Raw genomic sequence first — 72,089 nt, 5'->3', positions numbered from 1 at the left:
TATATATATATATATATATATATATGTTAATATAGTAGCATTTATGTTAATAATGTAATATTTAAATTAATATTATATTAATAGTAATATATAAGTATTACTATTAAAACACTTTGAGTATATAAATATTGCATATAAATATATATATATATATATATATATATATATATAATAGTAGTATTTATATTAATATGAATTAATATATTGTAATATTATATTATATTTACAATATTATTTTATATGTATTATGTTAATTAATATATAGTAAATTAGTATTTACATTAATTTGTATATATATATATATATATATATATATATATATATATACACACACACACACACACACATATATATATTCTATTTATATATATATTAATATAATATTATTTTATTTACATAATTACATATATATATTATAAATTATAATATTGTATATATATATATATATATATATATATATATATATATATAAATATATAATATTTTTCTAATTTTTCTATTTTCTAATTTATTATAATATTATATTTATATATATTAATATAGAATATTTTATATATATGTTAATTAATATATAGTAAATTAGTATTTACATTAATATGTATATATTAATTTGTTATTTATATATATATATATATATATATATATATATATATATATATATATATATATATATATATATATAAATTATAATATTATATTTATATATATATATATACAGAAATATTTAATATTATTTATATATACATTAATTAATATATAGTATAGTAGTATTTATATTAATATATATTTAATGTCCAAAGACCTATTTATATAGTATGACATTGTTAGAAATGTGTACAATATTATCTTGAAAATATTTACACATCTTTATCCTTTTTTCAACCATCATTAGTGTACTATAAGAGGTATAAACCTGAAGAGAAACATAAAAATATAACAAAGTGCCTGTCATTAATCTCATTATTACAGGCCAGCCTTTAGGAAACAGAATAAAATAGTAATGTCAAATCTGTACATTTAATTATATATATTAGATTATTATTTCTATATAAATATTATAATATCTGACCTCAACTGCAGCAAACGTGTTTACAACATGAACACACAATAAATAAATGTACAACTTAATTTTTTATGCAAGTACACAGTATTAAAGACACACATTAGTGCATTTTTGCATTTAAAAGCATCAGTGAAATGAGAAAGAACCAACATGTTTATAGCTGCTCTGAAGGATCTCTGATCAGCATCAGACTTTATGGATGCCCAGCTCTTCCGGCGTGGAGATGCCCAGCTCCTGCAGCGTGGGTTGGAGCTCCTGGATCAGATACGGGTAGATCTCCTTATGAGGACCCGACTTATCCTGACAAAACACGGGAACAACAGAGCGTGAACGGCATGTTAATGATGACACACGAGAGACGGATTCACACTCACAAACTCACACACGCAAAACAATTAACCTTCCGCCCGCTGACGGCATTAACGGAGCAAACGGATGCGGATTAGCCTCTTCTGTAATTAAACATGAATGACCTTTTCAGTGCGTATGAAGATTAGAGTCCAGTAATAATTCATCAGCCTGAATCCGGCCTTCTAATTTCCTGGATATATCAAAATGGAAAATACTGGGTGTTTATTATAAATGATTTATCAGCGTTTTAAATTCATGTTCCTGGTAATCTTGAATCAGAATAACTTGCATCTTCTCTGATGACGAGGGTGGGGCAACCTGTCACTCACATGAGATCCACCAATAGCAAACCACAACCATCCAATCAGACAAAATCAAGCCCCGCCCATGTGTTTCTCTGACCTTTACGGCCTCTAGGATGCGAATCGCACTGGCCAGATCATTCAATCTCCTGCAAGCGCGCAGAGCGGAGTCCAGGATCTTCGGTTCAGGAACGAGGTCGTATCCAATCAGAGTGTTCATACCTGAAGACAAAGAACAAAACACACCTTCACTCGAACCTAAAGAACAAAGTTGTCATCTATCAGTGTGTGACATCGGTGTTCTTCACCTTTGCGCAGCTCCCAGGCGTCCAGGTCGGGTTTGCTGAAGTACGTCACCCAGCGGGAGTCAAACTCCTCGTCCGTCTCCACTTTTGCATGAGAGTAACATCTGACAGCCAGCGGAGCTACGAAACACGAGGAAAACATTCAGACCGGAAAACCTGCTCTTATGATCAGAGCAAAATCTGATTCAGATGTAAATGAGAAATACAGAAACATGTATGCATTATATGAAGATAATACCAATAGTGAATACTGAAAATTCAGATTCGATCACAGAAATAAATTAAACTTTACTATATATTCACATACAAAATATCTATTTTACATTGCAATAATATTTCACACTTCTTACTGTATTTTGATCTAATAAATGATGAGCAGAAGAGACTCTTTTTTTAAAAAAACATTAAAAATAGTAATGTGTCCAAACTTTTGGCTGGTACTGTAGATATATATATATATATATATACACACACACATTACAGGTCAAAAGGTTGACAACAAACAACAAAAAAGAAGTCTCTTCTGCTCACCAAGGCTGCATTTATTTGATGAAAAATACAGTAAAAAATCTGAAATATTATTGCAATGTAAAATATCTGTTTTCTATGTGAATATATAGTAAAATATAATTTATTCTTGTGATCAAAGCTGAATTTATTTAATTAAAAATACAGTAAAAATCACGAAATATTATCACAATGTAAAACAGCTGTTTTCTATGTGAATATATATAGTAAAATATAATTTATTCTAGTGATCAAAGCTTAATTTATTTGATTAAAAATACAGTAAAAATCAAAAAATATTACTACAATTTAAAACAGCTGTTTTCTATGTCAATATATAGTAAAATATAATTTATTCTTGTGATCAAAGCTGAATTTATTTTATTAAAAATACAGTAAAAATCATGAAATATTATTACAATGTAAAACAGCTGTTTTCTATGTGAATATACAGTAAAATGTAATTTATTCCTGTGATCAAAGCTGAATTTATTTAATTAAAAATGCAGTAAAAATCACTAAATATTATTACAAATGTAAAACAGCTGTTTTCTATGTGAATATTGTAAAATGTAATTTATTCCTGTGATCAAAGCTGAATTTATTTAATTAAAAATGCAGTAAAAATCACAAAATATTATTACAATTTAAAACAGCTGTTTTCTATGTGAATATATAGTAAAATATAATATATTCCTGTGATCAAAGCTGAATTTATGTGATTAAAAATACAGTAAAAATCACAAAATATTATAATTTCAAAGAGCTGTTTTCTATGTGAATATATAGTAAAATATAATTTATTCCTGTGATCAAAGCTGAATTTTCAGCATCATTACTCCAGTCTTCAGTGTCACATGATCCTTCAGAAATCATTCCAATATGATGATTTGCTGCTTAAAATTTTGTAGAAACCATGATATACTACCATTCAAAAGTTTGGGGTCAGCAAGTTTTTAAAAATACTTCAGCAAAGATGCATCAAATAAATCCATTCTATTCATCAAAGAATCCTGACAAAACAAGATCAAGATCTATAATCTTATATGTGACGAAAATCTTAGTTACATCCGTATTAGAATATAATATACACATATAAACAACAATATTGGCAAATATGATGAGGGTCATTACAAGGGCAAACACTTACAATCACACAAACCCCTCTAACAACAACTCATGATCTGCCACTATCACATCAACTCGAGTGAATGAAGGTCAATGACATTCCTGTGATCACATGACGCTCCATCGAGCTCGCGTGTTTCTGTACCTGTGTGAGCGGCTCGTGCTCGGGTCAGACTGGCGAGACCGCGCAGAACCGCTGCTGAAATCATCGTGCTGCTGCTGCTGCTGGACTCACGAACCGAAACTGGGGGTCCAAACAGGACGGGACGCGCGCTGATGACGCGAAGGCGCAGAGAGAGATGACGCACCAGGAAGAGGGAGGGTTGTTGGATTTTCGTTGGATTTAATTTTATTATTTTTATTATTAGTATTTATCGTTTTAATATAAGAATGGAGGTCACGTTGAGGAAACAAAATGCAACAAAAAATAACTAAAATAAACAAATTCGGTAAATTCACATACTGACCTCTAGATGGCAGCTGAAACACAGAAACGGACCGAAGCCTCAGACAGTGACGTCAGCTCTCGGTCGCGCGCGCTAGAGGTGCAGTGAAGTACATATCTGTCTACTTACTTAAAGAGATAGTTAAGATAGTCATAATTGAGTTGTTCCAAACATGTATGAATTTCTTTCTACTGCTGGACACAAAAGAAGATATTTTGAAAAATGTTTGTAACCATACAGTGATACTATAGAAGTCAATGGGGACCAACAATACTGTGTTCAGCAGAGAACAGAAATTCATACAGGTTTGGAACAACTTGAGCTTGAGTAAATGATGACAGAATGATCATTTTTGGGTGAACTGGCCCTTTAAGACTGCAGTCATATCACTGACCACTGCTGAGATCACATGACCATATATATATGATTTGTTAAATTCCTAAGATTTTTTTCTAGAAACTGTTACTTTTAAAATTGTTACATTCTAAATGTTTTAATTCTAGAAACTGTTACTTTTAAAATTGTTACATTCTAAATGTTTCATTTCTAGAAACTGTTACTTTTAAAATTGTTACATTCTAAATGTTTTAATTCTAGAAACTTACTTTAAAATTGTTACATTCTAAATGTTTTATTTCTAGAAACTGTTACTTTTAAAATTGTTACATTCTAAATGTTTTATTTCTAGAAACTGTTACTTTTAAAATTGTTACATTCTAGATATTTTACTTCTAAAAACTGTTACTTTTAAAATGGTTACATTCTTAAGATTTTATTTCTAGAATCTGTTACTTTGAAAATGGCTACATTCTAAATGTTTTAATTCTAGAAACTGTTACTTTTAAAATTGTTACATTCTAAATGTTTTAATTCTAGAAACTGTTACTTTTAAAATTGTTACATTCTAAATGTTTTAATTCTAGAAACTGTTACTTTTAAAATTGTTACATTCTAAATGTTTTAATTCTAGAAACTGTTACTTTTAAAATTGTTACATTCTAAATGTTTTAATTCTAGAAACTGTTACATTTAAAATTGTTACATTCTAAATGTTTTAATTCTAGAAACTGTTACTTTTAAAATTGTTACATTCTAAATGTTTTAATTCTAGAAACTGTTACTTTTAAAATTGTTACATTCTAAATGTTTTAATTCTAGAAACTGTTACATTTAAAATTGTTACATTCTAAATGTTTTAATTCTAGAAACTTACTTTAAAATTGTTACATTCTAAATGTTTTAATTCTAGAAACTTACTTTAAAATTGTTACATTCTAAATGTTTTAATTCTAGAAACTGTTACATTTAAAATTGTTATATTCTAAATGTTTTATTTCTAGAAACTGTTACTTTTAAAATGGTTACATTCTTAAGATTTTATTTCTAGAAACTGTTACTTTGAAAATGGCTACATTCTAAATGTTTTAATTCTAGAAACTGTTACTTTTCCACAATTCCTTATTAGAGCTGCATGAATTTTGGAAATCATTAGAAATCACACGATCATCATTAATGTGTCTTGCAGCAAAGGTGCTCTTGGGGCCGTTCACACAGAACATGTTTTTCCATTCACTTTTCTATATACATTTGCATTGTTTTTCTATGTATTCAAATAAAAGAAATGTTAACTGAAATAAAAATATATATTAAAAAAACATTTAATTCCAGACAAAATCATTTTCATTCAATTCAGTACTACTAAATGCACTAAAATAACTAAAAGTAAAGTAAAGTAAACTAACTAAAACTGCAATAAAATAATAGAAAAATTATATGGATGTTTTGTAAAAAAGAAAACTAATAAAAATGACAAAAACGTGCACTGTAAAAAAAGTTGCTACTTTATATTTTTAAGTACAATCAACTCGGCTGTAGTCATTTCAACTTAAATTATATTAAACTGACTTTAAAAAATGAGTTGAATTTTGTATATTTATTTTAAAAAAAAGTTGAAAATTGTAACTTATTTTGATGAGTTCATGTAAAAACATATATTGTCATGACTTACTGATCATGTCATTTTTTTTTTTTTTACAGTGCAACAATTAAAATGCAATTAACTCAAATTTAAAATAAAAAATAAAAACTCAAAAATTAAAAATATTAATAAAAGGCTATAACAGTTCCTCAGTGATATTAAAATAACACTGCTTGATGCACATGAAATCAAAACAGACTTATCTGCATAATTTGCTCCGCCTCTCAAACGACTTTCCTTTTCAGCTGACGTCATCAATCCCTCATTTATCGTCACCCTCAAACAAAAACACTTTCATAAGCCTTAATCTTTAGGCCTGAGATCAAGATCATCATCAAACGTCCTTCTCAACAGAATCAAGCTCAGCACAAATCGACTTGTGCTAGAAAGTAAGATTCCTCTAGTGCACTCTTCATTGTGCAGAATGATTTTAGGTCATTAGCGCTTTCAAATATTCATACAATTATCTCCGATTTCCTCCTGTTTCGACTGTGTCCTGCCTCTCAGGCATTAATCAGAGCTTGTTTGATGTGTGTAATCCGCTAATATTGTTCAGTACGTAAACTCTGCCAGGCTTTTATTCAGCGGACATTATCGTGTCTCACAGCTTTGACTCCAGCACTGCAATTACACCCTCAACTGCTCCCATTAATTCAACGCGCAGGAATTTCTGAGAGGAAAACGGCTGTCTCTGCATGAGCTGTCAGACGCCAGGCTCACGCTGCCGATGTTGGCCGACGCTCCTGATCCGGGTCCAGCTAATGTCTGGAGAAGACGACAAGAACCAAACTGGTCTGGGAACAGCAAAGTAGGCCATTTGTGATGCAATATTCATGAGACACTTTCTTTGCAAATGATGAGAACATAAAAAAGTGTGAAATTTCTGTGAAATTTCACTCTTCGGCTGAACAGAAGAAGATATTTTGAAGAATTTGGGTGACCGTTGGCTGATTCCAAAATTGCATTGACTACTCTTTTCATACTCTATATAGTATGAATGTGTGTAGTATGAATGTACTACATTCACCATGTTGTCATTATCATGTGACCTACCAGCATCAGTTGCGTCGCTTCACTGTAAAAAATACTGAAGTCAATGGCGTGTGGTTGAACTATCCCGTTTACAAACTTGTAGAAATCACCATATATTCCCCAGATGATTCAGTTGTATTGTATTACACGTTTTCTGAAATGTTATGTTTAAATATGCAAATGAGGCAGTATCTCATTAAATATACACCAATTTCCATACTTTCTAGAACAGAAGTCTGACCATTGGATAAAGTCAGAATCAAAATTCTTGTTTGATTTTGCTGACATTAGAGTTAAAGGATTTACAGAGAGGGTTTTGGATTCACTCCATAAATCAGAAATATATCAAAAGACAGAAAACACTGCTTTTCCCCGTAGTTATTACATTTGGAAACAGTTGTTGCATACTTAAGATTTTACGTCTAGAAACTGTTAATTTTTCAAATTGTTACATTCTAATAATTTACTTCTAGAAACTGTTGCTTTCAAAATTGTTACATTCTTAAGATTTTACTTCTAGAAACTGTTACTTTTTTTTAAAAAAATGTTACATTCTGAAGATTTTACTTCTAGAAACTTATTTTTAAAATGGTTATATTCTTAAGATTTTACTTCTAGAAACTGTTACTTTTTAAAAAAAAATGTTACATTCTTAAGATTTTACTTCTAGAAACTGTTACTTTTAAAATTGTTACATTCTAAATATTTTACTTCTAGAAACTGTTACTTTTAAAATTGTTACATTCTTAAGATTTTACTTCTAGAAACTTATTTTTAAAATGGTTATATTCTTAAGATTTTACTTCGATAAACTGTTACTTTTAAAATTGTTACATTCTAAATGTTTTAATTCTAGAAACTGTTACTTTTAAAAATTGTACTTTTCCACAATTCCTTATTAGAGCTGCATAAACTTTGGAAACAGTTTTTAATCTTTAGAAATCACATGATCATCATTAATGTATCTTGCAGCAAGCGTAGGCGCTCTTACTGATGTTTTACAGTCATTTGGGAATGGGAGCGATATAGTTTAATCAGCAGGAACTTCTCAAGATTTGTTTAAAGAGTTGAAAAAGCTAAGAAAAATACAATGTGTCTTCTGTCTTGTCACTATAAGTGACACAGAAACTGTTTCACCATATTTTTGGATGATGTCTGTAAAAGTCCATTTAAAACTATCTGATCAAACAGCACTTTAATAGACTTGTCAGAAAATACAGTGGGTGGCAACAGTTGCTACGTTCCGATTTGTCAGTTTTCAGAGGCGGGGCTTCATGGATCAATTGTGTGAGAAATCCACTGCATTTCCCCTGTTCTCATTCCATTCCCATTTCTTTTGCTCTTACTATTATATAAAATGAAAGTGGTTTGCATAATTTCCAGAAAATTCTTTTTGTGGACATTCACGGCTTTGCCGTCCATTCATTTCCTCTGAATGCATAATCAATCTTAGTGTTATTTGCTGACAGATCCGGTTTGTGTCGGCTCAGGTCCGTCCGGTGCGGAGAGAACGGGGCCTGCAGCACTCTGGCACAGCCTGGGAACATCAGCCTAGTAAATATTCAATTTAAAGGATTCCCAGATAAGAGTGTCTGAAAAACGGAGGCAGCGGCCATTCTTCTTGATAAGAAAAGACGCCACCATCTGCAGGGAGAGAGATAGTGAACTCCTACAACAACCCAGAGCCCTCGACCACAGACAGAGAGAGAGAGAGAGAGGCTGCTACAGAGAACAGAGTTCTTACAGGTTTTGGAAATCCAAAAGAGAAATGTATTTTCACCTGAGAAAGGCTGTAGACAGCATTAAACTTGACAGGCCAGTTCACAAATACAAAAAGCACTGCTGTGTGGAGGAAAATTGTTGAAAGTCATCATTTGCTCACCTTCATGTTGTACCAAAATGAAAAAAATAATTTCTTAATCAGTATTTTTGTCTTTTCCTGTAAACATATCAAAACATTCTTAACATTTTACTTTTAAAATGGTTACATTCTAAATATTTTACTTCTAGAAACTGTTACTTTTAAATTACTTTTTCAAAATTCCTTATTAGAGCTGCATGAACATTCCGCTAAATCTCCTTTTGTCTTCCATAGAAAAAAATCTGTGGTTGAACTATTCCTTTAACCTTAAAGTATTTTCCAGAGCTTAAATCCAATTTAAGTTTATTTGTATAGTGCTTTTCACAATACATATTTTTTTTCCAAAGAAAATGTTTCAATGTTACAATTAGGAAGTGTTCTGTTATATGACAAAGTGTTTAAAGTAATGTCCATATGGCAGTGATATACAGCTATAATATAATGTCATGTGGTTAGTTATGATAATATGTTTTGTGCATCGATCCATTTAAACAGTAGAGAATGGCACTTGCAACACCAAGGTCATAGGTTAAATTCCCAGGGAATGCATGAACTGATTAATGTAAATGCAACACAAGTGCACAAGTGTAAATGTAAATATTTACAGTGTGTTTGTGCTTTTTAAATAAGCAGCATTTACACTGTGACCTGATAAAGCTGCGACCGTCTGATTGGGGTCAGGGATTGATCCTCTGCATCTCTCTTTATCGCTCTCTCCCCGCTCGTGTCCTGCTTCACTCCCATCTGCATTCCCACACTCAGAAGGGAATTTCAAACGGCTGCCGGAGGCTTCAGGTCGATGTAGTGTGTGACGTCTCTATGTGTGTATGTGTGTTTGCATTACTGTGCAGGTGAGCGCTGCTGACTGTGAGATAAGACGCTCTCTGATAACACCCCTCCGTCTGCAACCCTCCAGAGTTTGTTCAATTTACGTCGAGCAGTAGCTAAACTCACTCGGGGTGCGGCGCCCCGTGATGATCATTTAGTCAGCTGGAAAAAGAAGGATAATGATGTGCCAATCACTGAGAACTTGGGGAAACCATCGGATACTGACAAACAAAAGGTTTTTAAAGGAAAGGTTCATCCAAAAATAAAAATTCTGTCATTTTCACTCACACAAACAAAACCATCAGCTTGGAAATCTCTTCATTGGGTTACAATTCCAAAAGCTATTATTGTTATTTTTTCCTACCCAAGTCCTGGGTTGAGGCTTTTTTTTTGGTAATTTTTTTGGGTTATTACCCTGCTCCCGAGTCGGATGTAACAACCCGGTGTTTGGGTCGTTTTTGTGTTACCCAGATCCTGTATCAGACGTAACAACCCAGTGTTTGGGTCGTTTTTGTGTTACCCAGATCCTGTATCAGATGTAACAACCCAGTGTTTGGGTTGTTTTTGTGTTACCCAGATCCTGTATCAGACGTAACAACCCAGTGTTTGGGTCGTTTTTGTGTTACCCACTCCCGGGTCGGACGTAACAACCCAGTGTTTGGGTTGTTTTTGCGTTACCCAGATCCTGTATCAGACGTAACAACCCAGTGTTTGGGTCGTTTTTGTGTTACCCAGATCCTGTATCAGACGTAACAACCCAGTGTTTGGGTCGTTTTTGTGTTACCCAGATCCTGTATCAGATGTAACAACCCAGTGTTTGGGTCGTTTTTGTGTAACCCAGATCCCGGGTCGGACGTAACAACCCAGTGTTTGGGTCGTTTTTGTGTTACCCAGATCCTGTATCAGACGTAACAACCCAGTGTTTGGGTCGTTTTTGTGTTACCCAGATCCTGTATCAGACGTAACAACCCAGTGTTTGGGTCGTTTTTGTGTTACCCAGATCCTGTATCAGACGTAACAACCCAGTACCCAGATCCTGTATCAGACGTAACAACCCAGTGTTTGGGTCGTTTTTGTGTTACCCAGATCCTGTACCCAGTGTTTGGGTCGTTTTTGTGTTACCCAGATCCTGTATCAGACGTAACAACCCAGTGTTTGGGTTGTTTTTGTGTTACCCAGATCCTGTATCAGACGTAACAACCCAGTGTTTGGGTCGTTTTTGTGTTACCCAGATCCTGTATCAGACGTAACAACCCAGTAAGATCCCAGTGTTTGGGTCGTTTTTGTGTTACCCAGATCCTGTATCCATCCCGGGTCGGACGTAACAACCCAGTGTTTGGGTTGTTTTTGCGTTACCCAGATCCTGTATCAGACGTAACAACCCAGTGTTTGGGTCGTTTTTGTGTTACCCAGATCCTGTATCAGACGTAACAACCCAGTGTTTGGGTCGTTTTTGTGTTACCCAGATCCTGTATCAGACAACCCAGTGTTTGGGTCGTTTTTGTGTTACCCAGATCCTGTATCAGACATAACAACCCAGTGTTTGGGTCGTTTTTGTGTTACCCAGATCCTGTATCAGACGTAACAACCCAGTGTTTGGGTCGTTTTTGTGTTACCCAGATCCTGTATCAGATGTAACAACCCAGTGTTTGGGTCGTTTTTGTGTTACCCAGATCCTGTATCAGACGTAACAACCCAGTGTTTGGGTCGTTTTTGTGTTACCCAGATCCTGTATCAGACGTAACAACCCAGTGTTTGGGTCGTTTTTGTGTTACCCAGATCCTGTATCAGACGTAACAACCCAGTGTTTGGGTCGTTTTTGTGTTACCCAGATCCTGTATCAGACGTAACAACCCAGTGTTTGGGTCGTTTTTGTGTTACCCAGATCCTGTATCAGACGTAACAACCCAGTGTTTGGGTCGTTTTTGTGTTACCCAGATCCTGTATCAGACGTAACAACCCAGTGTTTGGGTCGTTTTTGTGTTACCCAGATCCTGTATCAGACGTGTTTGGGTCGTTTTTGTGTAACAACCCAGTGTTTGGGTCGTTTTTGTGTTACCCAGATCCTGTATCAGATGTAACAACCCAGTGTTTGGGTCGTTTTTGTGTAACCCCACGTCCCCAGGTATCGTGACGTAACAACCCAGTGTTTGGGTTTTTTGTTTTTGCGTTACCCAGATCCTGTATCAGACGTAACAACCCAGTGTTTGGGTCGTTTTTGTGTTACCCAGATCCTGTATCAGACGTAACAACCCATGTTTGGGTCGTTTTTGTGTTACCCAGATCCTGTATCAGACATAACAACAGTGTTTGGGTCGTTTTTGTGTAACCCACTCCCGGGTCGGACGTAACAACCCAGTGTTTGGGTTGTTTTTGCGTTACCCAGATCCTGTATCAGACGTAACAACCCAGTGTTTGGGTCGTTTTTGTGTTACCCAGATCCTGTATCAGACGTAACAACCCAGTGTTTGGGTCGTTTTTGTGTACCCCACTCCCGTATCGGACGTAACAACCCAGTGTTTGGGTTGTTTTTGCGTTACCCAGATCCTGTATCAGACGTAACAACCCAGTGTTTGGGTCGTTTTTGTGTTACCCAGATCCTGTATCAGACGTAACAACCCAGTGTTTGGGTCGTTTTTGTGTTACCCAGATCCTGTATCAGACATAACCCAGTGTTTGGGTCGTTTTTGTGTAACCCCACTCCCGGGTCGGACGTAACAACCCAGTGTTTGGGTTGTTTTTGCGTTACCCAGATCCTGTATCAGACGTAACAACCCAGTGTTTGGGTCGTTTTTGTGTTACCCAGATCCTGTATCAGATGTAACAACCCAGTGTTTGGGTCGTTTTTGTGTAACCCCACTCCCGGGTCGGACGTAACAACCCAGTGTTTGGGTTGTTTTTGCGTTACCCAGATCCTGTATCAGACGTAACAACCCAGTGTTTGGGTTGTTTTTGCGTTACCCAGATCCTGTATCAGACGTAACAACCCAGTGTTTGGGTCGTTTTTGTGTTACCCAGATCCTGTATCAGACATAACCCAGTGTTTGGGTCGTTTTTGTGTAACCCCACTCCCGGGTCGGACGTAACAACCCAGTGTTTGGGTTGTTTTTGCGTTACCCAGATCCTGTATCAGACGTAACAACCCAGTGTTTGGGTCGTTTTTGTGTTACCCAGATCCTGTATCAGATGTAACAACCCAGTGTTTGGGTCGTTTTTGTGTAACCCACTCCCGGGTCGGACGTAACAACCCAGTGTTTGGGTTGTTTTTGCGTTACCCAGATCCTGTATCAGACGTAACAACCCAGTGTTTGGGTCGTTTTTGTGTTACCCAGATCCTGTATCAGACGTAACAACCCAGTGTTTGGGTCGTTTTTGTGTTACCCAGATCCTGTATCAGACGTAACAACCCAATGTTTGGGTCATTTTTGTGTTACCCAGATCCTGTATCAGACGTAACAACCCAGTGTTTGGGTCGTTTTTGTGTTACCCAGATCCTGTATCAGACGTAACAACCCAGTGTTTGGGTCGTTTTTGTGTTACCCAGATCCTGTATCAGACGTAACAACCCAGTGTTTGGGTCGTTTTTGTGTTACCCAGATCCTGTATCAGACGTAACAACCCAGTGTTTGGGTCGTTTTTGTGTTACCCAGATCCTGTATCAGACGTAACAACCCAGTGTTTGGGTCGTTTTTGTGTTACCCAGATCCTTTTGTGTTACCCAGATCCTGTATCAGACGTAACAACCCAGTGTTTGGGTCGTTTTTGTGTTACCCAGATCCTGTATCAGACATAACAACCCGGTGTTTGGGTCATTTTTGTGTTACCCAGATGCTGTATCAGACATAACAACCCGGTGTTTGGGTCATTTTTGTGTTACCCAGATCCTGTATCAGACGTAACAACCCAGTGTTTGGGTCGTTTTTGTGTTACCCAGATCCTGTATCAGACGTAACAACCCAGTGTTTGGGTCGTTTTTGTGTTACCCAGATCCTGTATCAGATGTAACAACCCAGTGTTTGGGTCGTTTTTGTGTTACCCAGATCCTGTATCAGATGTAACAACCCAGTGTTTGGGTCGTTTTTGTGTTACCCAGATCCTGTATCAGACGTAACAACCCAGTGTTTGGGTCGTTTTTGTGTTACCCAGATCCTGTATCAGACATAACAACCCGGTGTTTGGGTCATTTTTGTGTTACCCAGATGCTGTATCAGACGTAACAACCCATGTTTGGGTCATTTTTGTGTTACCCAGATCCTGTATCAGACGTAACAACCCAGTGTTTGGGTCGTTTTTGTGTTACCCAGATCCTGTATCAGATGTAACAACCCAGTGTTTGGGTCGTTTTTGTGTACCCACTCCGGGTCGGACGTAACAACCCAGTGTTTGGGTCGTTTTTGCGTTACCCAGATCCTGTATCAGACGTAACAACCCAGTGTTTGGGTCGTTTTTGTGTTACCCAGATCCTGTATCAGATGTAACAACCCAGTGTTTGGGTCGTTTTTGTGTTACCCAGATCCTGTATCAGATGTAACAACCCAGTGTTTGGGTTGTTTTTGTGTTACCCAGATCCTGTATCAGACGTAACAACCCAGTGTTTGGGTCGTTTTTGTGTTACCCAGATCCTGTATCAGACGTAACAACCCAGTGTTTGGGTCGTTTTTGTGTTACCCAGATCCTGTATCAGATGTAACAACCCAGTGTTTGGGTCATTTTTGTGTAACCCACTCCCGGGTCGGACGTAACAACCCAGTGTTTGGGTTGTTTTTGCGTTACCCAGATCCTGTATCAGACGTAACAACCCAGTGTTTGGGTTGTTTTTGCGTTACCCAGATCCTGTATCAGACGTAACAACCCTATGATTGGGTCGTTTTTGTGTTACCCAGATCCTGTATCAGACATAACCCAGTGTTTGGGTCGTTTTTGTGTAACCCCACTCCCGGGTCGGACGTAACAACCCAGTGTTTGGGTTGTTTTTGCGTTACCCAGATCCTGTATCAGACGTAACAACCCAGTGTTTGGGTCGTTTTTGTGTTACCCAGATCCTGTATCAGATGTAACAACCCAGTGTTTGGGTCGTTTTTGTGTAACCCCACTCCCGGGTCGGACGTAACAACCCAGTGTTTGGGTTGTTTTTGCGTTACCCAGATCCTGTATCAGACGTAACAACCCAGTGTTTGGGTTGTTTTTGCGTTACCCAGATCCTGTATCAGACGTAACAACCCTATGATTGGGTCGTTTTTGTGTTACCCAGATCCTGTATCAGACATAACTCAGTGTTTTGGGTCGTTTTTGTGTAACCCCACTCCCGGGTCGGACGTAATAACCCAGTGTTTGGGTTGTTTTTGCGTTACCCAGATCCTGTATCAGACGTAACAACCCAGTGTTTGGGTCGTTTTTGTGTTACCCAGATCCTGTATCAGATGTAACAACCCAGTGTTTGGGTCGTTTTTGTGTAACCCCACTCCCGGGTCGGACGTAACAACCCAGTGTTTGGGTTGTTTTTGCGTTACCCAGATCCTGTATCAGACGTAACAACCCAGTGTTTGGGTTGTTTTTGCGTTACCCAGATCCTGTATCAGACGTAACAACCCTATGATTGGGTCGTTTTTGTGTTACCCAGATCCTGTATCAGACATAACTCAGTGTTTTGGGTCGTTTTTGTGTAACCCCACTCCCGGGTCGGACGTAATAACCCAGTGTTTGGGTTGTTTTTGCGTTACCCAGATCCTGTATCAGACGTAACAACCCAGTGTTTGGGTCGTTTTTGTGTTACCCAGATCCTGTATCAGATGTAACAACCCAGTGTTTGGGTCGTTTTTGTGTAACCCCACTCCCGGGTCGGACGTAACAACCCAGTGTTTGGGTTGTTTTTGCGTTACCCAGATCCTGTATCAGACGTAACAACCCAGTGTTTGGGTCGTTTTTGTGTTACCCAGATCCTGTATCAGACATAACAACCCGGTGTTTGGGTCATTTTTGTGTTACCCAGATGCTGTATCAGACGTAACAACCCAATGTTTGGGTCATTTTTGTGTTACCCAGATCCTGTATCAGACGTAACAACCCAGTGTTTGGGTCGTTTTTGTGTTACCCAGATCCTGTATCAGATGTAACAACCCAGTGTTTGGGTCGTTTTTGTGTTACCCAGATCCTGTATCAAACGTAACAACCCAGTGTTTGGGTCGTTTTTGTGTTACCCAGATCCTGTATCAGACATAACAACCCGGTGTTTGGGTCATTTTTGTGTTACCCAGATGCTGTATCAGACGTAACAACCCAATGTTTGGGTCATTTTTGTGTTACCCAGATCCTGTATCAGACGTAACAACCCAGTGTTTGGGTCGTTTTTGTGTTACCCAGATCCTGTATCAGATGTAACAACCCAGTGTTTGGGTCGTTTTTGTGTAACCCCACTCCCGGGTCGGACGTAACAACCCAGTGTTTGGGTTGTTTTTGCGTTACCCAGATCCTGTATCAGACATAACCCAGTGTTTGGGTCGTTTTTGTGTTACCCAGATCCTGTATCAGACGTAACAACCCAGTGTTTGGGTCATTTTTGTGTTACCCAGATGCTGTATCAGACGTAACAACCCAGTGTTTGGGTTGTTTTTGAGTTACCCAGATCCCGGGTCAGACGTAACAACCCAGCGTTTGGGTCGTTTTTGCATTACCCAGCTCCCGGGTCAGACATAACAACCCAGCGTTTGGGTCGTTTTTGTGTTACCCAGATCCTGTATCAGACGTAACAACCCAGTGTTTGGGTCGTTTTTGTGTTACCCAGATCCTGTATCAGACATAACCCAGTGTTTGGGTCGTTTTTGTGTTAACCTGCTCCTGGGTCAGACGTAACAACCCAGCGTTTGGGTAGTTTTTGAGTTACCCAGATCTTGGGTCAGACGTAACAAGTAAGGGGTTGAGTTATTTATCGCAGGCTTTTTGCACCCTCTTCAGGAGAGAGCAGTGCAGCTCTGTCAAATTGGTGCACATTTGTTATTATTCTGTATATTCTTTAATTTTATGCAATGCAACATACGATGTGAGTCACCTAGACATGTATCACGTCTTTCTTTTCACGTGATGGAAACGCCTGATGCCTTGCCTATAATTTTATGATTTTATTCAAAAAGATACAGAATACTTGGGATGTTAAAATATGTTCCCATCGCCGTTACGGTGGAAACAGAACAATAGAGACCGGTCCATTACACTTGAATTACTTATAAATGTATGAAGCTGTGTTGTTGTATGTAAAAGAGCTGTGTGAAAAAATAACTTGTTTTGTCTTTTTAATGGAGATTATTTTTCTTACCAGATTGGCAAGAAAAATAATCTCCATTAAAAAGGCAAAACAAGTTATTTTTACAAACTCACTGTATTTTTATAATTTTGTCATTTTGCTTCTCCAGTAAATGCATCTTGATTTAAGAATGTTTAGATATTTGTGCTGGAAAACAAGACAAAAATACTGAGGAAGATCATCATTTTTTGCAGTGTATTCCAAATTTTTTCCATAAAAGTAACTGCAAGAGAATTATTTTTATCTGAACCTTCCCTTTAAAGACCCGAGAGGACGACAAAAAGATTCAAATCAGTGTGCGGCTTTTTATCATTAATAAAGTCCATTTGAATTGCAGACCAGCACAATTAGATTGCACAGGCTGTTTTGTGCACACATATTAAAAGCACGTCTGAGACATTTTGATAAATTGAAAGCATTAAGTGGTTTTCAGCCCTCAGAGATTTTCATTACGATCAAGAGAAACGTCCTGAGGTAAGACAGAGAGAAACGCACAAACTCAGTCGTGGCTGGAGGATTCGGTGCAGACGAGCCGCACAAACATCACATTGCCGCTCTCAGTGATGAATGCTGCTGCTGAGAAACTGATAGAGACACAATCTGTGATCTCTTTTGGAGAAAACAGTAGATTGTGATTTTGATGAAGTGACTCTGTCAGAAGCACTCAGTTGTTCATCTCACTGCGTCTAACACACACACACACACACACACACACACACACACACACGCACACACACACGTCACTGAATTCTCCTCTCACAACAAATCTTTGGAGCAGAGATGTGAAAATATAGCATCAAAACTGCTCTTGACTTTACTAAAACCATCTTTGCTTTTTGGCCAAACAACATTTAAGAATCACATGAATAAACATCTATGATTTTGTTCTGTAAAATCATCTGTAATTCAACATAAATTTGATATTAGTATGTACTTCTGATGTATTTCCAACAGAATATTGAGACTTGATTGGAAAAGTGGCCACCCAGCTAACAAAAACATGCTCTAAAAACGTTTTTCTAACGTTCCCATTACGTTCTGAAAATGTTATTTCTCTAAAGGTTCAAAACGTCCAGTTGTTTAAATGTTTTAAAAAAAATTTTCTTGGTTATACGAACGTTACGGGAACATTCCATTTTGCAAATGTTTCATGGGAACGTTACTTTTCAATGTTCTGAAACAAATAGTAACATTTAAAAAAAAATTACCTAAATGTTTCAGACAAAAAGTTGCATAAAGAATGCATGCACTCTAAAAAAAAATGCTGGGTTAAAAACAACCCAAGTTGGGTTAAATATGAACAAACCCAGCGGTTGAGTTAAATGTTTGCCTAACCTGCTGGGTAGTTTTATTTAACTCAACTATTGTTTAAAAATGACTATATGTCTGGCGTAAAATGAACCCAAAATAGGTTGGAAATTAAAAATCAGACACATAATTACTAGAGGAAACAATAATAATCAAAAGGTGAACATTTATTAATAAGCAATTTAATAAATGTTTATTGTTTCATTATTAAACATATTAATTTTCAACATTGAGTTCATTTTAAGCAAGAAATACAGTAATTTTTAAACAATATTTGAGTACCCAGCATGTTGGGCAAACATTTAACCCAACTGCTGCGTCAAAACAACCCAATCACAATAGGTTTGTCCATTTTTAACCCAACTTGGGTTGTTTTAACCCAACATTTTTTAGGGTGTGTTGTAATGTTTTTGTGCTAACATTTTGAGAACGTTTATTAAAACCCACATAACTTTGAACGAATGCTCTATTAACGTTACCGTTTCTTCATAACGTTGAGAGAACCTTGCCAGAACGTTCTGAGAACGTTTCCTGTTAGCTGAGCAGAAAACAGACATAATAAGACCACGAATGACACTATTTCACAGGCTTTATTTTAATAAAAGATTCAAAACAAGGACGCAAGTCGATTTCATGTCGACTTGGAAAAATAATATTCCTAGCTGTCCATGAGGACCACAGACCTCTGAATGATGTTCTGCCCGTCAGAAAACGTTTTTCTACTTCTTAAGATGGAAATTGCTTTTTTTTTCTCTCCAAAGGGAAACAGAATAAACATTCTGCCAGCGCAGACTAGATGTTTGCTTTTACAGAAGATGATTTATCTCGCTTTCAGAGATGCAATCGAGCATTATGATGGTGACATTATGTAATAGAGTTAAAGAAGCCGCACGCAGGTTAGTTCAGTCCGCAGGTAGAGGCTTATCAGAGTGAATGTAATTAAATCAAGCATCCCTCAAACAAATCCCCTCAAAAGACACTTATCAGCATCCCACCACACTGTGATACGACACGCCGCTCTATCGGAACAGAACGTTTTGTCCGGATGAAAGCGTTTGAACGCATCACAGGAAAGTTGCACACGGTGGCACTTTCTGTGCGGTTAAAAAGACAGAGAAAACATGAGGAGCAAACGCTTTATTTGTACATAAACTTGCAATAGATGTTGAAAAATACGGTGAGTTGCATGCTGCTGCTGGGGGAAGATAGAAAAAGAAATAACACAACGAAAACAGAAAAAACTGGCTCTATAAGCATCACAATCCATTTTGAAATCATCTTCAATGTCCATCTGTGATGTTTGCATGGTACCTGACCAAAGAAAAGTGGTTTTGAGTTGGGCATTTGGTCTTGGGAAACCAGTAAAAATCATATGCATGAACCGATTGCCTTAAATTTGACCTTTTATAATCTTTAAATTACATTTATGCACTCGGCAGGCACCTTTTTTCAAATATTCCAATGCATTTGTCAGATTATATCAAAAACTTGCATTAAATTAGTGACGTTGCATGCTCAAAACCAAGACTGAAACTCATAAATCAAGATCGTGACGTGCATGTTTCTTAAAAATGAATTGGTTTTTCACAGCGATGCCACAGAAGACACTTTTCTTAGTGTGAAGAACCTTTTAAGAATCTTTTTTGCAATGGAAAGATTCCTAAAGGTTCTACACGGAACCGTCGATGCCAAGAAAGAAGCTTTATTTTTAAGAGTGGGCTGGTTATAGTCGTCATCGTTCAGTCAGTGGAAACGTGGGCTGTTTCTGAGAGAGTTTCAGTGGAAATGATTGTCTTTAACACACCCATAATCCTCAGAGACAGACTCTCTTCGCCTGCGGCTCCATCAGAGAGTCAGACGGGTCTATAGATCGCTTCTCCGCCGTCTCGCCTCCGTTCCTCTCGTCTGGAGGCTGGTAGCCCGGTTCCAGCGGGTCCAGCGGGTCTTTGGAGAGCAGGATGCTGATGGACGGAAGCGTTCGGTGGATCGTCATCTCCGAGTCGCCTCCTTCTTGACTCTCCCAGACCTCTCGTAAGCCCTTGTACTGCAGTTTGGTCATCTGATGGAGACCGGCGATCTTCCTCTTCATGATCTCGGCGCAGGTGATGGTTTTGGTGACGGCCCGTCCGGATCCGCTGAACACGACCTGTCTCAGTCCGGTTTGAGCGCCGTCCCGGGCCTCGTCCTGCATGCGCGCCATGGCGAAACCCATGAGATTGCGAATTTTACTGCCCTCCTTCACCCTCATTTCCAGCACACCTGCGGGCAGCCCGGGGAACGGACACGCGCTGTCCTCCTCGACCCGACACACTTTCTTAAAGCCGCCCGCGTGTGCCTGCTTGAGCTGGGCGTTCGGATCGGCGCTCAGATCCATGCGTCTTGTTGGCCTCAGGAGTGATTTCCAATCATACCTTTATCTTAAGCGCTCAAATTACATGCAATTCCCTGTCTTTTCCGATCTCGTCCGTGATTAGTGTCCGCTTGAGCCAGATCATGACTTATTCATGAGATAATAAACAGAAAACGTCTCGTTTTAAAGTTATAGATATTACGCAAAGCTGATTTACCCACGTCGCATCCATCCAGCCTGTTAAACTTTTTCTCCTCTCCAGATTCAAACTTCCGGAAATGAAGTGGCAATTCCTTAGGGATGTTTTGGTTTATCGCACTTACTTCTGTGGGACGATGCAGTTAAAGATCTCTCGCCTCTTCCAGACCTTCACTCTCTCCTGATGTCCTTTCCACTTCACTGGAGTGCATCTTCCTCTCTTTCCTTGTCCTTTTCTGTTTCTCCTCTTCTTCCACGTGCTGGCAGGGCTGGAATCTCTCCGTTTCTCGCCCGGCACTCGTGCTGCCTCGTAAATGCTGGTGGGGGGGATAAAAGAGAGAGAGAGGGATAGAGAGAGGGAGAGAGGGAGGATCAGCCTTCTTAAAGCAACAGTAACATCAAATATTGTTAAATAATATTATTAAAAAACACTTAATTTTTAGAGTTGGAAAACCTTTCTTTTGTTAAAAGAAAAATGCACGTCCTCCTGAAAAACATCCACTGATGCACAGCTACAATTTCCTTCAATCTTCTTTTTCTGATCTAAATATTTATCCATAAAAATGACTAACTAGATGGATCATGCATATTTTATCTAAATTATTTGAATATGTGTACAAGTTGATTAGCTATTCAATCTGCTGTTAAATGAATAAATTTCTAGATATTTTTTAAAATAAACTTCATCTGCTCACCAAGGCTACATTTATTTAATTAAAAATACAGTAAAAAACAGTAATATTGTGAAATATTATTACAATTTAAAATAACTGTTTTCTATTTGAATATATTTGACAAAGTAATTTATTCCTGTGATGCAAAGCTGAATTTTCAGCATCGTTACTCCAGTCTTCAGTGTCACATGATCCTTCAGAAATCATTCTAATATGCTGATCTGCTGCTCAAGAAACATTTAATGTGTACAATTGTACAAAATATGTGTGTACAATATTTTTTTTCAGGATTATTTGATGAATAGAAAGTTCAAAAGAACAGTGTTTATCTGAAATCTAATCTTTTGTAACATTATAAATGTCTTTACTGCCACTTTTGATTGATTTAATGCATCCTTGCTGAATAAAAGTATCCATTTCTTTAATTTCTTTTCAAAAAAATAAAAATAAAAACTCTTACTGACCCCAAACTTTTGAACGGTAGTGTATAATGCTACAGAAGCTTTGTATTTCAGATAAATGCTGTTCTTTTGAACTTTCTATTCATCAAGGAATCCTGAAAAAAAAGTACACAACTGTTTTCAACATTGAAAATAATCATAAATGTTTATTGAGCAGCAAATCAGCATATTAGAATGATTTCTGAAGGATCATGTGACACTGAAGACTGGAGTAATGATGCTGAAAATTCAGCTTTGCATCACAGGAATAAATTACTTTGTCAAATATATTTAAATAGTACACAGTTATTTTAAATTGTAATAATATTTCACAATATTACTGTTTTTTACTGTATTTTTAATTAAAGAAATGTAGCCTTGGTGAGCAGACGAAACTTCTTTTAAAAACATTAAAAATCTTAGTGGTTCCAAACTTTTGGACTGTACTGTATATATATATATATATATATATACACATAAATACACATAAATACATATATGTATGTATTTATTTATTTATCAGTCTATACCTGTATAACCTGTTACATATGTATTGCTTTGGCAACATTGTGCCATCCCACAGTCATGCCAATAAAGCTCAATTGAATTGAATTGAATTTTGAATTGAACTGAACTGAATATATATATATATATAATATATTTAATCTAAAGTGACACTCATGAAAAGCTCTTCAGATGGTCCTGTATCTTTAAAGAACAAGCCAACAGCTCCAAAGCTCCTTTGCTGATCCATTTAAAGGACGTCCGGAGCAGGAACTCGAGGAACGCTGACAATTAAACCACAGTTCTGGAACACGAAGCCACTTGGGCTCTGAAAGACGCATTTTCAGAAGGTGAATGAAAGTGTGAGTGAAATTAGCTGGAATCTAATTGAAAACATCCTTCACAGGGCAGATGAAAGTCAGACTGGTAAATGTGCCGCGATTGGCCTTTACCCCTCGACATGCATTTGGCTATTACCATTTGCATAATGTGATGTTAATGGTCTTCATACAGGAGGAATCTTGGCACGGTCGTCTCTTCACTCCAGAATATAATGGATTTTTATCACCTGCGCACACATGAGTTATTTGGCAACATCTATCCTTTACTTCCCTTTTTATCCCGTCATTTAATCCGTTTTTAATTAACCCATGATCTTAACTCGATGTTATTACGTCTGTGTTTTTCATTCTGGTGTGAAGCACTTTGAATTGTTCACAGTCTGTGACATTCACAATAATGCTTTTGTCCAAAGTGATTTACATTGTATTCATTGTTCAGTTCTTGCATTCCCTGGGAGTCGAACCCATGACTTTGGCGTTGCTAGCGCAGAATGATTATTTTAAAAAGCTACTTTTGCAAACTAGTCCTAGGTTTTTCACCTGATCAGAACCAAACCAGTACAGAAAGATTCTCTGGAGTCGGATAATAATTGAAAAAAGTTGAAATATCGATTCACGTCTGCGACGGGACGCCAAAACATTCGAAGTGGGCTTTTACCAAAACGGTTATCCCTCTTGAACGGAGATAATTCCACCAAACTTGGTACATCTATGTACGGGCTCAGTCTGTGGTCGTGTATAAAAGGAGGCAGCGACTAGCCACTTGGTGGCGCTATAAAATGAAAAAACAGAAAACGGTTATAGCTACGCAACAGTCAGTCCGATTGACTTAAAAATTGGCAAACGGAGTCTTTGTCCAAGGTGCTGTGATGGTCTATGAGGACATTTGCATATCTCAAAAAACACGGCCGCCATCGGCCAATGAAATTTGAGTGGCTGTCAGTCAAAGTTAATGGAGGCTGACCAGAATGAAACTCGCTGGGCCTGTTTGACAAGAAATTTGAAAGAAATTGGCCACCAGGGGGCACCTTTGTGTTGTTCACATGCGTAAAGGAATCGCACAAGCCCACAACATTCATACCACATGGTAGATCTCCTCATTCTGAGCAACTTTGCCTCTAGGACCGCCGCTGTCAATCAAATCCTTCGTTAAATATTGGAGATTATTTCAAAAACCTACTTTTGCGAACTAGTCCTAGGTTTTTTGCCTGATCAAAACCAAACCAGTGCAGAAAGATTCTCTGGAGTCTGATAATAGTTAAAAAAAGTCAAAATTTCGATTCACGTCCGCAACAAAATGCCAAAACATTCAAAGTGGGCGTGGCCACTTTTACTAAAATGTCTATTCCTCTTAAACGGAATGAGATAATTTAATCAAACTTGGTACACATATGTACGGGCTCAGTCTGTGGTCGCTTGAAAAAGGACGTGGCAACTGGCCACTTGGTGGCGCTATAAAATGAAAAAACATGAAAACGGCTATAGCTACGCAACAGTCAATCCGACTGACTTGAAAACTGGTATGTGGTATCTTTGTCCAAGGTGCCAAGACTGCCTTTAGGACATTCATGTATCTTGAAAAACTCAGCCGCTGTCGGCCAATGAAGTTTGAGCAGCTATCAGACAAGTTTAACAGAGGCCGATCAGACCGAAACTGATTGGGCCTGTTTGACTCACGGCCCTAGAGGTCTGTGAGAAATTCAAATAAATCAGCCACCGGGGGCGCCTTCACATTTTTCAAGTGCGTAAAGGATTGTATATCATGTGATTTTTTTGCACACGCCCACAACATTCATACCAAATGGTAGAACTCCTTATTCTGAGCAGCTTTGCTTTTAGGAACGCCGCTGCCAATCAAATCCTTCGTTAAATATTGGAGATTATTTCAAAAACCTACTTTTGCGAACTTGTCCTATGTTTTTTGCCCGATCAGAACCAAACCAGTGCAGAAAGATTCTCTAGAGTCTGATAATAGTAAAAAAAAGTCAAAATTTTGATTCACATCCACAACAAAATGCCAAAACATAAAATGTCTATTCTCTTAAACGGAATGAGATAATTTAATCAAACTTGGTACACCTATGTACGGGCTCAGTCTGTGGTCGCTTGAAAAAGGACGTGGCAACTAGCCACTTGGTGGCGCTATAAAATGAAAAAACATGAAAACTATAGCTATACTATAGCTACGCAACAGTCAATCCGATTGACTTGAAAACTGGCATGTGGTGTCTTTGTCCACATTGCCGCTGCCAATCAAATCCTTCGTTAAATATTGGAGATTATTTCAAAAACCTACTTTTGCGAACTTGTCCTATGTTTTTTGCCCGATCAGAACCAAACCAGTGCAGAAAGATTCTCTGGGGTCTGACAATAATCAAAAAAAGTCAAAATTTTGATTCACGTCCGCAACAAAATGCCAAAACATTCAAAGTGGGCGTGGCCACTTTTACTCAAATGTCTATCCCTCTTAAACGGAATGAGATAATTTAATCAAACTTGGTACACCTATGTACGGGCTCAGTCTGTGGTCGCTTGAAAAAGGACGTGGCAACTGGCCACTTGGTGGCGCTATAAAATGAAAAAACACGAAAACGGCTATAGCTACACAACAGTCAATCCGACTGACTTGAAAATTGGCAAACAAAGTCTTTGTCCAAGGTGCTGTGATTATCTATGAGGACATTTGCATATCTCAAAAAACACGGCCGCCATCGGCCAATGAAATTTGAGTGGCTGTCAGACAAAGTTAATGGAGGCTGACCAGAACGAAACTCGCTGGGCCTGTTTGACAAGAAATTTGAAAGAAATTAGCCACCAGGGGGTAAAGGATTGTATATCACACGATTTTTCGCACAACGACATTCATACCACATGATAGATCTCCTCATTCTGAGCAACTTTGCCTCTAGGACCGCTGCTGTCAATCAAATCCTTCGTTAAATATTGGAGATTATTTCAAAAACCTACTTTTGCGGACTTGTCCTAGGTTTTTTGCCTGATCAAAACCAAACCAGTGCAGAAAGATTCTCTGGAGTCTGATAATAGTAAAAAAAAGTCAAACTTTTGATTCACGTCCGCAACAAAATGCCAAAACATTCAAAGTGGGCGTGGCCACTTTTACTAAAATGTCTATTCCTCTTAAACAGAATGAGATAATTTAATCAAAATTGGTACACCTATGTATGGGCTCAGTTTGTGGTCGCTTGAAAAAGGACGTGGCAACTGGCCACTTGGTGGTGCTATAAAATGAAAAAACACGAAAACTATAGCTATACTATAGCTACACAACAGTCAGTCCGATTGACTTGAAAACTGGCATGTGATGTCTTTGTCCAACGTGCCAAGACTGACTTTTAGGACATTCATGTGTCTCGAAAAACTTGGCCGCTGTCGGCCAATGAAGTTCGAGCAGCTATCAGACAAGTTTAACGGAGGCCGATCGGAACGAAACTGATTGGGCCTGTTTGACTCACGGCCCTAGAGGTCTGTGAGAAATTCAAATAAATCAGCCACTGGGGGGCGCCTTCACATTTTTCATGTGCGTAAAGGATTGTATATCATGTGATTTTTTGCACACACCCACAACATTCATACCAAATGGTAGAACTCCTTATTCTGAGCAGCTTTGCTTCTAGGAACTCCGCTGCCAATCAAATCCTTCGTTAAATATTGGAGATTATTTCAAATACCAACTTTTGCGAACTAGTCCTAGGTTTTCCGCCTGATCAGAACCAAACCAGTGCAGAAAGATTCTCTGGAGTCTGAGAATAATCAAAAAAAGTCAAAATTTCGATTCACGTTCGCAACAAAATGCCAAAACATTCAAAGTGGGCGTGGCCACTTTTACTAAAATGTCTATCCCTCTTAAACAGAATGAGATAATTTAATCAAACTTGGTACACATATGTATGGACTCAGTCTGTGGTCGCTTGAAAAAGGACGTGGCAACTGGCCACTTGGTGGCACTATAAAATGAAAAAACACGAAAACAGCTATAGCTTCGCAACAGTCAGTCCGATTGACTTGAAAACTGGCATGTGGTGTCTTAGTCCAACGTGCTGCGATTGTCTATGAGGACATTTGCATATCTCGAAAAACACGACCGCAGTCGGCCAATGAAGTTTGAGCAGCTATCAGACAAGGTTAACGGAGGCCGACCGGAACGAAACTCACTGGGCCTGTTTGACTCACGGCCCTAGAGGTCTGTGAGAAATTCAAAAGAAATCAACCACTGGGGGGTGCCTTCGTGTTAATGCAGTGCATAAAGGATTGTATCTCACGCGACCCACGACATTCGTACCAGATGGTAGAACTCCTCATTCTGAGCAACTTTTCCTCTAGGACCGCCCCGTCCATTGAATTGTTTGTTAAATATTGGAAAATTTTTGTTAAATATTCAAAAACTTACCTAGCATTTTACTCTATATTGCCTACATGAAGTCTTTCAAAAAGCCTGATAATAATGATTCACATCTTGATGCTTTGCTCACTTTGAACAAAATCAGAACCTTGATGTTTCTCTTCAACAATTACAGTTTCCTCTTCCCCTCAGCGACAAAACCTCGCCGTGATCCGCCGTAAATTTCCTCAGCGCGCGGGTCAGTGATCCGTGAGTTATTTGGGATTGTCAGTACTCTGGTTATCTCTGTGTGCGCTGTCACTTAAGCGCGCGATCAGCAGAGACAGCAGAGGTTCTGCGGGCCGGTCCCGCCGGAGGACAGCTGGGACAGAATGAAAGCTGAGCGAATGAGAGACGACAGATCATTCAGCCTGAACCAATGGACTGTCTGAACGAGAAAGACCCAATTCTCAAGAGGAAAAGGGAGGATTCCTTTGAAAAAACACTGGAGTAATTCCATTCAGCTCCTTTGATTAATGACAAAACTGACAAAAAGGCTCTTAATGAGTGTTTTTGTCTTGCTTCCAGTAAAAATTAAAGTTAAATTATTTATCTATGCAAATTCATGTGCCTAAGTAAGTAATCTTAAATCAGAATATCTTCTTCTCCCTCTTGCAGCATCTCTTCTCTTCTCTGATGATGAGGGCCGGGCAACCTGTCACTCACATGAGATCCACCAATAGCAAACCACAACCATCCAATCAATTCCTCACAGATAAAATCATTTCGCCCTACATTTGTTCTTGTTTGTGAAGCGTTTCACTTGGATATGCGGCACAATAGGGAAGAAAATCCGATGTTGAAATCCGATGGCTCAGTGAGGCCTGAACAATGACATTTCCTCTCTCAAGATCCATTAATGTACTAAAAACATATTTAAATCAGTTCATGTGAGTACAGTGGTTCAATATTAATATTATAAAGCCACGAGAATATTTTTGGTGCGCCAAAAAAACAAAATAACGACTTATTTAGTGATGGCCGATTTCAGAACACTGCTTCAGGAAGCTTCAGAGCGTTATGAATCTTTTGTGTCGAATCATGATTCGGATCGCGTGTCAAACTGCTGAAATCACGTGACTTTGGCGCTCCGAACCGCTGATTCGACACAAAAGATTCATAACGCTCCGAAGCTTCCTGAAGCAGTGTTTTGAAATCGGCCATCACTAAATAAGTCATTATTTTGTTTTTTTGGCGCACCAAAAATATTCTCGCGGCTTTATAATATTAATATTGAACCACTGTACTCACATGAACTGATTTAAATATGTTAAATATGATCTTGAGAGAGGAAATGTCATTGCTGGCTATGCAGGCCTCACTGAGCCATTGGATTTCAACAAAAATATCTTAATTTGTGTTCTGAAGATGAACGAAGGTCTTACAGGTGTGGAACGACATGAGGGTGAGTAATAAATGACATTATTTTCATTTTTGGGTGAACTAACCCTTTAATATCTTCAGAACAGAAATAAAGAGGTGTGCCTCAAGGTTCAATACTGGGACCACTTCTTTTTACTATTTATGTAAATAATCTACCATTAATTCTCAAAAATTGTCAGGTTCAACTTTATGCTGCTGATACCCTCATATATGCATCCAATTCAGATTTTATACAAATTCAATATCTCTGATTTTAATACTTTACAAGATTGGCTAACAAATTAGTGCTTAATAAAACCAAGTCATATATTATGATTTTTGGTTCTAGACAGAAACTTAAATCCAAAACTTGTTCCTGTGTTGATACTATTAAATATCTTGATGAATGGCTTGATTCTGAACTTTCTTTCAAATCAAACATTAATCATGTTTTAGGCAAAATCAACATTGGAATTAGTATCTTACATCGATCTCAGAAATCGTTTCTTAACTAATACTTCCATCCTTTGATTATTGTGATGTAGTTTACCAAACGGCATCAAAATCAAATCTTGCCCCAGTTAATACAGCATATAATAGAATTTGCAGATTTGTTTTGGGATGTTTTTTTAGATTAATCACACATTTTATACGTTTTAGTGTCAAATTGCATGGAAACCAATGTCTCAACAACAATGTTCTACCCAATGTTGAGGGTTAAAACAATCATCTTTACCAGGCCGGACATCATTAAAACACAAACTCACGCTCACGAGCGACAGCTGAACCTCAGCGGCATCCGTTCTGCTCACGAGAGACCCGCATGTCTCACAATTACTGATGAACAATTATTTCGTGTTTCTGCCTCTCATCTCAGAGAAACAATTTGCTTCTCGTTTGGGTGTAAATCTGTTTTTAAATATGATAAACTCTTCAGTGAACATGACACTGCAGGAGACGACGCAACAAATGCCTCCACTTAGAGAGAGTGAGTGTGTGTGTGTGTGTGTGTGTGTGTGTGAGGGTGAGTGAGTGTGTGTGTGTGTGTGTGTGTGTGTGTGTGTGTGTGTGTGTGTGTGTGAGGGGGTGAAATGATCGTGTGGCTGTTTGGGTGAATTACCCTCATCACTCATAAGCAGACACACAGCTGCCTGCGGGAGAGAGAGAGACAGTCAGAGAGAGTAATGATACTATTTGTGTTAAAAAGACAAAATGGGAAAGTATGAATACATAATAGAGAGGGATGATAACAGTGAGAGCAGTAAATTGGTAACACTATATTCCTTCTGCGAAATATAGTACCATCATATAATGAAGTGCAGCGAGTGTTTTAGAACGACACTTTGATTTCAGACCAATTCATCTTTTAAGTTTTCTTACATTCTAAAAATTCTGGGTTAAAAACAACACAAGTTGGGTTGAAAATGGACAAACTCAGTGACTGGGTTAAATGTTTGCTGGGTAGTTTTATTTAACTCAACTATTGATTAAAAATTGCTGTATTTCTTGCTTAAAATGAACCCAAAATATGTTGGAAATGAACATTTATTAATGTTTAGTGATTAATAATGAAACAAAAAATATTAAATTGCTTATTAAGAAATGTTCACCTTTTGATTATTATTGTTGCCTCTAGTAATTATGTCTCATTTTTAATTTACAACATATTTTGGGTTCATTTTAAGCAGACATATAGTCATTTTTAAACAATAGTTGACTTAAATAAAACTACCCAGCAAACATTTAACCCAATCGCTGGGTCAAAACAACCCAATCACTGGGTTTGTCCATATTTCAGCACAACTTGGGTTGTTTTTAAGTAGTTTAAACACTTTACCAATCTTCCAAATATAATCATATAAACACGTCCGCACCTGTTCGCACACATTCATGTGGCAAGAAATATGATATTTACTGACAGAATCGTGAGTTTCTTTAAGTCAGTTCACTCGACAGATCTACTTGAACAAGGAGAGAATGAAATTCTGAAACTGTTGCATTTAAAAATGAATCGAAATAAAGCTAAAATATGAAAAAATTAAACTAAATGAAAATGTAGAAACTACAAATTACTAAAACTACAAAACTACAAATAACTAAAAAATGTATCACCTAATATTGGATTCAATCTTTTTGTTAACTTGTTTTCTTCTATTTAGCACAGGTTTTGTATTTATGTTTTGTTGAGTCAAAGTGATGAAAAATCGTGCTGTGACTTTTGATCATATTGTTTTGTTGAAGCTGCTTTGACACAATCTGTATTATGATTTGACAAGTTTTGCATTTCACATTTAAACCTGATTTTTGTTCATTTTCACAACTGCTGAATAATAAGTGGAAAATTATTTCCACTTATGTGGCATGTGTCACAGATTCTGTTATTCCTTTAAGGAGCAAAGTCTTAAACGGTCCGTCTCTTTCTCCATTTCTCAGTCTAAACGTCTCCTCTAACCCGGAGAAGCGTGAGTCGAGTGACATTAATCCCTTTCTTTATCAAATGGCCATCAGGAGCAGAAGACCGACAGTCTGTGTGAGGAACTCCGGGGCAAATAAATTCCCAGCAAGCTTTCCAAACGCATCCGTACCTGAAGACCCTGAAGCCCTGTCTGATGAGGAAAACAGGAGAAGAGGAACGGCAGAAGAAGAGCAGCCAGGGGCAGCAGGGGTATAATTAACTTCCCATGACACCAGTGACACCTTAAAGCCCCGATCTGTCCCGCAGCACTGCAATGCAGATGAACAGAGAGAGAGAGAGAGAGAGAGAGGGAGAGAGAGAATAATTCACACTGCAGTTAAATACAGTGTCACTCCACTGACTGTTGATTTTGCAACACAAATCCTTCCCGTAACTCGAACCGTAGATCACGGTGCAAACAACGCCAGAGTCATGGGTTCGATTCCCAGGGAATGCATGAACTGATTAAATATATCATTAATGCAATGCAAGTCACTTTGAATAAAAGCATCTGCCAAATGCATAAATGCAATCATGCACATTGATTGGGTTTAAAAGACTTTTAATATTCAGTAATATTATTGATTTGACTGCACTGACATTATTGTCTTTTTTTAATTACTTAAAAAAAAAACATACAACACATTTAACAAGAAAGTACACATATATTGGTTATTACTCCCAAAACTTTCCAGTGTGAATGTGGCTGATTTTATCTGTTATTTCCAGCAGAAAAACATTGTGAACAGTTGCGGAAACAACAAGAAAACAGACATTTGTTTACCTCAGTACATCTGATAATGAACATTTGAATTCCTCCCAAGCGACATTCCACACCGTTTGCTGCATTAAGATGAAGCGCTGTTTTCCATCTTCTTTAAAGGCGAGTCGAGCCTGTGAATGTGGAGAGTTTAATTGAACAACCCTTCAGTGTAATTGTCATTACCTGATAATGGCAGCCGCACACGAGTCTTCAGGCCCTCTAATGGAATTTATTGCAGTATTTTGATCAATTAAATTAAAAACAATTAGAGCTTTCTGCAGAAAAGCAAATGGATAATTAATAATTCCCTGTTAACAGAATGTTTAGACAGGAAATGATGTTAAAATATCACAAAAACACGCTGATCTGCATCCAGAAGTTTTGAACATACTGTATAAAATCAAATCAATAATAAACAATTAACCACTTCTAGTTATTTTGCATTCTTAATAATAATAATAATAATAATAAACTATAATAAACTATTTTGCCTTCAAACTTTGACACCTTATTTTGATAGTCCACTTTAGACATTCTACCAACTATGTAACTTTGCATGTCAACTAGCAGTCATTAGAGTAACTGAGATATAATTGAGATATAAAGAGATATAAAAGTTTGGAATTGCGAGATGTTAAGTCGGAATTGTGAGATATAAAGTCAGAATTGCGAGAAAAAAGTCAGAATTGCGAGAAAAAAGTCAGAATTGCGAGAAAAAAGTCAGAATTGCGAGAAAAAAGTCAGAATTGCGAGATATAAAGTCAGAATTGTTAGAAAAAAGTCGGAATTGCAAGATATAAAGTTTGAATTGCGAGAAAAAAGTCGGTATTACGAGATATAAAGTCAGAATTTCGAGATATAAAGTCAGAATTGCAAGAAAAAAGTCAGAATTGTGAGAAAAAAGTCGGAATTGTGAGAAAAAAGTCGGAATAGCGAGACAAAGTCAGAATTGCGAGACAAAGTCAGAATTGCGAGAAAAAAGTCGGAATTACGAGATATAAAGTCGGAATTGCGAGATATAACGTTAGAATTGCGAGAAAAAAGTCGGAATTGCGAGATATAAAGTCAGAATTGCGAGATATAAAGTTGGAATTGCGAGAAAAAAGTCGGAATTGCAAGATATAAAGTCGGAATTGCGAGATATAAAGTCAGAATTGCGAGATATAAAGTCGGTATTATGAGATATAAAGTCAGAATTGTGAGATATAAAGTCGGTATTATGAGATATAAAGTCGGAATTTCAAGATATAAAGTCAGAATTGCAAGAAAAAAGTCAGAATTGTGAGAAAAAAGTAGGAATTGCGAGACAAAGTCAGAATTGAGAGAAAAAAGTCGGAATTGCGAGAAAAAAGTCGGAATTACGAGATATAAAGTCAGAATTGCGAGATATAAAGTCAGAATTGCGAGAAAAAAGTCGGAATTGCAAGATATAAAGTCAGAATTGCAAGATATAAAGTCGGAATTTCGAGATATAAAGTCAGAATTGCAAGAAAAAAGTCAGAATTAAGAGAAAAAAGTCGGAATTGCGAGAAAAAAGTCGGAATTGTGAGAAAAAAGTCAGAATTGCGAGATATAAAGTCGGAATTGCGAGAAAAAAGGCAGAATTGCGAGATATAAAGTCAGAATTGCGAGATATAAAGTCAGAATTGCGAGAAAAAAGTCGGAATTGTGAGATATAAAGTCGGAATTTTAAGTATAAAATCAAATAAATAATAAACAATTAACCACTGGACTGATTTATTAATGCACAGTGCTTTAGAATAATAAAAAAAAAAAAATTCATAAGAATAAACAAACAAAAATAGCGCAAGATTACTTTGAAACTATTTTCACTCTGAAATTACTAATAAATTTCACAATAAATTACAAAGAAATGCAAGTAAAACATTGAAATGAATGTGTAATTTTGAAGCAGAAAGACAGTGATCTTCATTCTCAAGTGCATGGCTTCAGCACAAATGAAACTCTCTGCGGCATCTGTTGACATGATGTCGATTAGCACAGAAAATCATTTCGACTCATCCCTCGGTGAATGAAAACAAACATATTGTGTTGACTGAGGGAGTCTGGACTGTTTTCTGTGCTGGTCGACAGTCGTGGAGTTTAACTAGTATTGAACGGGTAACTTCAGGTGGAGCTGATTGAATGTGAGCGGGTTAATCTCTCGTGGTTGCTGTGTTAGTAAGATCTCTCCTCGCTCAGATCAGAACAGTTTTACAGCTCTTGAGTTTCACAGGAGGGAGCGTTTATTTCAGACCTCATGTAAAGTCGAACAATTCAGCATGTAGCCAGATGGCTAAAGACTCCATAGAGAGCGTAAGTGTGTGTGTGTGTGTGTGTGTGTGTGTGTGTGTGTGTGTGTGTGTGTGTGTGTGTGTGTGTTTGTGTGTGTACACACTCCCTGCAGTGGCCATTCGTACTGGGTCACTACCTTCTTCGTCACGCTCACAGAGATGCGAGGTCATCTAACACGGCACGCTGTGAGGGAAATGTCAAGTGTGTGTGTGTGTGTGTGTGTGTGAGAGAGATATAGAAACATTCTCCCTCACATCATTTAACAGTAGAAGTCGCAGTTTAACTTGAAATAATCTGCTTTAGCAGCTCTGTGTGTGTCGACAGACAATGTCAAATATTCTTCAGCACAGAGTTAGAATATCACAGAATGTGTTCATTGAAGTCACCATGAAATCAAAATTGACATCTCGAGGGCGGGGCAACCTGTCACTCACATGAGATCCACCAATAGCAAACCACAACCATTCAATCAATTCCCCACAGACAAAATCAAGCCCCGCCCACATTTGTTCTTGTAGGACTTTTAAAAATAATTTTTTACACACATAGCAATTTCTACCTGATAAAATATTTTAAAGACTGATGTATCTAGAAAAAAAAAAATTATTAAAATATCATTAGAACTTTTCTGTGAGTTTTCCATTTCTAGAAAAGTACACTTTAAATTCCCAAGTTTTGGTTCTTAAATAAAAATGACAGTTGTTAAGGGCATAACTAAAATAAGAAATATGAAGAAAGAATTGCGAAAAAAGGTTGAAATTGCGAGATATAAAGTCGGAATTGCAAGATATAAAGTCAGAATTGTGTGATATAAAGTCGTAATTGTGAGATTTAAAGTCAGAATTGCAAGATATAAAGTCAGAATTGCGAGAAAAAAGTCGGAATTGCAAGATATAAAGTCAGAATTGTGTGATATAAAGTCGGAATTGTGAGATTTAAAGTCGGAATTGTGAGATATAAAGTCAGAATTGCGAGATATAAAGTCAGAATTGTGAGATATAAAGTCGGAATTGCAAGATATAAAGTCGGAATTGCGAGTTAAAAAAGTCGGAATTGTGAGATATAAAGTCGGAATTGTGAGTTATAAAGTCAGAATTGCGAGAAAAAAGTCGGAATTGCAAAATATAAAGTCGGAATTGTGAGATAAAGTCGGAATTGTGTGATATAAAGTCAAAATTCTGAGTTATAAACTTGGAATTGCGAGATATAAAGTCGGAATTGTGAGATATAAAGTCGGAATTGTGTGATATGAAGTCGGAATTGTGAGAAAAAAGTCAGAATTGTGAGATATAAAGTCGGAATTGCGAGATATAAAGTCGGAATTGTGAGATATAAAGTCGGAATTGCGAGATATAAAATCAGAATTGCGAGATATAAAGTCGGAATTGTGAGATATAAAGTCGGAATTGTAAGATATAAAGTCAGAATTCTGAGTTATAAAGTCGGAATTGCGAGATATAAAGTCGGAATTGTGAGATGTTATAAAGTCGGAATTGTGTGATATAAAGTCAGAATTGTGTGATATAAAGTCGGAATTGTGAGATATAAAGTCGGAATTGTGAGATATAAAGTCAGAATTGCGAGATATAAAATTCGGAATTGCAAGATATAAAGTCAGAATTGTGAGTTATAAAGTCGGAATTGTGAGATATAAAGTCGGAATTGTGAGATATAAAGTCGGAATTGTGTGATATAAAGTCAGAATTCTGAGTTATAAAGTCGGAATTGCGAGATATAAAGTCGGAATTGTGAGATGTTATAAAGTCGGAATTGTGTGATATAAAGTCGGAATTGTGTGATATAAAGTCAGAATTGTGTGATATAAAGTCAGAATTCTGAGTTATAAAGTCGGAATTGCGAGATATAAAGTCGGAATTGTGAGATGTTATAAAGTCGGAATTGTGTGATATAAAGGCGGAATTGTGAGTTATAAAGTCAGAATTGCAAGTTATAAAGTTGGAATTGCGAGATATTTAAATTCCCAAGTTTTGGATCTTCAATAAAAATGACAGTTGTTGAGGGCATAATTAAAAGAAGAAATATGATGTCACCTTATATCTTAGTTAATGTCTCTTATTTTAAAGCTTCCTAACGCACATTAAACTTCAGGTCTTCAAACTTTATGAGAATTCCTGCCCTCAGTGTGTGACACAATATCTAAATTGCATACGCATGTGGAAGGAGATTTGTCCCGTTTTTTTAATTGCAATGGAGAGCAAATCCCCCATAATGCCATGCTTTACAATAGAGCTGTAATTGCAGGAGTGTAATTGCACACCAATGTTCAGCTGCTCACCGTGTGTGTGTGTGTGTGTGTGTGTGTGAGTGTTTTCTGGTTCCCTGTAGCTGTCAACGCTGAAGAGCTCAATAATTAGAAACGGGGGAAAAATGAGGTGGCAATTTTGTGTCTGCAATTATCAAAATCCAGCAGAAGAGTTGTGAGAGTTTACAGAGGTAGAGGACTGAAGCTCTGTTCAGAATATTGTACTAAAATACCACACAACATTTACTGTATACCACCTACTGCTATTTTAAGCATGCATTATGCCATCATAAACATTCAAACATTAGTATACTACATTATGTCATCTTTACCATGCCTATTTAATTCTGTGCATATTTAATTAAATTCCCTAAAGTCGGAATTGAGAGAAAAAGTCGAAATTGTGAGATATAAAGTCGGAATTGCAAGATATAAATTCAGAATTGCGAGAAAAATGTCGGAATTACAAGATATAAGGTTAGAATTGCGAGAAAAAGTCGGAATTGCAAGATATAAACTTGGAATTGTGAGAAAAAAGTCGGAATTGCAAGATATAAACTTGGAATTGCGCGAAAAGGTCAGGATTGCGAGACAAACTCAGAATTGTGAGAAAAAGTCGGAATTGCAAGATATAAACTTGGAATTGTGAGAAAAAAGTCGGAATTACAAGATATAAGGTTAGAATTGTGAGAAAAAGTCAGAATTGCAAGATATAAACTTGGAATTGTGAGAAAAAAGTCGGAATTGCAAGATATAAACTTGGAATTGCGAGAAAAGGTCAGAATTGCGAGAAAAAGTCGGAATTGTGAGATATAAAATAGTCGCAATTGTAAGATATAAAGTCAAAATTGTGAGATAAGGTCAGAATTGCGAGATATAAACTCAGAATTGTGAGAAAAAGTCGGAATTGCAAGATATAAAGTCGGAATTGCAAGATATAAAGTCGGAATTGTGAGATAAACAAATTGTGAGATAAAGTGCGAGAAAAAAGTCAAAATTGTGAGAAAAAGTCGGAATTGTGAGATATAAAATAGTTGCAATTGTAAGATATAAAGTCAAAATTGTGAGATAACGTCAGAATTGCGAGATATAAACTCAGAATTGTGAGAAAAAGTCAGAATTGCAAGATATAAAGTCGGAATTGTGAGATAAATAAATTGTGAGATAAAGTGCGAGGAAAAAGTCGTAATTGTGAGTTATAAAATAGTCGCAATTGTAAGATATAAAGTCAAAATTGTGAGATAAAAAGTCGCAATTACCTTTTTTATTTTTTTATTCTGTGGTGGAAACAAGCTTCCATACAAAACACACAAGGAATAAGTATGTTATAAGAGCAAAAGTGATGTATAGACTGAGAGATCTTTTACACAACGCTGTTTCCAAACTAAAACTTTTTCTGCATTTTAGCCGTTTATTTACACGACAACTTTTGAAAATGGGATTCAAAGTGCAAGTTTTTGAAAACAATACCGTTATTGTCTCAATGTTAACTACAAAAATGCAAATTTGTGAAAACGGGTGTCCTGCGCGTCCGTATTACATGTTAAGTCTATAGGTGAGAAATGTTTCTTTACAAAGTAACATCGCCATCTACTGGCCTGGCTGCAGAATACAGTCAATTTAGCCTTTTTCTTGGATCTGTGTGAACGGGGATCGTATGACAACATCGTCGTCTGTAGCCTACGTAAAACTTTTTTAAAAACGCAAAGGAAAAGCTTTTCTGTTTTTAGTACACCGTTGTGGTGTAAACGCATCCTGAGTGTGTCCTTCAGCATTACAGAAACTCTCAGTGGCGCTCAAGCAATCAGCTGCTCCAATTTACTGCTGATTTTAATTTGGATCAGTGATCAAATTCCCGTCTGACTGAGGATCTGGCAACCATCAGAAGATGCATACAGATCAGCATTAAGGTCAACAAGCTGCGAACGAGGCGATTACATCCTATTTACCGTCAGTAAACGTCCACTTTCCTGCATTTCGCACCTGCTTTTCAAACACAACACTGCGGTTTATCAGTGCTTCTAAAGGTTAACACATCAGCAGAGCTTCCCTTAAACGCCAATAATGGTTTTTATTCAAGGTGAATTTTACATCTTGAATGCTAAATTTAAATGCAAATTTAACGTCAGTGCCCAAAAGACCTCTAAATATTCTTAAAACCTGCTGAAAGGCGTGAATGTTCTCCCCCTCCCCGCGTGCGTTATCGAATGGCCTTTGTCACGGCTGACGGAGCTTTCTGCTGATGGAATCAAAAAAATGCCTTTCACAGATTGAAATGAGCCGCGTTCTGCTGTGATCGGTATTGGAGAAGCATTTTGTGCTAGAAAAGCCACACAGAGAGAGTGTTAAATACAAGGCAATCACAACGTCAAGCACAAAGACTGTGTGTGTGTGTGTGTGTGTGAACTGCAGAGAACGTTTGCTAGATTATGATGGTAATCAGAGGTGAACCAAAACAAAGTCGAGCCCTTGAAATGCTTTTCTGCCTGATATTGACAGGCCGTCCTGACGCGGCGAACAAGCTATAATTCAAAACTCATCTGCTTTTATTTTCCACAGCTGATCCACAAACACATTCTCTCGGTAGGCTGCACTGTTTTCCCTTTGATTTAAGCTTATTTTTCTGACCCCATTGGCAGATATTTGTTCTATTTTTAAGCATAAATTCACTTAATCTTGATACATTTTTTTCAAAAAACAAAATGTAATATTTCAAAGTGTCCCTATTATGCTTTTTCAAATATTCCCTTTGATGTAGAAGGGTTGAAGGTCCAAATTACAGTTTCAGTGCAGCTTCAAAGAGCTCCACATGATCCCGGTCGAGGAATAAGAGTCTAATCTAGAGAAACCATCAGTCATTTTCTAAAAGTCAAGTCAAGTCACCTTTATTTATATAGCGCTTTTTACAATGCAGATTGTGTCAAAGCAGCTTTACATTGATAACTGGTACATAATTTTTGCTGCACAGCAGCTCTTCAAGAATAGTGTCAATGCAGGCAGATCAAAGCACTGTTGAATATCAAATGTCAAGTCAAATGTCAAGTGTCCCCAACTAAGCAAGCCAAAGGAGACAGCGGCAAGGAACCCAAACTCCAACAAGTGACATAGGTTTTAACCATAAATGCTCATCTTGAGCTAGCTCTCTTCTTCTCTATTAGAAATCCAGCAGTGTAGACACTGCTAAGTGTATTACTGCCCTCCACAGGTCAAAGTTTGAACTAATTGTTATATACAATATGCTAGTGCAGTGGTTCCCAAACTTTTTAGCGTGGAGTACCCCCTGAAGGGATTCCCATCCTTCTGCGTACCCCCTCTCTTCCACTTCGACTGCAGTCACACCTTTACCATTAAGGGACAATATTTGCCCCCTAAATTGATTGTCCAGTGCATTTTTTTTTACCTTTTATAAATAACTTTATAAAATAAATAATGTCTTAAATAAAAAATGTTCAATAGAGACGAATAGAATAGAATAGAGCTTTTAAATATTAAACTAAAACCGCCAGTAGGTGGCAGCAAGTCACTGTTTTTATGAGTGAGTCATTGAATCATTCATTCGGTAACGAAGCAAGTGGCTGTGAATGAATCATTGAATCATTGACTCCCACTATTCGTTCAAAGCCGCAGAATCGTTCGCGAAACACAGACGTGTGTTGAAGTTCTGCTGTGGTTTTCGTTTTAACTATTATTATTTTATTGCAAAATAGAGTAAAACCTGACAGTACTGTGTTTAAAATTTACATTTTATTTTTTGGCCTGTTGTATAATAACGTCACGTTTGCAGTCATGTGGATATTTGGGAACAATTGCATTCTTGCTCGTTATCATCATTAAATACAAGAACTCACACAAGGTATGTTTTTGTATCGGAGAAAGTTTGAGTCTTAAATCGAAATTAATCCATTATCTGTGTCTATATTTGTTCTTCATGCGAGTAAGTGCTGAATCCCCACTTTTACAAAGGTGCATTGTCGAGAACGGCAGTAATTTAGCGCGATTTAAGGCAGCAGATTCTGCACGCAATCTATCATATGCATGCTGTGTCTGTGGATAGAGTCATTTTTGACTGCAAATGATGAGGAAATTTGATTAAATGTACTGGATTTACAACATTTTGGCAGTTATATATGCTCGATTTTAATATTATTTTAATGTAGAATTAAATGAGCTACTCAGCATTTTGTTCGCGTACCCCTTTTGTCACCTCGCGTACCCCCAGTTTGGGAACCACTGCATTAGCATATTGTATATAACAATTTAGTTCAAACTTTGACCTGTGGAGGGCAGTAATACACTTAGCAGTGTCTACATTGCTGGATTTCTAATGGAGAAGAAGAAGAGAGCTAGTTCAAGATGAGCATTTATGGTTAAAACGTATATAAATTTTAATTTTTTTTTAGAAAATGGCTGATGGTTTCTCTAGATAAGACTCTTATTCCTCGTCTGGGATCATGTAGAGCTCTTTGAAGCTGCACTGAAACTGACATTTGGACCTTCAACCCGTTGAACCCCAGTGAAGTCCACTATATGGAGAAAAATCCTGGAATGTTTTCCTCAAAAAACCTTCATTTCTTTTCGACTGAAGAGAGAAAGACATGAACATCTTGGATGACATGGGGGTGAGGAAATGATCAGGAAAATTTTATTTGAAAGTGAACTAATCCTTTAAGTCATATTTACTAGAGAAGGAAGATATCTTGATTTAAGTATGTTTAGACATTTGTACTGGAAAACAAGATAGAAACACTGAGGAAGAGAAGCACTTTTTGCCGTGTACGGATGGTCAGATCTATACACTTACACTCCGGCTGTTAACCGTCAGCGTTTATGCTCAAAGTGCATTGAGGTGTCAGATGTGACGCGTTCGGGCCTCTAATGAAGGACTGTTTCTGTGGACCGTGAGTCTTTGCAGCGGCTCTGGGTGGGTGTGCATCTAATCTCACAGCCCGCTATAATGGCACCCTGTCAAGACTGCAGCTCCATCCAAAGTGCTTCCCAAATAAGCACCTATTGTGGAGCCGCGGCAGAGGAGTGGAAGAGCACTGAGAGAGCCGTCATTGTGCCGGGGAAGAGGAGGAAGATGAAGAGAGGGGGAAGAAAAGAGAAGAAGATTGCAGAGCGATTTGCTGCGTTAGATGTTTGAGCTGCAGACGGTTCCTCCCATTGTTCTGCTCTCGCTGTATTTCTCCCCTCGTGAGGAACAACATGTTCGGCTTGGACAAATAATTGATCGATGTAAAATTAAAACAATTGGATTTAGCGAACGAGAGCGTATTGAGCTTCAGGGTGATTGATTTGAACATTACAGCCACTCTGATCCAGCTGAACACACCACAGAACAGCAGAACATGAACCGAACCATCACTGAGTCTACTTAAAGTCTTTGATATCATTTGATTTAATGCCCCATCATGCTTTTTCAGATATTCCCTTTCATGTAGTGTGTAATAGAGCTGTTTGTGAAAGTAAAGGGTCTGCAAAGTTTCAAAGATCAAAAGAGTTTTTGTCTCCCAAAAGAAAGAATTGATTCTGAACTGCTGAAACGAGTTGTCAGTAATTCAGTCTCTCAGTAATTCACTTCCTGCTGAACCCGCGTAGGTTCTAATTTGCATAATGCCAGCCTGTGATGTTCATTGGCTGAACAGCGTCTCTTTTGCCCCGCCCTCAAACACTGTAGTTGTGTCTGAGACTGGAAGAGTTTGGTTCATGAGGACTATCTGTCTATCAACGTGCTAAATCACGCTAGTAACGTGTTAGCAATGTGCCAAATCATGCTAGCAATGGGCTAGCAACGTTAAATCATGCTAACAATGATCTAACAATGTGGTAAATCATGTTAGCAATGTGCTAAATAATGCTAAAAATGTGCTAAATCATGCTAGCAATGTGCTAGCAATGTTCAATCATGCTAGGAATGAGCTAGCAATGTGGTAAATCATGTTAACAATGTGCTAAATAATGCTAGCAATTTGCTAACAAAGTTAAATCATGCTAGCAAAGAGCTAGCAATGTGGTAAATCATGTTAACAATGTGTTAAATCATGTTAGCAATGTGATAAATCATGCTAGCAATGTGCTAACAAAGTTAAATCATGCTAGCAAAGAGCTAGCAATGTGGTAAATCATGTTAACAATGTGTTAAATCATGCTAGCAACATGCTAACAACGTTAAATCATGCTAGCAATGACCTAGCAATGTGGTAAATCATGTTAACAATGTGCTAAATCATGCTAGCAATGTGCTAACAAAGTTAAATCATGCTAGCAAAGAGCTAGCAATGTGGTAAATCATGTTAACAATGTGCTAAATCATGTTAGCAATGTGCTAAATCATGCTAGCAATGTGCTAGCAATGTTAAATCATGCTAGCAATGTGCTAGCAATGTTAAATCATGCTACCAAAGACTTAGCAATGTGGTAAATCTTGTTACCAATGTGCTAAATCATGCTAGCAATGAGCTAGCAATGTGGAGAATATTATGTTAACAATGTGTTAAATCATGCTAGCAATGTGTTAAATAATGCTAGCAATGACCTAGCAAATTCATTCAACAATGTGCTAAATTGCTAGCAACGTTAAATAACGTTAGCAATGAGTTAACAATGTGGTAAATCATGTTAACAATGTGCAAACTAATGCTAACAACCGTGCTAAATCATGGTAGCAACGTGTGCTGAATCACGGTAGCAAAATGCTAGCAATATGTTAAATAATGCTAACAATGTGCTAACTAATGCTAACAATGTGTTAACTCATGCTAAATCATGCTAGCAACATGCTAAATCATAATAGCAACGTGTTAAATCATGCTAACATGCTAAGTCATGTTCGAAAATGCTAAATCATATTAGCAATGTGTTAAATCATGCTAACAATGTGCTTAATCATGCTAGCAATGTATTTAATCATGTTAGCAACATGCTAGCAATGTGTTAAATAATGCTAACAATGTGTTAAATCATGATAGCAAACATGCAAAATAATGCTAGCAAAGTGCTAATTCATGCTAGCAAAATGCTAAATCATGCTAGAAATGTGCTAGTTCATAGTAACAATGTGTTAATCAAGCTAGCAATGTGCTAAATCATGTTAGCCATTTATTAATCATGTCAACCATAAGCCATCATGTTAGCCATCTATCAGGCTTTTAAAACTACTAAACTAAAACAAACTATTTTAAACTGAAAACCTTCAAACCTTCAAGCTTATCAAGCTTTTTGTAATCCAGCTTTCTCAAGCCAACGTAAAGTTTGTCTTGACATATTTTTTTTAATCTAGTTCATAGTTTTGCAATGTTAAACATTTACAGTTTTTTACCATAAGGTAAAGGTAAGGTAAGGTAACTTACAGTTTTACACACACACACAAACACACACACACATATACATATACATACACATACATATATATATATATATATATTGCACCATTACTTCAAAGATGCTGTTTTCATCAGAACTTTCTTTGCCAGTCTAAGCGGCAGAAATTTAAATCAATGACTTCACTGAACTGTGCATGAGGCCAGAAATCAGAGGAAAATGCTTTTCATGCATTCTTCTAGGCCAGAGGGTTTAAAAGTTATTTGCAGAAGAAAAAGTGGCACAACTTCTTACCATATGGTTTTACAGGCAGAGGAACAAGAAACAGAAACAGGTCCAAGTGTCTCGTGTTCATATATTGTACTCTGTATCTGACATACCATAACCCCAGTTTAAAAGCATCTCATTCTCAGGCTGGAGAAACACTGACTCAGTCTCTCTGACCTGTAAAGCATCTCATTCTTCAGGCCTTTTGTTCTGTCTGTCTGTCATGGATGACTGGCTCTGCATCCCTCTCTCTCTCTCTCTCCCTCTCTCTTGTTCTCCACTTTAATTACTCTGTATTCAGTCGCTCTAATAGAAACCATGATGAAAGTGATTAGACCCTGGACAGGCCTGAATAGAACCGCAAATGGACCAAGGGATGGAAAGATAAGTAGATGAAAGGAAGGACAGAGAAGAGAAAGAGGGGAAACAAGACAGTGGAGGTGAATATCCGTTGAGCGCAGATGATTTGCAATAACGTACCGTACAATAGATCCACATGACAAAGAACGAGAACTATTGAATGGGCTCTGCAAACAGCTCTTAATGCAAATTAAAGTGAATCATTCAATGTGAACAGTGACTAATATTTTTAGGCTCTTAAAGAGTGCATGAACTGATAAAATGTGAATGAAAGGTACTTCAATGTCCAAAAACCAAGAAATTGCCATGGTGCATTTCTAAAAAACACAACATCATGATTCCATGTCCTAAAAATCATAGAGATACTAGAGTGGTAATTTTATGTTACTACAGTATATCTCAGTTAAGTGGAGTTAAAAGGAAATCAAATCATTAAAAGCAAAACTATCAGCAGAAATATAAGCATCAAACATCTCATATTTGTGGCCCGTCGACATCATTTACTGTTCTGTGAGAAAACCTTTAAAATCGATCATGACAGAGATGAAGTGACGGAGCTTCGGGAAACATGAACGGATGAGGGTTTAACGTCCTAATGACGGTCATAAATAACGGTTAACAGACACGCCGGCTAATGCACACACACACCCACTGTTGCGTCTGACATCTCAATTAGAAGTGCAATCAAATAAAATCCATCAGAGCAGGACAGAGAGCGTGAACACGAGCGCAGATGTAATGGATGACACAGTGACAGCAGAGGCTGCTTCTGCTCCAGATGGTGGAGATCCGTTTCTGCTTTTACACTGGAGTCCAGAGGCAGCAGAGATCACACACACACACACACACACACACACACACACACACACACACACACACACACACTCACTTGCACACTCTCACACTCATACACACTCTCTCTCACACTCATACACACTCTCACTCACACTCATACACACTCTCACTCACACTCATACACACTCTCGCACACACTCATACACACTCTCGCTCACACTCATACACACTCTCGCGCACACTCATACACACTCTCACTCACACTCATACACACTCTCACACACACTCTCACTCACACACACTCTCGCTCACACTCATACACACTCTCACGCACACTCTCGCGCACACTCACGCACACTCACACACTCTCACACACACTCTCACTCACACTCATACACACACTCTCACACACACTCTCACTCACACACACTCTCGCTCACACTCATACACACTCTCACGCACACTCTCGCGCACACTCACGCACACTCACACACTCTCACACACACTCTCACTCACACTCATACACACACTCTCACACACACTCTCACTCACACTCATACACACTCTCACTCATACACATACACACTCTCGCACACACTCTCGCGCACACTCTCGCGCACACTCTCGCGCACACTCACACACACTCACGCACACACTCACGCACACACTCACGCACACACTCACGCACACACTCACGCACACTCTCACACACACTCTCACTGACACTCATACACACACTCTCACACACACTCTCACACACACTCTCACACACACTCATACACACTCTCACTCACACTCATACACACTCTCACTCATACACATTCTCACTCACACTCATACACACTCTCACTCACACTCATACACACTCACGCACACACTCATACACACTCTCACACACACTCTCACACACACTCATACACACACTCTCACACACACTCTCACACACACTCTCACACACTCTCACTCACACTCGCACACACTCACACACACACACTCACACACACTCTCACACACACTCTCACACACACTCTCACACACACTCTCACACACTCACGCACACACTCACGCACACACTCACGCACACACTCACGCACACTCTCACACACACTCTCACTGACACTCATACACACACTCTCACACACACTCTCACACACACTCTCACACACACTCTCACACACTCTCACTCACACTCGCACACACTCACACACACACACTCACACACACTCTCACACACACTCTCACACACACTCTCACACACTCACGCACACACTCACGCACACACTCACGCACACACTCACGCACACACTCACGCACACTCTCACACACACTCTCACTGACACTCATACACACACTCTCACACACACTCTCACACACACTCTCACACACACTCTCACACACACTCTCACACACTCACGCACACACTCACGCACACACTCACGCACACACTCACGCACACTCTCGCACACACTCACGCACACACTCACGCACACACTCACGCACACACTCACGCACACTCTCACACACACTCTCACGCACACTCTCACACACACTCTCACACACACTCATACACACTCTCACTCACACTCATACACACTCTCACTCATACACATTCTCACTCACACTCATACACACTCTCACTCACACTCACACACTCACACACACACTCATACACACTCTCACACACACTCTCACACACACTCTCACACACACTCTCACACACACTCTCACACACACTCTCACACTCTCACTCACACTCGCACACACTCTCACTCACACTCGCACACACTCACACACACACTCTCACACACACTCTCACACACACTCTCACACACACTCATACACACTCATACACACTCTCACTCACACTCATACACACTCTCACTCATACACATTCTCACTCACACTCATACACACTCTCACTCACACTCATACACACTCACGCACACACTCATACACACTCACGCACACACTCACACACACACTCACACACACTCTCACACACACTCTCACACACACTCTCACACACACTCTCACACACACTCTCACACACACTCCCACACACTCTCACACACACTCTCACACACACTCTCGCTCACACTCATACACACTCTCACTCACACTCATACACACTCTCACTCACACTCATACACACTCATACACACTCTCGCTCACACTCATACACACTCACGCACACACTCACGCACACACTTATACACTCTCTCACACACACTCTCACACACACTCTCACACACACTCTCACACACACTCATACACACTCTCACTCACACTCATACACACTCTCACTCACACTCATACACACTCTCACACACACTCACACTCTCTCACACACACTCTCACTCACACTCATACACACTCATACACACTCTCACTCACACTCATACACACTCTCACACACACTCACACTCTCTCACACACACTCTCACACACACTCATACACACTCTCACTCACACTCATACACACTCATACACACTCTCATTCACACTCATACACACTCTCACACACACTCACACACACTCTCACTCACACTCACACACACTCATACACACTCACACACACTCTCACTCACACTCACACACACTCATACACACTCTCACTCACACTCATACACACTCTCACACACACTCACACTCTCTCACACACACTCTCACTCACACTCATACACACTCTCACTCACACTCATACACACTCGCACACACTCACTTGCACACTCACGCACACACTCATACACACTCTCAGACACACACTCTCACACACACTCATACACACTCTCACTCACACTCATACACACTCTCATTCATACACATACACACTCTCACTCATACACATTCTCACTCACACTCATACACACTCTCACTCACACTCACACACTCACACACACACTCATACACACTCTCACACACACTCTCACACACACTCATACACACACTCTCACACACACTCTCACACACACTCTCACACACACTCTCACACTCTCACTCACACTCGCACACACTCTCACTCACACTCGCACACACTCACACACACACTCTCACACACACTCTCACACACACTCTCACACACACTCATACACACTCATACACACTCTCACTCACACTCATACACACTCTCACTCATACACATTCTCACTCACACTCATACACACTCTCACTCACACTCATACACACTCACGCACACACTCATACACACTCACGCACACACTCACACACACACTCACACACACTCTCACACACACTCTCACACACACTCTCACACACACTCTCACACACACTCTCACACACACTCTCACACACACTCCCACACACACTCCCACACACTCTCACACACACTCTCACACACACTCTCGCTCACACTCATACACACTCTCACTCACACTCATACACACTCTCACTCACACTCATACACACTCATACACACTCTCGCTCACACTCATACACACTCACGCACACACTCACGCACACACTTATACACTCTCTCACACACACTCTCACACACACTCTCACACACACTCTCACACACACTCTCACACACACTCATACACACTCTCACTCACACTCATACACACTCTCACTCACACTCATACACACTCTCACACACACTCACACTCTCTCACACACACTCTCACTCACACTCATACACACTCATACACACTCTCACTCACACTCATACACACTCTCACACACACTCACACTCTCTCACACACACTCTCACACACACTCATACACACTCTCACTCACACTCATACACACTCATACACACTCTCATTCACACTCATACACACTCTCACACACACTCACACACACTCTCACTCACACTCACACACACTCATACACACTCATACACACTCTCACACACACTCACACACACTCTCACTCACACTCACACACACTCATACACACTCTCACTCACACTCATACACACTCATACACACTCTCACTCACACTCATACACACTCTCACACACACTCACACTCTCTCACACACACTCTCACTCACACTCATACACACTCTCACTCACACTCATACACACTCGCACACACTCACTTGCACACTCACGCACACACTCATACACACTCTCAGACACACACTCTCACACACACTCATACACACTCTCACTCACACTCATACACACTCTCATTCATACACATACACACTCTCACTCATACACATTCTCACTCACACTCATACACACTCTCACTCACACTCATACACACTCTCACACACACTCTCACTCACACTCACACTCATACACACTCTCGCACACACTCACTTGCACACTCACGCACACACTCATACACACTCTCACACACACTCATACACACTCTCACACTCTCTCACACTTGCTTGCTTGCGGTTGTCCATTGAATCCGATGATGACGTCCACTTCTGTCTTTTAACGGTGAGTTTTCTGATGGCTGAATAATCTGATCCTGGATCCACAGGTTCTCTTGCAAGTGGGGCATATATACATGCTATTGGTGTTACTGGTATTTATGGGTGTGTTTCTCCTGAGCCTTCGTTGTTGTCTCCTAACTATCCTTTCCTCCTCCAGTGCTTGGGTCCCATCTAGACACAGCTGCCGCCAGGTGTTACGGTCAGCAGCCATGTTCTCCAAGTCCCCAGGTTTTATTTTGCACCTCTTAAGCACTGTTTTCATTTGATCTTTAAAGCGTTTCTTCTGGCCTCCAGCAGAGCGCTGGCCTAGTTGTAGCTGGCCATATACCATTGTAGGGCCTGCTAGCCAGCGCAATATGCCCTCACTGCTGCATCTAGGACAGACTGGAGGCCTTGTGGAGAGTGAGATACGAGAGGAGGGTGGTGATGCACTGCTTGGTAGTATTTTTGTGTTGAGATGAAGGTTCTTGTTCTGAAAAACCCGCCGCCGGAGTCTCCCAAAGCATACTGTTTGATTCTGTTCTGGACCTCATTGCTCATTGTTTTCAGTATCCCCCAGGTATTTGAATGAAGGCACTCTGTGCAGTTTGGTGGTTGATTGCAATCTCTTGATATTAAAGAGGTTACCATCCAGCAGTTTGGTGGTTGTTGCTCTCCTGTATTAAAGAGGTTACACTACTGTCACTCCACTGTTGTCTTGAATTTCCTTGTGGAGAAGCTGGGTGACACAAATGAGGAAGATGTTAAAAAGCACTGGTGCCAGTACACATCCCTGCCTTACCCCTGTGCGCACAGGGAAAGGGCTAGACTGTTGCCCTCCTATTGTCACCCTAGCAGTCATTCCATCATGAAACTGACGGAGGATGTTGACAAACTTAGTGGGGCATCCAAACCGGAGGAGGACTTCCCATAAAAGATCTCTCTGCACAGTGTCGAAAGCTTTGGAGAGGTCGACAAAAGCCATAAACAGGTCTTTATGTTGCTCCCTGCACTTTTCCTGAAGTTGCCGGGTTGTAAAGACCATGTCGACTGTGCTCCTGTTCTTTCTAAACCCACACTGTGACTCGGGTAGCATAGACTCTGTGATGTTATTAATCAGTCTTTGTACCATCACCTTGGCCAGGACCTTGCCTGCCACAGCAAGAAGTGATATGCCCCAATGGTTGTCACAAATGGCCCTATCCCCTTTGTTCTTATATATGGTGACAATACTAGCATCTCTCCATTGCTGTGGGATGCTTTCATCAGCCCAGGCCTTGGTGATGAAATGATGTAGTGTTCTTGTGCAGAGATACCCTCCCTGTTTTAGCAGTTCTGCAGGAATATTGTCAGAGCCAGGAGACTTGTTGCACTTCAGGGAGCGGACAGCTGACAGAACCTCCAGGAAGGTTGGAGGTTGGCTAAGGTTGTCAATAGGGGGAAATTCCGGTAATTCATTCAGGATGGTATAGTCTGCATCCAAGTCCTGATTTAGCAAGGTGTTCAAATGTTCAGCCCACCTCTCCAGGATGCTATTCTGGTCCTTCAGCCCATCTGCTGTTTTCAGGGGAGTGATGCGGTGACTTATTGGGCCGTAAATAGATTTGACTGCATTATAAAAGTTGTGCATGTCATTTCTATCAGCGAATGACTGAATTTCATAAGCCTTCTCCATCCACCACTTGTTCTGTAGGGTCCGCAGAGTTCTCTGGACTTCCCAACGAGCTTTTTGCCAATGCTGTTTGACGGTGCTGGATAAGGGTTTTCTTAGGGTTTCCTGATGTGCTTTGTGCATGTTGCTTAGTAAGTTATGGATGGACTCTGAGTTGTTGTCAAAACAGTCTTGATGGTTTTTGCTCTTATAGCCGATTGTTTGGGCTGCTGCTTCATGAAGGGCTGTAGTAATAGAGGTCCACTGCTGTTCTGTGGCATTACCATCCCTCAGGAGGAGTTCTAGCTCCCCTAGTTTCTCAGCCAGGGAGGGACGAAACTCATTCCTTGCAGTGGTACCTTCCAGGCGGACACAGTCTAGTCGCCTCCTACTGGATCCACATTTTCGCATGGGGGGGCGCACTTTTATGAGGACCTTGGTCATGATCATGCGATGATCTGTCCAGCAATCCGCACCTCTCATGGCCCGGGTTATGAGAACGTCTCTGAGGTCACAACGTCTCACGATGACATAATCAATCAGGTGCCAATGTTTGGAACGTGGGTGCATCCATGATGTTTTGTATTTGGTCCTTTGCTGGAAGATGGTGTTGGTTATGGTCAGGTTGTGCTCAGAGCAGAGGGTAAGTAACCTCATGCCATTTGAGTTGGCCTGACCAATCCCATGCCTGCCAAGTACTCCTTTCCATATCCCACTGTTCTGCCCAACACGAGCATTGAAGTCCCCAAGCAGGAGGATCTTGTCATTCTTGGGGATCTGGTGGAGAGCCTCATCCAGTGTTTGGTAGAAAGAGTCTTTAGACTCACTGTCAGATGGTAGAGTTGGAGCATACACACTTAGAAGTGTGGCATAGCGGTTTTTCACCAGTGGGATACGGAGGGTCATCAGTCTTTCACTGATGCCCACAGGAGTTTCAGTGAGTCTTGGCAATAGTGTGGTCTTAATTGCCAGTCCCACACCATGCAGATGTTGTCCACCTGTGGGATAGCCTTTCCAGTAGAAGGTGTAGCCCATACCCTCCTCTGTTAGAGACCCCTCATCAAGGAGCCTGGTTTCACTCAGGGCAGCAATGTCGATATCATAGCGGCGCAGCACGTCTGCCACCAGGGCTGTTCTTCTATGGGGTCTTTCAGACCTACCATAGGAGTCCTGGAGAGTTCTTATGTTCCATGTTGCCAGTTTAAGGTTGTAGGATTTATTTCTTCTGTTTCGACCGCAGAAGTGGAATGACCCGACAGGTGCGGTATCCTGTCCAGGTATGAGTTGAGTGGGCATTTTTTAGGCCACCTTTTCTAGACCCTTCCTCAACTTGAGGTGAGCAGTGCGGTCCCTAAATAGGGCTGCTCAGTCGCATAGGGGTCTGCCGAGAACAGCTGCCACTCAACCCCAGCTGTTAGCGACCAATACCCTGTGCCGCTGACGTGCAGGGCCCTGACTAAGAGCTCCCAGCCTATTCAAACCTGCCCCCGTCATCAGACACCCCATCGCCGCCAGACTTCAACCAGATGTAGATCCAGGTAATATTCACCATGGTCAGAGGTGGAAACCTGCACTTGTAATTTTAAAGTGCTTTAGGGGGTGCGCTCACTCCAGTAGCACTATCTTCACCATGATGAGGTAGGTCTGGTGGCGTGGGTAAGCCCAGGACGACCAGCTCCCCATCCTGGCTGCAGGAGGCTGCCGGGACCTAGCTCTGCTTAGGCCCGCCTGTTGCGCACTGCCAACGCATTGCTTTTCTGTTGGGGTGTGCTCCCTTAGCCTTGCCTGGAGAGGCTAACCCACAAGGCAGTGGAGCTATTTACCCATAGCTGGGGCAGTGGTTGACGGGCATCAGGGCATGTCCACCATATGGTGGGCCTGCATACCACATCTCTGGGGCCCACTGCTGCTCCGAGATCCCCTGCAGTTCAGCCTGGGACTACGAGGTACCCAGTTACCATGTGTAGCCACGAAGAGGCACAGAAGTCTTGGTGGTGGAGAGGCTGTGTACTGGCGGAGGAGACTTACGCACTCGGCTCCTCTTTTCACCCCTATTAGGGGGCTAGCCAGCGGCAGTAGCTAAAAAGCAGAAAGTTGCAAGCAGCGTACAGCATACTAACTACAAACAACTCCATACTCCACACTACTGCACTAGACGCTTCACACACACCCTGTGCACACACACACACACACACACAATGCACGCTCTCACACACACTCTCACTCACACTCATACACACTCTCACACACACTCTCACACACACTCTCACACACACTCTCACACACTCTCACACACTCTCACACACACTCTCACACACACTCTCTCACTCACACTCATACACACTCTTACACACACTCTCACTCACACTCATACACACTCTCACTCACACTCATACACACTCTCACACACACTCTCACTCACACTCATACACACTCTCACACTCACTCATACATACTCTCATACACACTCTCACACACACTCTCACACTCTCATACACACTCTCATACACACTCTCACACTCTCATACACACTCATACACACTCTCATACACACACTCACACTCACACCTATGCACGCTCGCACTCACACACACACTTACACTTACACTCACACACATACACACTCGCTCACACACATTCGCACTCACACACATACACACACTCACACACACACTTGATATTCACTCAAATCCTGGACTGATCCTGCAGCAGCAGTTGGCAGGCGCACATTAAAGCTCACAGAGTTTAATGCCAGTGTCTCTCCCAACATTTCACCCTGCAAACACATTTGATGTCAGCGCGCCGCAGGCCTCTCGTGTGTGAATAGACACTTGAGCGCTGAGATGTTTAGTGAGTTAATGGCACCAGAGACGTGTAGTTCATCAGCGGTCTGAGGGCTGCCAGATCCTCTCCACATAAGTGAGCAATTAGCACAAATTATTCAAATGAGGGTTCAGATGAGGGGCGGGGTCTGGACTCGTCTGAACTCCGGTAAGATCTGTTCATCTGAATAATAAACACTCATATCTTAATAAATAAACACTCATTTGCATGCATACAGGATGATGTTTGTGTTAAACTTGTTATTAACTGTGGAGTGTTTCATTTCAAACTCCCTGAGATACTGCAGCATTAGTCACACTCCAAGTGTGTGCTTAGAAACTGCATTTTAATAAATCAATTATTTTAAATGCCTCCAGAATATACATTTATAGAGAGTGGATGTGCTTGAGCTGCTATTTTTTATTACATACTGCATTTTTATTTCATGGTTTAACACATCTAGCCTACTAGTAAAAGTATGGAAGCTTGTTTCTGACACGGAATAAAAAAGATAATTGTGACTTTTTATCAAACAATTCCGACCTTTTTCAAGTTTTTTTCTCGAAATTCTGAGAAGAAAAGTCCGAATTGTGAGATACAAATTCTCAATTGCAAGAAAAACTAAAACTATGAAATAAAAAGTTGCATTTTCCATATACAGCATCACTTGAACATTTTGTGCATGTAAACAAATGATTTTAGGAACAATAAAAGAAATTATTTTATGCATTTCTACATGGAGTCTTTGATCATTTTATTTGACTGAATAATAAATAGTGTCTATCATGCAGAAACTCGAGGCATTTCGTTTGTTTGGTGGATTCTGCTGTCATCACGTGGTCACAAAACTGAACAACATGCATGCAACCTAAAACACTCAAACTTTGTCTTTCACAACACAGAAACTGCTCTAAAAGCACAGGGATTGAGAAAGACTCACAGAGGTTGAACTCAGTAGATCCGTTTTTCGCTCTCATTTGATTTTTATGAAGAAATGAAGCTCATCTGATCGAGCACAGACGCAACTGCAGCCCGGCGCTGTGTTTCCATTCATGTCCAGACGGTGGCGCTGCTGCATCACAGTTAAAAGGGCGGAAGTCTGATCACACGTGAACTACAGAACAAAGGAAGCACTTATTTCACAACCAGAATTATTTAATAATTATATATGACATCCCACAATTTTGCTTTTAATTCAGTGTGTTCCTCTGGAATTATATTTGTGAAATTTACTAGCAATTTCAGAGTGAAAATTGTTTCCAAGTTTTTTTTTCAGTGCATTATATGGTCGATTCATAATGATATTTTTGATTAGTGATGACATTTAGGGCCTCTTAAGTTTAGCAAAACAAGTGCACACACACACACACACACACACACACACACACATACATCCCATTTCACAAACTTGTGCACGACTGTAAGCAGTTTTGTAGTATAGTGTGATTAGATATAAATTAATGTTCACACTGAACTGATCAGAATGACAAAAAGGAAAAGGTGCTCTTCAAATACCCGGATAAAACACTTAATTAACTAAAAGAAACCAAGTGTGTAATGTTGCACATGTCATGCACTGAACTGTAGCAGTTTTAACCCTTACAGGGTCTGGTGTAAACGATGTTTACTAAAATATATATATATATATATATATATATATATATATATATATATAAATGTTCTCTTTGTCCAAATGACATGAAACTTTGTACAGTGGTCAACACTTTCTAGATCTACAAATAATAATGAATAAAAAAATGGAGTAATATCTTGTTTTTATGTTAGTGTAGAAAAATTCACACTCTTTGGGGTCTCCAGGCAACGAAATATAAAAAACAAATGTAATTTTTAATATTTTGTTGAATAGGTTTTTATGCAAAAACAGCTTTTAATGTAAAATTCAATTTATAAAAGACCCACATTTCCAACTTTCATTCATGGGGATAACATGGATAATTTGTGAGATTTTTGTCCATCTTTTGGAAAATGCAGTTTTAAAAGTAAAAAATCATCACTTGTTCCAGAGCTCCACTATTTGCTGTTTGACTGACTAAAAGACTCTTTTCACAAGTATTTTTCAGTTGGATTTATATATAAATATTATGAAATCACAATTATGACAATAAAAGCTACTTTTTGTCAAAGTTTAGCATTTTTTTGTACTGAAAAAAAAAAAAAGTTTTCAATCATGTTGATTTTGAGGATGAATTTTGTCCATTTTCTAAGTGGGGTCTCATCATAATGCAACAATATTGAAAAACTGATTTTTTTTCAATACAAAAAAATGCTAAACTTTGACAAAAAGTAGCTTTTATTGTCATAATTGTGATTTCATAATATGTATATATAAATCCAACTGAACAATACTTGTGAAAAGATGTCTTTCAGTCAGTCAAATAACACAAATAGTGGAGCTCTGGCGCCATCTACTGGATAAAGTGATCATTTTTTACTTTTATAACTGCATTTTCCAAAAGATGCACAAAAATCTTACACTAAACCATGTCAAATTATCCATGTTATCCCCATGAATGAAAGTTAGAAATGTGGGTCTTTTATAAAGTGAATTTTACATAAAAAGCTGCTTTTGCATTATTTATATAAATTTAAAAAATATGACACATTCTCCAAAAACTGCACAAATGTGGAGTAAAAACATTAATAAACAGAGTAAAATTACATTTGTTTTTATATGTATATATATATATATATATATATTGTTACAAAATTACATTTTGTTGCCTGGGGTCTCTGGAGAGTGTAGCCCCCAAAACGAAGGCCGCATAAGGATTAATTACATACTGGAAGGGGAGGAGCTTCAGACTGATGCTGGATGACCAAAAACAGCCTTATAAACACATACTGCTTAGTACAAGTGCAAAGTGTATAGTAGGCTACATCATTTGGGACACACCTACAGTCTCCTGATCCTCGTCTAATGAAGGCCTTTCATACAGACTGCTCAAAGCGTTCTTTTCCCATCATCCCCTGCTGAATCAGGCATGTGACCTGCAGGGCAGCGCTGGATATGAAGTGTCGGTGTCGCTCCCCCAGTGTCACCTGTGTGTGTGTGTGTGTGTGTGTGTGTGTTCACTCTCAGTAAGATGAGCACATGATCACAGTCATTTTCTGCATTATTTCAGCTCTTCATGACCTGTGGATTGTTTCTCACACAAGGACGTTTAACAGGTCACATCTTTAAAATATCTGCCAGCATTATTACTCCTCTCTTCCCTACAAGAACAATTTGACCATTTCTAATTGTCCTCCTCAATGTCTATGGTGGTTACAGCCCTGGGTAGGGGGCGCTATTACGCATCTTCTGAAAGAGTCCAGAATCTCCTGATCAAAACACAGACGAAGAAGAAGCAGAAAGGATAAAAGCATTGCTTACGCACATTGTAGTCTTTGATTTTCTCAGCTTTTTGTTCAAAATGTTGCTTTTTTAATGAAACTGACCATCATTCAAGTGTTAAAAAAAAGAATGCATGAACAAAATATCTTTCTTTTGACATATTGCATGTTCAGATATTCATACAACAAAATATACTGAGGGTCACGAAATGTTTTTAAAAACTGGCGACTTAAAAACTGCTGCAGGGAAAGAGTTAATTCATTTTAATTTTAGGAGACACACATGTTGGTGTATCTGAATCCTTTTAGATTTTTATGATCTTGATACTGAAACGTTTCATACAGAAAGACTGTAAAACACTAAAAATTGTTCTTTTATTTGCAACTTTGAGAATATATATTTTTATTGTTTTGCTTTTGAAATCAATGCATCTAATTTCATCTATTAATTTACACTTTTTTGTTGTTATTTTGATGACTTTTAGATATGAACATCAAACAATTTTACATTCACACTGTAAAATTGTAGTTTTTTCCAAAGTTGTAAACAAAGCAAAGATTATTGTACGTTTTACAAGAAAATATTTCAGTTTTTCTACTCAAAATTTTCATGTTTAATTCAGAGTGTTAGTTGCCATTTTTTATTAAATTTACCAGCAATTTCTAAAAGAAAATTATTAAATCCTACACCATTTTTTTTCAGCTACACATATTTAGCAAAATTCTTCTCTTCTCTTCTCTTCTCTTCTCTTCTCTTCTCTTCTCTTCTCTTCTCTTCTCTTCTCTTCTCTTCTCTTCTCTTCTCTTCTCTTCTCTTCTCTTCTCTTCTCTTCATGTGTAAATTTCATCCTTGAAAATCAATCCTCCATCTCTGTCTCCCTTGGCAACAGGTTATAATCCATGGTTACGAGAAGTGGTTGCTAGGTGCGTTGCCAAGATACAGACCCCTCTTCACATGTCAGCTCCGTGGGAGGTCAGTCGGTCCGGCGCGAGAGAGAGATTGAGAGAGATCAAATCTCACATGGAAAGGGAAGAAAGACTGATCTTTGATTTATCAGAAAATGAAATAAATGAACAGAAATGAGAGCTGTGATTCACACGAGATAAAGACGACACTCTCCGTCTCCTGATGATCGTTCCTGGGTTCAGATCTGGATTTGAAACGACATGACTTTAATAAAGACAACCGAAGAGGGAGAACAGCCTGTAAACGCTTCTGCATCTCTAAACAACATCACAGAATCATTTCACAGTTTCCACACGACGTTCATGATCAAATACATTCACAAACTCTCACAAACATCAACTCAAACCATAAATACTGAATAAATACAGTTTGACACATTTATTGGCCTGAAAATTGAAGTTGGACAAGACAGACAGAATATATATCAGTCAGTAAGATATTTTTTTAAAAGAAATTAATATTTTTATTCATGCATTAAAATGATCAGTAAAGACATTTATGTTTCTCTATCAAATAAATGCTGTTCTTTTGAACTTTCTATTCAGCAGAGAATCCTGAAAAATCACAATTTCCACAAAAATATGACTGTTTTCAACATCAATGATCATAAATGTTTCTTGAGCAGCAAATCATCATATTAGAATGATTTCTGAAGGATCATGTGACACTGAAGACTGGAGTAATGATGCTGAAAATTCAGTTTTGATAACAGAAATAAATTATATTTTACTATATATTCACATAGAAAACAGCTGTTTTAAATTGTAATAATATTTTGTGATTTTTACTGTATTTTTAATCAAATAAATTCAGCTTTGATCACAGGAATAAATTACATTTTACTATATATTCACATAGAAAACAGCTGTTTTATATTGTAATAATATTTTGTGATTTTTACTGTATTTTTAATCAAATAAATTCAGCTTTGATCACAGGAATAAATTACATTTTACTATATATTCACATAGAAAACAGCTGTTTTAAATTGTAATAATATTTTGTGATTTTTACTGTATTTTTGATCAAATAAATTCAGCTTTGATCACAGGAATAAATTACATTTTACTATATATTCACATAGAAAACAGCTGTTTTAAATTGTAATAATATTTGTAGATTTTTACTGTATTTTTAATCAAATAAACTCAACTTTGATCACAGGAATAAATTACATTTTACAATATATTCACATAGAAAACAGCTATTTTAAATTTTAATAATATTTTGTGATTTTTTACTGTATTTTTAATCAAATAAATTCAGCTTTGATCACAGGAATAAATTACATTTTACAATATATTCACATAGAAAACAGCTGTTTTAAATTGTAATAATATTTTGTGATTTTTTTACTGTATTTTTTATCAAATAAATCCAGCTTTGATCACAAGAACAAATTACAGCTTATTATATATTCACAATGGTTTTATCATGTCAACTCCTAAAAGTATTTTACATCACGTAAGAGATGAAACACTCGTGCAGTTCTCAGTGTCTCCTGCAGAGGTCAGTATGGGAATATTACAGTTGATGCAGTTGAAGACATTTGATCCCAAAATGATCTCATTGAGAAGAATCATCTGAGCATGTGTAACTTCATGTGTTTTGGAGCAGAGGCTCAGATGAATGTGAAGCTTTCAGAAAAAAACACCTTTTATGTCTTTTTTCCCCTCAAGCAAATTCAGCGTGTTGTTTACAAGTAAAACATCTGATCACAATGAATGTATTATTTAGATTTTTGTCCATTTGTGGCAGGTTCACGCTTCGGCTCAAATGGAGACTCATGAATTAGGACTGAAAACAATGTTTCATTATAGCTGAACACTGTTCGTCATAAAGAGAGTGTGAGGTGGAGGCTGTAAAACGAGCGCGAGAGACGGGAAATTGGATTTTGGAAACAGTTTGCAATGCATTTTGATGAATTTACATCTCTTCACATCAACCTGTCAAACAGCCCGAGGCAAGAGAGAGAGAGACTGAAAAAGACATGATGGGGTTAGAGATAGAGAGAGAGAGAAATGCTAATGTTCAGCGGTTAAACCGCCTCATGTCTTCATCCACGTAACACTTTACATTCATCATAAGAATCCACAAACATTAAAGGTTCAGGAGCTTGTTCATTCAACCAGGAGACCGGGGCTAGTTGTCACAAGATCTTTATCTCAGGTTTGGTGTCAGAAACACTTTTCTCTCTTCTCTAATTCAAAACTGTCGTAGATAAAGATAATATTTATGATCTGAATCAATCTGAATGTCAGATATTTTTGTTTCATAAATTGTTGTGCATTTGCTAATTATTTTTTTATCTTCTGCTGAAAAGGCTGGTTTCATTGTGACAACTTGCCCCATATAGTCTGTGTGCATAAAGGGTTAAAAGAAATGTGGCAATAACTGGAAATGTTCAACAGCTTCTTTTGTGATCAAGACTCTATAGAAGGTTTGTGTCTATAGAGAAACACTCTAAAATAGCATTAAAAAGAGAAAACTGCAGGACCAGCCAGCAGTGGCCAAAGTGACGCCTTTATTAAATCTTAATTCAAATTATTAAAGATGTGTTACAGATTTTGTAATCATATTACATAGTTGTGTTTGAGTCAATTGATAATAACGCAATGAAAGAGGCCAAATTATGCGACATCATTTTTGTCCAGGATGTCCTACAAAGATGCATGCAAAAACAAAATATTAATAACTGATTGTGTTGTAGTCAATGTATTGTTTTTTGTTTTTCTATGCATTTTTTTTTTAAATAGTGAAATAAAACCTGTAGCTGTAGTTTGCCTTCATCATTTTGTCAGATAAACACTTTAAGTTTACTGTTTTGTTCTTTCCTCATATTTAAAAATATACAATATTTTCCTCATATTCTGATGGTTTAATAGAATTGCAGGGTCATTAAAAGCAAATATCTCCTCCAGATGTCTGAAAGTTTATATATATTTGTGTGTGTGTGTGTAATCAGTAAGATTTAGTTTGAAAGAAATTAATACTTTTATTCATTAAGGACACAATTAAATTGATCAAAAGTGACAGTAAAGACATTTATAATGTTACAAAAGATTCTATTTCAAATAAATGCAGAACTTTCTGTTCATCCTGAAAAATCACTGTTTTCACACAAATATAATGTTTCTTGAGCATCAAATCATCATATCAGAATGATTTCTGAAGGATCATGTGACACTGAAGACTGGAGTAATGATGCTGAAAATTCAGCTTTGATCACAGAAATAAATTACATTTTACTATATATTCACATAGAAAACAGCTGTTTTAGATTGTAAAAATATTTCACATTTTTACTGTATTTTGATCAAATAAACACAGCCTTGATGAGCATAAAAATCTTAACTCTAAACTTTTGAACGGTAGCGTATATATGAAATTATATCTATATTCTACATGCTAAATTTGCATTTAAAAGAACTATTAGAATCTCTCTCTATATATATTTATTAGAGATGCACAGAGATGCCTTTTATACCTTCTTTTAAATTAATGATAATTTAATTATGATTAATAATTAATTAATTCTATTTTTAATTATTATATTTTGAAAGAAATGCAAATAAAAACATTATTCTCTCCATTTCATCAACTTGTTTCAGAGTAACTAATATTAACACACATTAACTAAATTCTGAAGATTAAATTAATATTTCTTAACTTTCAGAATGTTATTAATTCATATAATACCTATTAATATTGAACATCAAACTGGTTTCTTAGCATTTTCTTTACAAAAAGCACAAATTCAGTGCATTTTCCTGCTCTCTTTTGATTGATAGGATATATTTGTTTATTTATATGGATCCCATTAGCTGAAAGTCTGTGCAATCAGCTAGTCTTCCTGGGGACCATTCTAAAATCTTACATTACAACAACAACATTTCAATCATCACAGTAGATAAAATATACACATATACACATTACATATATATATACACACACACACACACACACACACACACACACTCATATATACATACATATATCTGCTCTGATTATTGGCTGTTTTTAAATATAAATGATATAAAACCTCTTCTGCATGTAGATTCATAAAGTCAGATGTCACTGTTAGATTTTGTAAGTGTAATTCTCACTTCTGTAACTGGTTCCTCCTCTAATTGAAATGTTCTAAGCGCATCTGTTGATGGCAGTGTAATTACTGTATGTACAGCTCTTGATGAATCCACATGCTGGATTGGTAATTGCAACGGGTGAAAAATGCAGACAGTTTTGGCCATTAGCTCAAATCTCTTAATGTTCTCCACTCTCTGAGATGGATTTTCATTTCATATTCAGACTGCTCTGTTTCCGCTCTCATTTCTGTGATATTCTGAGAAAATACAATCACCTGCTGCTCAGAACATCAGTCGTGTTCTTGAATGCGATCAGTGAGATAAACGGCAGAATAATTAGAGATCCACAAGTGGCTGTGCAACACAAGCTGAGAATCATCGATTCGCTCTCAAAGCCGCTTCTCTCGCAGCATCACAATCTGAAGCAAAAGGGGTTAAAGTGTGCGCTGAGTTATTGCCTTCCACTGTAGTCATAGCAACAGGTTAATCAGCATCCTCTCTGATCTCGCTCTGTCGCCAAGCAGGTTGCTAAGATACAGATGAAGTTGCAGGCCCTGGAGAGCAACGAAACAAACCTGCGCAAAATAATACACACTTAGTTTTGTCGCAAACGGCTTCGGTGCAGAAATGAAATCTCTTTCGTGTGATAGAGTTACTACAGGCTTAACGAGACATGAATAAACGATGAAGCGCCTTTGTTTTGTTGCCATAGTTGATGTTCTTGCACACACACACACACACACACACACACACACACACATTCACAGACATGCACACACACACACACACATGCACACTCACACAAACACACACACTCTAACTCACATGCACTCACAAACACACACACACACACACACTCACACGCACACACTCACACAAACACACACACACTCTAACTCACACACAATCACTCACACACACACACACTCACACGCACACACTCACACAAACACACACTCACACACACAGTCACAGACACACACACTCACACAAACACACACACACACACACACACACTCTAACTCACACACAATCACTCACAGACACACACACTCTAACTCACACACACACACACACACACACACACACACACACACACACACACACACACTCACACGCACACACTCACACAAACACACACACACTCTAACTCACACACAATCACTCACACACACACACACTCACACGCACACACTCACACAAACACACACTCACACACACAGTCACAGACACACACACTCACACAAACACACACACACACACACACTCTAACTCACACACAATCACTCACAGACACACACACTCTAACTCACACACACACACACACACACACACACACACACACACTCACACGCACACACTCACACAAACACACACACATGCACACTCACACACACAGACACACACTCTCTCTCTCTCTCTCACACACACACACACATGCACTCTCACACACACACACACAGACAGACACACACACTCTCTCACGCACACACACACAGACACACACACTCTCTCTCTCACACACACACACACACACAGACACACACACTCTCTCTCTCACGCACACACACACACACACAGACACACACACTCTCTCTCTCACGCACACACACACTCACACACACACTCATAGACGCACACTCACACAAACACACACACTTACTCACAAACGCATATACACACTCACACTCATAGACACGCACACTCACAAACACAAACACACACACACACACACACTTGTGTCTCTTGTTATTTATATTATTAAATATAACTTACTCATCACCATATATCTGATATTGTCTAATTCTGCCATCAAAATTAGGCTCTGGCCCCTCCCACACTCTCTCACACACTCTCTCACACACACACACACACACTCACACACACTCACACACTGGTGAAGAGGAGAGTAGCCGGGACGAGTCTCTGGGCGGGGCGGGGCAGATATTGCAGGTTCAGTCAGTGAGTTGCATCATGTTCCTCTGGGCTCTGGGTGAAGGTGCGCTGCTTCCATTGTTCACACTCGTCTCTCCTGATGGCAGGAAAGATTAACGAGCCGCAGTGAACAGATTTAGCCGAAGCGCCGTGAGTTTAAATTCAGCAGGGTGCTGGAGATTTTAGGCTGCTGCTTTTGTTGAAGTTTTGCATAAATTTGACTAAAAAGCAGCTTTTCAAGGAACTTCAGTGCTGAAGAAATCAACCCAATTTGATGTTTTCTTCAAATCAGGCAAAAGGACACTTTCAAATTTTCATAAATGTGTCACACTGAGCAAACGTGATCCAGATCTGACAAGCTCCATTCTGTCCTCTGACTCATTTAGCCGCTCTACAGTGTGTGTGTGTGTGTGTGTGTGTGTGTGTATCACTGTGACCTTCAGATGATGGAGTCATTCTGTTCAGAAACACAAACACACTTATTCACCTCTACTCATGTACACACAACCAACACAAGTGCACTATACTGTAAAAAGTGGAAACCAAGAGATGATTTAACCGATAAAAAAATAGTTTTGATGGAATAAATCAATGCAGTGATGATAAATAATATTTTTGATTTAAATAAAATAAATAAAGGTTATCATTCCACACACCTGTGCGACAAACTAATAACTATTATCACCAAAAAATGGTCACTTTCTGTTCGTTACATAAATGAATCATACAAAAGATTAACAGGATTCTGCAGTTAGTTACAGAAGAAAAAACTGTCAAAACAAACTCATGTGGCATTGACAAAATCCTTGTTTTAAAGTTAATGAATCATGAATTGAGAAATCAACTTTTCCTTGAGCTTTTGATATATAAGAGTTCATCGCACTGTAAGAATATCCTGTAAGTTTCAGAACTGAAAACTTCCTTGTTAGTCCAATAAAAGCTTTTATTGACACCAGACCGAATGACTCGTCCCGGAATGTTCCTATAGGTGAAACTCCGCCTCCGCAGAAGAAATCAACGCCTACTTCATCATTGCAGCGTTAGCCCCGCCCACTGGTGTGTTAGTGAGATGAGGAGGAGAGAAGAGCGATACAGGACTAAAATAACATTACCTTTCAAAGGATTTCACTGTGGATTCTTTGGTAAATCAATCACATTTCTTTGCAAACAGATTTTTACGATATGGACTCGACAGTAATGCAACAACATGTCAGTAACTGTGTTCATTCTAATGCCTGATCTGATATTAATGATTCATGTGCAGTCAGATGATCTTTGTCTGTGTGTCAGTAAATCAAACCAGTGACTAAACGCTCAACTTCACCTTGCTTCTCTTAGTAGATGAAAATAATCTGTTATTTAAACGGTGATTAAAATATATCAAAGAACGCTCCCTTTACAATCGCTGGAGCTGTCAATCAAACAGAGTGAGTTTATCAGTGACTGAGTTCTGGACTCTAGACTTATTTACATCGTGTTTGCACTGTTAGTTATGATGAAAGAATTCGTTAGTGTGCAGAAATAGACGATATCACTGCTTTCATGTGCTCAACAACATGTCTGTGATCGACTACATGATCATCACTGCAACCTTTCATGCCACGATCTCAATATAATGCCATAGATCTAAATGTAATGCAACACTTTTCATGATTAATTAACCTTGTGAGCTGTAATAGTAAAAACGTGCTAAAAGTTTTCAAGAGAAAAATACTTAGCTATTTCATATGCAAATATGTCAGCCAATCACAGCAGTGGGCGTTTACACTGAAGTCTCACAGCAGACACGCCCCTTAAAACAGAGCGTTCAAATCAGAGGATAAAATCAGGGAAGGAAAAATGCCTTTTATTTGTAAATTATGACAAATTTTGATGTAAAAATCATACTAACAGTATAAGTGCACCCCAGGAAACATTATAAAACAATAAAACAGCACAGTTCATGACCTCTTTAAGTGAAGGTTTGTAGGCTAGACAGAACAACAAACTACAGTAACTTTCATTAGAGTATTAGTAGACTGATAGGTTCGGGTTCGGGTTAGTAGAATAAGTTCACATGTAGTTACTTATAGTCAGTAGAATGTCTAAAGTGGACCATCAACATAAATTGTTACCCATTTATGAGTTGAACAGGAGCCAATTCTTCAATTCTGAATTTTCACCATCCATTCAAGTTCTCACGAATAGAATCGAATCCTGCCCTACATTTTTGTCTCATTCATTATCATGTTTGACTCAGAAACTCGTGACATTATGGGAGTGAAACGGGTTGTGGATGTGAATGTTTGAAGTGTCTCTCTGCGCAGATGAAAGAGAAACTCACACCTGAGGATCACGGGGATCTTTGACTAGAGATTCCAGACTCTTCTTTGAAAGCTGTGACAGTTTCTCTCTTGACCTCTTTGTTGAAATATCTGGTGATTTAACAACACACTTTAAACGCACAAGATTTACGTCAGCCTGCACACACACACACACACACACACACACACACACACAAACACACACACACCTATGAAACACGTCAATAATGTGACATAAATCCCGAAGGATTGGACACATTATAGATTTTCCATGCTTGCCTATTATTATTTCAGATAAACATGATGTCGGATAACACACTGTCTGGTGGTTCTTGAGCAGAATGTGTCCAGACGGGTCTGCGGTGATGCGTACAGACGCTGATGACATCATCGGCTGGAGTCTCAGGTGCGCCGTGTGACTCTCCTTCATGAGCTTTATATTTGATCTCACTCTTTTTTTACGCCGCTCTCTGAATTACACAGAAACGAGAGGAAGACGGGATGTAAATAACTGCTCTCTGCACTCACACATTTCATCTTGTATTTATGGAAACGGATCCTGGAAATGACAGATGGAAAGAGAAAGCGGAGGATTGTAAAGCGTAACTGACCACTGGAGGAGGAGCTGCTGCTGCTGCACTGTGAAACTCACAGCAAACGTTTCATTCTACACTAATGTTTACTATCGTTCAAAGGTTTGAGGTCAATAAGATTTTATTTTTTGAAAGAAATTGATACTTTCATTTCAACATTGATAAGAAAAACATCTATCTATCTATCTATCTATCTATCTATCTATCTATCTATCTATCTATCTATCTATCTATCTATCTATCTATCTACCTGTCTGTCTGTCTATCTATCTATCTACCTGTCTGTCTGTCTGTCTGTCTATCTATCTATCTACCTGTCTGTCTGTCTATCTATCTATCTATCTATCTATCTATCTATCTGTCTGTCTGTCTGTCTGTCTGTCTGTCTGTCTATCTATCTATCTATCTATCTATCTATATACCTGTCTGTCTATCTATCTATCTATCTATCTATCTATCTGTCTGTCTGTCTGTCTATCTATCTATCTATCTATCTATCTATCTACCTGTCTGTCTGTCTATCTATCTATCTATCTATCTATCTATCTATCTACCTGTCTGTCTGTCTGTCTATCTATCTATCTATCTATCTATCTATCTATCTATCTATCTACCTGTCTATCTATCTATCTATCTATCTATCTATCTGTCTGTCTGTCTGTCTGTCTGTCTGTCTATCTATCTATCTATCTATCTATCTATCTATCTATCTATCTATATACCTGTCTGTCTATCTATCTATCTGTCTGTCTGTCTGTCTGTCTGTCTATCTATCTATCTATATACCTGTCTGTCTATCTATCTATCTATCTATCTACCTGTCTGTCTATCTATCTATCTATCTATCTATCTATCTACCTGTCTGTCTATCTATCTATCTATCTATCTGTCTGTCTGTCTGTCTATCTATCTATCTACCTGTCTGTCTGTCTGTCTATCTATCTATCTACCTGTCTGTCTGTCTGTCTGTCTGTCTATCTATCTACCTGTCTGTCTGTCTGTCTGTCTGTCTATCTATCTATCTATCTATCTGTCTGTCTGTCTGTCTATCTATCTATCTACCTGTCTGTCTATCTATCTATCTATCTACCTGTCTGTCTGTCTATCTATCTATCTACCTGTCTGTCTGTCTATCTATCTATCTATCTATCTATCTATCTATCTATCTGTCTGTCTGTCTGTCTGTCTGTCTGTCTATCTATCTATCTATCTATCTATCTATCTATCTATCTATCTATCTACCTGTCTGTCTGTCTGTCTATCTATCTATCTGCCTGTCTATCTATCTATCTATCTATCTACCTGTCTGTCTGTCTATCTATCTATCTACCTGTCTGTCTGTCTATCTATCTATCTATCTATCTATCTATCTATCTATCTATCTATCTATCTATCTATCTGTCTGTCTGTCTGTCTGTCTGCCTGTCTGTCTATCTATCTATCTATCTATCTATCTATCTATCTATCTATCTATCTATCTATCTATCTATCTATCTATCTACCTGTCTGTCTGTCTGTCTGTCTGTCTATCTATCTACCTGTCTGTCTATCTATCTATCTACCTGTCTGTCTGTCTATCTATCTATCTATCTATCTATCTATCTATCTATCTATCTATCTATTTATCCACCTATCTGTCTATCTATCTATCTATCTATCTATCTATCTATCTATCTATCTATCTATCTACCTGTCTATGTATCTATCTATCTATCTATCTATCTATCTATCTATCTATCTATCTATCTATCTACCTACCTACCTATCTATCTATCTATCTATCTATCTATCTATCTATCTATCTGTCTGTCTGTCTGTCTGTCTGTCTGTCTGTCTGTCTGTCTGTCTATCTATCTATCTATCTATCTATCTATCTATCTGTCTGTCTGTCTGTCTGTCTGTCTATCTAGAGAACATTATGTTAACTTTGTAAAGCTGTTTTAAACTTTTAGAAAAGGTTTTGTCTAGCTGACATTCAAAGTTTGTCTTGACATTGTTTTCCCAGTTATATGTAATATATGAATATGTAGTTATGGAGCATTTTATGCAAGAGCTCTGACAGTAAGCATGAGAGCAAAAGTGAAAGAGAGAATAAAACTCTACAGAGAAATGAAGTTGTTTATTTGCCCTTCAGCTCAGTCATCTGGAGACTCACATGGGTAATTATGTAAACACAGTTGAGTTGTTTGTTGAGGACTGAACGCTGCTTGGGCGAACGCTTCTTCATTCACCTCTAATCCATCGTATTCCTCTGCATCCCTCGTTTTAATTATCTCTGGCTCTCTCTATCCCTCCGTCCGCGCCTCTCATCGACGCTTCCTAAACTGACATCAATACCTCGGCGTCTCTGGCTCTGCCACACCTGGCCTGTTGCTATGGAGACATAACCTCTGACAACAGAGGTTCCCGTGACGACGCACCGTGTCGTATTTCTCCTGATTGGATATCGATTACGCTATTGTGACACATAATAGGATCAAAGCTTTTGTGCAGCTTCAGATCAGCGTTTATTTACGAGCTCTTTTATTCATCAAGAACCTGACGGATCAGACAGGAAACAGAAAATACCTGAAGAAATCACACATGAGATGTCTTTAATATCTCTGTTGTTTATCCTACATGCAAATAAGAATAAAAGTTGCTCCTCAGAAAAACACCCATGAATCTTTCACAGATGTCTCAAATAGGGACTGCAAAGGAAAATTAGCCATTAAATCTGGCACTTTTACACTACAAGCCAAAAGTTTTGTAATAATATTTAAAGAAAAAAAAAGAATATTAGAATGATTTCTGAAGGATCACGTGACACTGAAGACTGGAGCATGACAGAACTTTCATCTTTGCCTGAACTAACGTAATAAGAGTAACGAAACGATCCTGGAACGTGACAAAGTTTGCTGCATTTATAACAAATTGCAAGTCTCACATGGACCAATTCGAGTTTATTATTCAGAAAGAAATCTAGCGGAGATCTCTCACATTTCTATCATTTAGTGCGACTGCAGTTCCACCCACACATGAGAGCTGAAGAGTTCTGGAACGCTTGACAAGCTTTCGTCTCTCGCTGAAGTCTTCCACACCTGGAGGACGAGAACCTTCAGCTGTCGCTTGACTCACAGACGGTCTGCATGCGTGTATGTGTGTATGTGAGTGAGTGAGTGTGAGCGAGAGTCACCGGGGATTTGTTCACACACACAGCATCAGTAATTAGCAGCTCATGCTCTCAGTCAGAAGGTTGGTAACGGCATGTCAGCATCACAGATGCAGAGCAGAGATGTTCTTCATACTGGAGACAGATATGCAGTAATGCAATGCTAACCGCCACAACATAAAAAAGCACAGAAGAAGAAGAACAGATGATCTACGCATAAATAAGTTTACACGTAATCTCTCAACCAGTGTTTCAAGACATCAATAAAACAGCTTGAGAATAATATCTCACGTAGCATTACATTTACCTCAGGCAAGTCATTCAGTGTCCGCAGCTACCAAACTACAGTTTGGTCCAAATAGCTTTAGGCAGAAAACAAGAGACGTGCAACTAAAACCCACTTCATTAGTGCGTATTCATTCACATCTCAAAGGAAAACACCAAAAAAAAAAAAAAAAAAAACTAACAAACCTTTATTACTGTCTTTTTCTGTTGAACAAAATGTATGAAGATTCTTCAAAATGTTCCATTTGTGTTCCAATCAAGAAATAACAGCATTTGGATTTGAAACATGTATCATTTCTTGGCAAACTGTTCTTTTAAGAAGATTATCACATTAAAATGTCCCTAATTATTATGTTCCAATCAAGAAACAACAGCATATTAATTTGGAACATGTTTCATTTTTGGCGAAGAAGATTATCACATTAAAATGTGATTGAAATGCTATAATTATCACATTAAAACTGCCCCTATATTATTGTTGTGTTCCAATCGAGAAACAACAGCACATGCACATGGAACACGTTTCATTTTTGGCAAACTGTTTAAAAAAGAAGAAGATTATCATATTAAAATGTGATTATGCCCCTCATTATATAGATTTGGAACATGGATTTGGAAAATGGATTTGGAACGTTTCATTTTTTGGTGAACTGATGATTATCGCATTAATGTAAAGGGCAACATTTCACAAAATATTTGCAATATATTAGCTTACACATTCATTATATTTACTTTACCTGTTAGCAATGTCTTAATTATTTAATGTTTAAGATTATCGCATTAAAATGTGATTGAAATGTGATCATTATCACATTAAAATGGCCGCTAATTATTATTGTGTTCCAATCAAGAAACAACAGCACATGCACATGGAATGTGATTCATTTTTGCACTATATTAGCTTATATATTCATTATATTTACTTTACCTGTTAGTAATGTCTTAATTATTTAATGTTTAAATAAATTTGACATGAAAACAGGTTATGACAGTAACTGTGTAAATGATTATTTCAAAAATATATATATTTATATTTTTAAATATGATATTTAAAAAATGAACTGGAGTAGAAAAATAATTGTAAAAATACAACAATATTTTAATATTTACTATTTTTGAATGTTCTATTATATGTGTGTATATATATATATATATATATATATATATATATATGTGTGTGTGTGTGTGTGTGTGTGTGTATTTGCATGCACGCAGACACACTCTTCTTTTTTCTAATGCACCTAAGAAACGGCATTAATATATGCATTTAATTCCTGTTGTAATATCGAGCTTTTCTGACTTGTACAGGAAAACTTGTACATTTCATTTGAATTAATTCACTCCGCACCCCCCATCCC

The 72,089-nt window shown here is 38.3% G+C and overlaps 2 protein-coding genes across 3 annotated transcripts in view; both read right to left on the bottom strand.

Annotated features, from left to right (window-relative positions):
• The window catches only part of LOC125254308 (cytochrome c oxidase subunit 5A, mitochondrial), a 4,500-nt gene extending 537 nt beyond the window's left edge, over positions 1–3,963 (bottom strand). Inside the window, exons 1-4 of the mRNA XM_048168885.1 lie at positions 3,802–3,963; positions 2,025–2,141; positions 1,817–1,938; positions 1,214–1,363 (exon numbers count right to left, since the gene is read on the bottom strand). Coding sequence (XP_048024842.1) covers positions 1,250–1,363; positions 1,817–1,938; positions 2,025–2,141; positions 3,802–3,865 — 417 coding nt within the window. The 5' untranslated portion in view covers positions 3,866–3,963 and the 3' untranslated portion in view covers positions 1,214–1,249. The remainder of the gene's footprint in view (positions 1–1,213; positions 1,364–1,816; positions 1,939–2,024; positions 2,142–3,801) is intronic.
• Positions 3,964–19,528: 15,565 nt separating this feature from the next.
• On the bottom strand, positions 19,529–55,139 carry rpp25b (ribonuclease P and MRP subunit p25, b). 2 transcript variants are annotated; one of them, XM_048169448.1, is made up of 5 exons: positions 54,999–55,139; positions 31,914–32,023; positions 31,260–31,398; positions 29,795–29,825; positions 19,529–21,271 (listed from the first exon to the last, which is right to left on the bottom strand). In XM_048169448.1, exon 5 carries the CDS (start codon positions 20,778–20,780, stop codon positions 20,220–20,222), a length of 561 nt encoding a protein of 186 aa, XP_048025405.1. In that variant the 5' UTR covers positions 20,781–21,271; positions 29,795–29,825; positions 31,260–31,398; positions 31,914–32,023; positions 54,999–55,139; the 3' UTR covers positions 19,529–20,219. The 2 variants fall into 2 exon arrangements, with proteins under 2 accessions (XP_048025405.1, XP_048025406.1); XM_048169449.1 differs by lacking the exon at positions 29,795–29,825.
• Positions 55,140–72,089: the final 16,950 nt, after the last annotated feature.

The sequence above is a fragment of the Megalobrama amblycephala genome, linkage group LG19 (genome assembly GCF_018812025.1).
Source record: "Megalobrama amblycephala isolate DHTTF-2021 linkage group LG19, ASM1881202v1, whole genome shotgun sequence".
NCBI lineage: Eukaryota > Metazoa > Chordata > Actinopteri > Cypriniformes > Xenocyprididae > Megalobrama > Megalobrama amblycephala.
Note: the sequence above shows the minus strand (reverse complement) of the source record. Positions and strands in the feature narration are given on the sequence as shown.

Coding starts and splice junctions, on each gene's coding strand:
- rpp25b (XM_048169448.1), bottom strand. CDS start 20,780: ATGGATCTGAGCGCCGATCCGAACGCCCAGCTCAAGCAGGCACACGCG.